We start from the raw sequence: 72089 nt of genomic DNA, 5'->3' as shown, positions 1-72089 counted from the left end.
CCCTGCCAGTGGCAGTGGTGGACTCTCCCTCTTTATGGGTATTTAAGCGGGCATTGGATAGGTATATGGAGGATAGTGGGTTAGTGTAGATTAGGTGGGCTTTGATCGGCGCAACATCGAGGGCCGAAGGGCCTGTACTGCGCTGTATTCTACTATGTACTATGTACTACTTGACTGAGCCACGGAGGTGTTGGGGAGGGGTGTGTTGTTTAAACACAAAGTGCTGACTTGAACTAACCTTTTGAAACTGCCGTTGCCACGGAGATAATCCTGACAACCAGCCTCCATTCAAAGCCACAAAGCACGTTAACATGGACTTGGCTGTGTCTCAGTATTTTCCCAATCACATTGAGATTTGAAATATTCGCCCAAGGGCAGAATGCACACCTTTCCTTCCAGATGAAAAGGCCAATGATATTCAGATCGGCACGAATCATTTAACTATCAAAACTGAACATGAAGTTCAATTTGTGTTTCTCATCTGCAAATCCACCATTTCTGTACCCTACAACAGAAAAAAACAAGTCACCATTGTTAATACAGGATGGAAGTTTATAAGACAATGATAGTATTAAATTGTAGTTTCCTTGTTCCCCCAAAGCTTTAAATCTCAGTCTCACAATTTCTCTCTCTTGTTAACTGAAATTCAAACCAATCTCATTCCTCCTTTCCTCCACACCCAGTTCTCACAATCTCTGTCCGCGCCTTGAATTCAGTTTCCGAGCTGCTGTCTGCAGACTAAGAACCAAATCAATGAGATTGACTTGGAGCCTCCAGGGTGTTGGTGAATCGTCCCCCCATCTCCCAGAACCCCCATTCTCTGATGAGAACCATTCTGCACACACTGGCCAAATTATATCTGGTTGAACTAAAATTAACCAAATTATAACTCTAATCAGAGGCCCATCCTTGTCATTTTCTATAACAATCCTGACTATTCGTAAGAGTTCTGACAACTTGCTGCAAAATGTTCCCCCATTGATACTTTGATCACTCGTCAGGACACCAGGCAAAGGGCTATTCCCCTGGGTCGTGTCCTCAGAAGAAAGAAGGAAGGGAGCTGCTAATGACAGATTAATACCACACATCCACAGCCTCCCTCCCTGGCACTGACCCACCCTGCACATAAGCCAACAACTGGCCAGCACTGCACCCGTGCACTGATCTCCCTTCCTACGGAACATGCTCTCGATCACACAGGAGCCTGGAGCATTGATATCAGCTGCTGCCCAATAGAGTGGAGGGTGCGGGGCTGGAGGACGGGAAATAATAGGATTGTAAACAATGAATGAATGTGGAGGACACTGGAGGATGGACAGGTCAGTGAGGGACAGGTTCAGTGCAGCAGTTGGAGGGAATATTGGGCAAACTGAGTAATGGGAGAGTCTGACAGGAGAGAAACTACAGGATGGTTCTGTTTAGAGGCTCAGGCAGGGACAGCTGGGAGACAGTACGGCCTGGTGGCTTGGGCATGTTTTCTAATCATCCTCTTCAAAGCCACTGTTACCAAACTCTGAACCTGATCCTCTTGGTCCAGAGAAAAGGACACTACCACCATTTCATAGTGGGGTGGTGGAAAGAAAGGAAGATTTGCTCAACCTCACTCACATGGAAAGTCCATGAGCTCCTCGTACTTACTGTCTACGGTGGAGATGGTGGAGACAGAGCAGGTGGGAGGGGGTAAGGATATAGGGACTGCCTTTCTAAAGGAACTCACCTGTGTTAGGGTTATTAACAAGACTCAATACACAGTCACCAACACAAAGCTGGTGTACGTGAACGTTATCCAGAATATTAACTCCTATAACTGGGCGACGCAGACCCCAATGTACAGAGTTAAGTCCTGGATATCAATAACAGCCTTGTGCGTGGGAAATCATGTCTCATGAACTGGACTGAGTATACTGAAGAAGTAACAAAGCGGATTGATGAGGGCAGAGCGGTGAACATGATCTTCATGGACTTCAGTAAGGCGTTCGACAAGGTTCCTCATGGGAGATTGGTTCGCAAGGTTAGATCTCATGGAATACTGGGAGAACTAACCATTTGAATATAGAACTGCTTGCAGATGACACCAAAATTGGCAGTGTAGTGGACAGTGAAAAAGATTACCTCAGAGTACAACGGGATCTGGATCAGATGGGCGAATGGGCTGAGGCGTTCAGTTTACAAAAATGTGAGATGCTGCATTTTAGGAAAGCAAACCTTAGCCGGACTTTTGCAGTTAATAGTAAGTTCCTGGGGAGTGTTGCGAAACAAAGAGACCTTGGAGTGCAGGTTCATAGTTCCTCGAAAGTAGAGTCACAGGTGGATAGGATATTGAAGAAGGCAGTTGGTATGCTTTCCTTTATTGGTCAGAGAATGTAGTATAGGTGTCGGGATGTCGTATTGTGGCTGTACAGGACATTGATTAGGCAACTTTTGAAATGTTCCAGTAATTCTGGTCTCCTTTTTATCGGAAGGATGTTCTCAAAGTTGAAAGGGGTCAGAAAAGAATTACAAGGATGTTGCCAACGTTGGATAGGGTGTTTTCCCTGCAGCGTCGCAGGCTGAGGGGTGACCTGATAGAGATTTATAAAATCAGCCGGTCATGGGTAGGGCAAATAGACAAGGTCCTTTCCCTGTGGGTGGGGTATACAGAACTAGGTGAGAGGGAGGGTAAAGTAGGCAGAGAGGGTGGGCTGATGGTGGGGGGAAAGACAGAATGTGCGGATTGAGAGTGGTCGCACAGGTGAGGACAGAGATGGGGGCAGGGGAGGACAGGCAGAGGAATGGGAGAATCAGAGAACGGGGAGTGGACCAGAGAGGGAGAGAAACAGAGAGGGGGGAACAGAGAGTTATTTTATGGATATACAACTCAACCCTGTTCCTGTTTTCTCTTCCTCACTTTCAATCCCTCTGAAGAGCTCAGAACTGCATAGTTTCTGGAAAGTTGAGTTTAGGGGAAACTGGGTGCTGAAGACTGCATTTGGCATGCTGACTTTTATTGGTCTGTGCACTCATCAATAAAGGGACCTGGGTTAGATTCCACTCTGTGTCGTGTTTGCACATTCTCCCTCTGTGTGTTTGCACGGGCATCCTCTGGGTACTCTGGTTTCCTAAAAAAATCCAAAGACGTGCAGGTAAGGTGGATTAACTGTGGGTAATGCTGGGTTACATGGTTCAGGTGGGATGCTATTCCGATGCTTGGTAAGGTCTCATGGGCTGAATGGGCTGCTTCCACACTATGGATTCTGTCACTGAGTATAAGAGTTAGGAGGTCACGTTGTGGCTGTACAGGGCATTGGTGAGGCCAGTTTTAGAATACTACATTCAATCCTAGTCTCCCTGATTTCAGGAAGATAGGACTCAGCGCCATAATTACAAGTTCCTGGGAAGTGTTGACGAACAAATACACTGTGCAGAGTGGTTTGATCGTTCCTTGAAAGTGGGGCTGAAGGTAGACAGGTCGGTGAAGGTGGTGTTTGGTATGCTAGCTGTTATTGGGCAGTGCATTGAGTATAGGAGTTGGGAGATCATGGTTCGGTTGTACAGTTTATTGGCTCAGCCACTTTTGGAATGCCCAGACTGCTTTACATTCTAGTATGCCTGCTATAGTAAAGATGTTGGCAAACCTGAAAAAGTCCAGAAAAGATTTATAAGGGTGCTGCCAGTATTGAAACATGTAAACCATAAGGAGGGGCTGAGGACATTTTGCCTGGAGTAGTGGACGTTGTGGGATGGCATTATACAACGTCTTCAAAACGGCAATGTTTCCTGCAACTGTCACCATTTCAGATGCTGCCAGACATGCTGAGGATCTCCAGCATTTTTTTTTTATTTCAGATGTCCATGATTTTGCTAAGGCACTTAGAGTCATAGACATTTAAACGGCTTCATATTTTGTTGACTCTCACCCCTGGGATGGCAGGACTGATGGATGAAGAGGACTCAATCCTCGTATAATTCTCCTTTCCTTTGTCTTCCTGAGCTGTTGCCTGCATCACGAATACTCTATCTCCCATTCCCTGACCTGAAACTGGCCCATCTAAGCCACTCTTTAGCTCCCAACCCCCTGCCAGACTCGTTACAATCTCACCAATGGAACTGGCAATCACCCCACCAAGAGATTTCTCCCAGCCCTGCCAAGGGGTAACCAATCAGGCTGGTACAAGTCTCACCTAGCCCAGAAACGGTCGCAGTGCCTGGAAAATCTAAACCCTTCTCTGGTACACCATCTCTCCAGCCACACATCCAGCTGTTGTTCCTCTTGTTCCTGCTCTCACTAGCACATGGCACTGGGTATAAGTCTGACATTGTTACTTTTCATTTTAATATATCTCTGATTTTCCTTTATATATGTATATCAGGCCCTCATCCCTTTGTTTCGCGATGTCGTTGGTATCTGTGTGTTCCACAACCATTGGTTATTTACCCTCCAGCTGCAGAACTCACTGTAGCCACTCCATGCTATTACAGATCCTAGCATTAGGGAGGTAACATGCCATCCTTGATTCATGTCTGTGGCCACAGAAGTACCTGCCCTTACTCTGACGATTGATCCCATGTCACTATAGCCCTGCAACTGTCTTTCCTCCTGTTCTGTGCAGCACAGTTATCTGTGGTGTCATGACCCTGGCTGTTGCTGATTTCCCCGAGAGACCACCCCACCCATTCACCCCCAACAGAATTCCAACCGGTATACAGTATCTGTTTGAGAAGGGGATGATCAATGGGGACTCCTGCACTCCCTGGCTGAGCCTTTAACTTGATGTGATGGTCACCCATTCCCTTTGTGCCTGTGTAACCCTCACCTGCAGTGTGACGAACTCACTAAACGTGCTGTCCATAATATTCTGAGTCTCACAGATGGTCCACAGTGAGTCCACCCACAGCTCCAGGTCTGAAAAGCAGTTTCCCAGTAGCGCAGATGGACACACTTCCTACACACATAGCCGTCAGGGACACTAGAAGCGTCCCTTATTTCCCACATTGTACAAGAGGAGCCCGCCACGGGTCTGAGGGTTCCTGTCTCAATGTCTCTCTAGATTAAGCTAGTTACTCCCATTAAGAGAATTTAAAAGAGCTTTCAACCTTTCTTCACTTCAACCATGTCCATTATAATCAATAGCCCCAATCTTTACTTAAGCTGATATATTATACTTTAATAACTGTTAACAAATACTCCGCAGTGTGGCTTACAAATTGGCTGTTCCCATTGGGACCATGCGAAATTCTGAATGGACTGAACTAAAACTGAGTTTCAGCGTCACCTTCTCCCTGTTTCATCTCCCTATGTTTTCACCCAACTCCAAAACATTCTCATTGAGCCAAGCAGCACTCAGCGTCAACATGGCCTTCAGCAATTTCTGGATGAACAGATAATTGTCAGAATCTGTAAAATTCCACCTGAAAAGTTACTGGAATTTGAGTCCATAAGAAATTTTAATGGGAAATTTACAAGGAATTGAAAGTAAGGAGTTCACAGGTGAAAGTCATGGAGTGGTTGACTGGGTCTAAACATGTAAGTTCCTGCAAAGAGTCGAGGTGCAGTTTGGATAAATCTATGTTCCCTCTCAGACCAATATCTCCTTCCCGGGCTGCACGGCCCAGAACAGAGCACATACCCCAAGGGTGATCCAACCATGAATTTGTACATCTTTCTTCTATTTGCTTGACAAAAATATGAGAGTCGGGAATAGGGTGGTTCTGGAAAAGCACAGCATTTCAGGCAGCATCCGAGGAGCAGTAAAATTGACGTTTTGGGCAAAAGCCCTTCATCAGGAATAGAGACAGGGTGCCTGCAGGGTGCAGAGATTAATGAAAGGAGGGTGGGGGTGGGGAGAACGTAGGAAATTACAATAGGTGAGTGGGTGATGATGAAGGTCAGAGGAGGGTGGAGTGGATAGGTGGAAAGGAAGATAGGCAGGTAGGACAAGTCATGGGACAGTGCTGAGCTGGAAGTTTGGAACTGGGGTGAGGTGTGGGAAGGGGAAATGAGGAAACTGGTGAAGTCTATATTGATGCCCTGGGGTTGAAGTGTTCAAAGGCGGAAAATGAGGCGTTCTTCCCTCAGGCGTCGGGTGGTGAGGGAGCGACGGTGCAGGAGGCCAAGGACCTCCATGTCCTTGCTGAGTGGCAGGGGAGTTGAAATGTTGGGCCACAGGACATTGTTTTTACCTAAAAGTATGAGCTACTTTTCGACAGACAGAACAGACAAATCTTTCTCGTTCCACAGTTAAATGCCAATGATATTCAGATCCTGATGACTCCACTGACTGTAGAAACATGATTTTCAGATCCCGGTCTCAATTATTCTCAATTAATATCTGATAAAAAGTTCACAAGACAAAGCTCACAGTCAGTGCAAGATGAATATTATAGACAAATATTTCCCTGGTATGTGTCTGATGTGTCAATGCTCCTCTTCAAATCGCCCCACCCCCACCCAGGAAGAGGACATGTCCATGCGCCTCGCTGTACCTTGCCCCCAATAAAGATGGTGGCCATGACCCAGGACCTATCATTGCCTGAGGGCCACAGACATTTTCCCATTTGCTGCAAACGTGGGAGCAGGAGTTTCTAATTCAGGACTAGCGACCTGAACAGAGTGTAATAAAACCCCTCCCAGTCTAAACTGACACATTTTATTCGGTTTCCGCTGCCACTCCCCCTTTCCCGTTTCCACCTCCTTCACACACCAAGTGTCATTCCGGCACCTGTGACCCTTCCTTAGATCCGATTGTAGGAATTCTAAATTTTCCCAGCCACCGTGTGGAAACAGGGCCATCGGCCCAACAAGCTCAAACCCACCCTCCGAATATTATCCCACCCAAACCCATTCCCCGAACCTATTACTCTACATTTCCCCTGACTAATGCACCTAAACTATGCATCTCAGAACACAACAGGAAATGTAGCTTGGCCAATTTACTGAACCTGCATATCTTTGGACTGCAGGCGATAGGGGATAAAGAGTAAATAATAGGTTGAGATGGAGTGCAAAGAGAGACAGGAATATTTGGAAAGACAAAGGAGTGTATGGCTGGGATGGTGCATAGCTGTTAATGGAGGGGACAGGAACCTGTGTCTGGCAGCATCTCAGTGGCGGTGGTGGAAATGGTGGCTGATGATCTCCGTTCTGCTGAAAAAAAGACCCTGCCCTTCCAGTTGCCTGCTCTTTAACACACAAGACTGTTCCCTGGCCAACCTCTCTGTCTCAAGCTTAGTGCAGTGTTCCAGTGAAACTTGACGCAAGCTGGCAGAACACTCCAGAACATACCAAATTGCCTCCTCTTTCAAGGATTCACAAATTCCCCTCCCAAGTGGTCAACAATGCTCTCCAATGTATCTCCACCACTTCCTGCACCTCTACTCTTGAACCCCACACCTCCAACGCAACAAGGATAGAACCTCCAAGTCCTCACCTTCCACCCAGATACAACACTTCATCCTCTGCCAGTTCCACCACCTTCGATCAGACCGCACCATCAGAGACATATTTCCCTTCCCACCCCTTTCAGCATTCCACAAAGATCATTTCCTCTGCGCCTCCCTCATTAGATCCTTGCTCCCCACCAACCCACCCTCCACTCCCAGCACCTTTGCTTGCCAGTTCAAGAGGTGTAAAACCTGTGCCCACACCTTCCCCTCACTTCAATCCACGGCACCATAGGATCCTCCCACATCCAGCAGAGATTTCCCTGCACGTCCAGATACATCACCTATTTTATCCTTTGCTCTTGATGTGGTCTCCTCTCCATTGGGGAGTCAGGACTTCAACTTGATTCAGAGAACATTTCTGGAACACATGCACCGAACAACTCCACCACCCTGTGGCCGACCACTTCAACGCCCTCTCCCACTCCACCAAGGACATGCAGGTTTTGGGCTGCCTTCATAACCAAATCCCAGCCACCAGACGCCTGCAAGAATAACCCCTTTTCTTCCATCTTGGGACCCTTCAACCACATGGCATCAAGGTTTGCTCATCTCCCCTCCCCCCCCGACCTTATCTCAGATCCAACCCTCCAACCCGACACTGGCCTCTTGAACTGTCCCACCTGTCCATCTTCCTTGCCAATTATCCACTCCAACCTCTAATCATTACCTCCCATATACATCTACCTATTGCCTTCCGAGTTCCCATCCCACCAACCACACACACCCCTCTTATTTACCTCTCAGCCCTCTTACCTTTGGAGAGCTGATGAGTTAAGCAACCTCCTTTCAGCATTAACAATTCTGTGAACATTTTATTCTGAGCCCTCTAAGGAAATATCAGGGCAGGGTTTGTAAAGAGGTAAGATTGAATGAGTGTCTCAGTGAACAAAAGTGAGACACAGATAGAGAGAGGTTTTGGGATGGATTGAATCAAATGTTATAAATTTGCACGGGTGTCAACATTACAGCAGTTACAAATGGAAGTGATCAAGAGAATGGAATTAGAGCAGCAAATAAATCTTAAACATTTGTGCAGCTAAAGGGGATGCTGGGTAAAGAAACCACAGTTAGTGCTGATTTCATTCCAGACACACCAGCCAGGGCACACATGCTTGCTGTGTCTACCATATTGATCTCTTTAAGATTTTTGTTCATTTGAAGTGTTTCATGTTTAGATAGTCCAGAGAAGACAGCTTCATTCTCCTCAAACTCTTCTGCCAAGGCAATGCTGCTGTTAGAATTCAAGTCACTATGGCGTGTTACTGGCTGCTTCAAGGACTGGAACTGGCAATTGAGACTGAAAGGCTACTGTATAAAATATCTTCAATTGTATTGCCAGATTGCCAGACACATGAGGGGCTTTAAGAAAAAGAACTTAAATGATCGGCACTGAGTGTCAGAGTGCCGACTGTTATGGGGACATTCTGTTCAGATCCAATCTATTGGTCATTGTTAGAATTGACTTATCCTGGCTCCAGAGAAGTGGGCAGAGCATTATAACGGTCATCGAAGATGGTAACAAATTTCCCAGAAGTTACAAATCGTAAATGACAGAGTAGGCATGAGTTCTGCTGGTAAAGTGTATTAATTTATTCAAAATGGCTCCAATTTACTTTCAGAAAACAGGTGAGAGAAAAGCACATTACTGAGGTCTTTGCATTAGTCCAAATTTAGAAATTCAGGAAAGCTGAAGGGAGAGCTGGTGTTGGGAGTTGTAGTAATGATAGGGAAAAACTTGTTTCACAGAGAGAGAGAGAGTTCACGATGGAAAACTCAGCTTTAACATCACATCAACTGCAGAGTCGTCCAATTCTGCAGGTCCTGATCCTTATCAGTAATATAAAAGGGGAAAGCAGCATTCCTAGCTCAGAGAAATCATTCCCATGTTAGGCAGCTGGTCGAATATTTAACCGGTCATGTGATCTGGGAACACACCAATGTAACGGGACCAGGGCGAAGCTGTGTAAATGTGGGGACTGTGGGAAGAAATTTACTTACCCCTCCCAGTGGGACACTCACTGACACAGTCACACTGGGGAGAGGCTGTTCACCTGCCTCACGTATGGGAAGGGATTTACTCGATCTTACAATCTGCTGAGGCACCAGAGGGGGCACAATGGATTTAGATCCTACACCTGCTCCATGTGTGGGAAAGGATTCACTCAGTCCTCTGATCTGCTGAAACACCAGCGAGCTCACTCTGGAGAATGACCATTCACTTGCTCCCAATGTGGGGAGAGATTCACTCAAATGCACCACCTGCTGAGACCCCAGTGAGCCCACACAGGGGAGAGGCCATTCAGATGGTCAGTGTGTGAGAGGGGATTCAGTGATTCATCCTGACTCCCTGAGACACCAGCGGGTTCACACTGGGTAGGAGCTGTTTCCCTCTCTGTGTGACAAGGGATTTGCTGAGACTCAACACGACTGAGAAACCAGTGAGTGCACACAGGGAAGTGGTCATCCCCCTGCTGCGTGTGGTGTAGAGTTCACACATCACTGCAGGACTCTGATTCTGCAGTTACTGCCCATCAGAGTCAGGAGTGGAACTTGTACATGATGACACTGTTGGAGTATTGATGTTGTTGTTAACCACATTAACTGGGCTGGAGTTGACTGAATTTATATTGCCACTTTCTGAACCTCAGGATGCCTCTCTGGGCAGTAGGTCACCACAGCAAGCAATGTGACAAGGAGCAGGGTTCCTCTGTATTGATTTAAATTGTGATCATAGCACTGCTGTCTCACAGCACCAGGTTAAAGATTGGAGTCCAGCCTTGGTCAACGGCCTATGTGGGGTATCCACATGCTCCCCATAATAGTGTGGGTCCCCTCCATGTGCGCTGGTTTTCTCCCACGATTCAAAGATATGCAGGTTAGGTGGATCGGTCGTCATAAATTGTCCACAGTGTTCAGAATTTGCAGACTAAGTGAATCAGCCATGGGAAATGTAGTGTTACAGGGATAGAGTGCTCTGGGCGGGATGTTCTTCAGATGGATGGTGGGATTTGATGGACCAATGCTCTCCTTCCACACTGTTGCGATTATCTTCTATGATTGAGGATAAAGAATATTTTCAGGGTCTCCTTGGAGGAGGAGCATGTGGTGTGTATCAATGCTCTCTATGCCATTAGATAGAGGTGGGCACCGCAGGGGATACAGTGCATTATCTCCACCGCCTCCGCCACCCCCTCACCCCCAACTCTACTTTGATTTAGTCCCTTCCTACTCTGTCACTTGTAATGGTTTGCTTTGGCCATAATGGGCTTTGTTTGTAAATATTCAACTGATGACACTGGTGTGCTACTGCTGGTGATTATACGTTAACAAAAAACAAAATAATGGAATAATGATGTTGATGGTGAGAAGGTTGCTCAGCTGTGTGAGATAACACTTCTGGGTAGGAGAAATGGGAGAAAAATGCTTCACAGCTCACAGAACAAGAACTGAAAGTAGTTAAATCAAAGCAAAGGTTCAGAGAGGGAAGGAATAGTAACTGAAAAGTGATGGCGTCCGGGAGTAGACAGGATTTTGTTTAAAGGGCATTTGAAATTTTAAAAACTGTTATCTGCAGATAGTTTCGATTCTTTAAGTTTTATTTATTGTGGAATAAACTTGTACTTTTTAAAAAAAACAAATTCACAAACCTTGCGTTAAAGACAAATATTAAATAAAATCCATCAAACCATCCCTCACTGAAAACAGAGGTGGAAGTGCAATCTCCTGCAGAATCCCTGCCCTGACTACTTCTTCCTACCCGGGCTCCATGATTATATGCATACCTGGGAGATAGCAGCAGGAGAAGGCTATTCGACCTTTGAATCTGGCTCCACCATTCAATAGGAAACAGCTGACCATCCAGCTCAGTCTCCTGTTCCTGCTCTGTTCCAATCCGCTTTCGTGACTTTACCTTGAAGAACTATATTTCAGTCCTCCTTGGGCTTCACTGCCTTTTATACCAGTGATGTTGCTGTGTTATTGCGTGGGTGTCGGCAGGGGTAATGTGATGGTGCTGCCTCCTGGAGGACACACTCAGTGTCCCTCATCATCCTGGAGTAAAATCAACCGGGTTTCAGCAAATAAAGATAGAAACCATTTCCAGGATATGGGCATCACTGGCTCAGCCAGCATTTATTCCCCATCACTAGGTACCCTTGAGAAGATGGTCGTGAGCTGCCATCTTGAACAATTCGCAGCCTATTTGGCGCAGATAGGCGGACAATGCTGTGAGGGGGAGTGTTGTAGATTTTTGTCTGAGTGATTCTCCATCTTTGGTTCTTCAAATACTGGTTAACTTAATCACAATCTGCACATGATTTTGAGATTTCAGTCTGCAAATCTTCACCATCTAGCACCCTGTGTAAAGGAATATGCACAGATTAGAAATTCAGAACAGACTATTCTAGTTTCTCTGGAATATCTTTTTCCCCTTTCTTCCCCAAAGCTGTAACCCTCCAGCCCACTTACTCTCTCCTACCATTCTGACTCTGCTGCCCCTAATGTACACCCTCCTCATTCTCATGAAGTTATTGATAAACAGATCCATGCCACCACTTCCCATCTTGGTTAGACTCTGCACCCTTTCTGGGTTTACTTTCTTTCCCTTCAGTTGCTGCAAGTCAATAATGTAACAGCAGAATGAATTAAAAGGAAACAGAAAGGGAGGTGGCAGATCCTGGACAGAAGAGGAACTTTCAGTCTGGGAGAATGGATCAGATTCTTCCTTGTTTCCCATTAATTTATTCCCAGCATTACAATGAACTGGGGATGGAGAGTGGTCCCACGAGGGTGTAGTGACACTTTGACCCCCCAACTGATCAATACCACAAGCAGATACGTTCCTTCTCTAGCCAATCACAGTGTGAAATACTTTCCCCTAATTAGCCCCAAACATGTGCTTCAAAACCCGCCCACATTCTGTACATGTACAGTGTCGGGTTTCCCAATACACCTGTGGTCCCTGCCTCAGGATTTATGGAAGTTACAGTCCCCATGAAGTAACTGGAGCCCTGTCTCTGAAAAGTGAATGAAACGTGTGGGGTGGAAGGGTGTTGTGTATCGGATCTCCATTCAGACAGACAGGACATATGGCTTGTCACTGGGTTTTACTGAGACATCTGGTTAGACAACCCAATTTTTGACGTAAGGAATATAGATTCAGTCAATTGCGGGGTGGAGGGGTCAATAAGGGGAAGCAGTTTTAGGCAGAGGTGGCTCAGTGGCTACCACCTCTGCCTCACAGCTTCAGAGACCCTGGTTTGATTCAAGCCTTAGGTGACTGTGTGGAGTTTACACGTTCTCCCAGTGGCTGCATGGTTCTGTTCGGTGCTCCAGTTTCTTCCCAAAGTCCAAAGATTTGCAGGTTAGGTGGATTCGCCATGCTAAACCACAGTGTCCATGCATGTGCAGGTTAAGCCATTAACCATGGGAAATACTGGGAATGGGTGAGTCTGAATTATAGGATTGGTGTGGACTCTATGGATGAATACCTTGCTTCTGCACTGTAGGGATTCTAATTTATTCTCATGAAGAAGAATGTACCTATCTCGATGTGTTGTGAATCTGTGGAATTCCCTATTCAAAACACATTGGATGCCAAGACAATGAGCAAATTTAATGGACAGATACAGATTTTTAATTTGCAATGAGCTGAAGGGTGAGAGAGAGAGCAGGCGGGAAAATCCAGCTGAGACCGAGGTGAGCTCAATCATCATGGTATTAAATGGTGGAGTTGATTCGAAGGGCTGTATTGCCTCTCCTGTGCCCAATGCTTATCTCCTTACGGTAATAACTGGAAAGTGGAATCCAAAACGCACCACCTTCACCAAAGGAGATTTTCGGAAAATGTAGGTTAGTCAAGTGGAATAGTATTCAAAACTGAGATAGTGAGGAAGTGTGTAGAAGATAATGATTTTGAAATTTTAAACTAAGGGGTAACAGTGATTTATGGTTATAGACTGTGTGGTACATTCGCACTGTCCAGAATACTCTGTTGTGAATATCTATTCTGTAATTTATTACAAAGCCAAGGTCACTGATAATGAAAACCAAAACACCCAGGAAACATCGCCTCACCTCGTAATCTGATAAAAGACTTGTGATAAATCTGGTTGAATTTAGAACACAGATGGAAAGCGAGTAGATTAAATCCAGTCCGACGATCCTGTGCTAAAACAAAGAAGACTACAATAGGATGAGGCAGGAGTTGGTAATGTAGACTGGGAGCAAAGACTTTACGGTGGGATAGTTTACAGATAGTGGAGGAATATCAAAGCAATTTTTCGAAGTGTTCAGCAAAAGTATATATCAGTGAAAATGAAGGACTGTCGGAAAAAGGAGTAATCTGCCATGGGTGTCTAAGGAAATAAGGGAGTCTATCAAATTGAAATAGAAGGCATACAAATTGGCAAAGAGCAAGGAGAAATTAGGAGATTAGAACAGCTTCAAAGGTCAACTGAAAGCTTGATGGGATTGGGTATAAAAAGTGATGAGTAGCAATGCCCAGGGACAGAATAGCAGTTTACACTGCTAGAGGGAAACCTATTGTTTGGTGAACATATGGCCTCTGTAATTGTTGAAACATTTAACAGTTACCAGAGAGATAATCCTGATCAAGTTAAAAATCACAGCACACTCCAAAAGCTTGTACTTCCAAATAAACCTGTCGGTCTATAACCTGGTGATGTGTGGTTTTTGACTTTGTCCACCCCACCCCAACTCCGGCTCCTCCACATCAGAATCCTGATAGAGAGCTCCACTGAAACTGAAGTGCCTGTCAGGTACTTGAGGGAGCCACGGGGGTGTGGGGGGAGGGGTGTGTGGTTTAACTAGAGAGTTGAACTGAACTAGACTTTTTAAACTGTTGTTGCCATGGAGATAATCCTGAGAGACAGTCTCTATGCAAAGTCACAAATCACAAAGTGAGAAGAATGGCAGCCGTACATCGGACGTGATGCTGCCTAAAGGCGTTTTGCACGTAAAATACCCAGGTAATTAACATGTCTCAGCAATAAATACTCAAAGAAGACCTCTCAGAGTTCTGTGCCTTGTAATTCCTATCCAGCAGGGTTCAGGAAGATGAGTACACAGCAGTCAGTCTTCACAATTGAGGATACGAAGAACATGCCAGTAATTGATAAGGAGACTGAGGAAGGTGAGTATCTAGATAATAACCATTATCGTGAAAGAGTTAGAGCTGGGCAAGTTAATAGAGTTAAAGGTACACAAGTCTCATTGCCCTTATGAAATACATCCCAGGATACCAACAGAGTTCGTGGGAGAAATAGCAAATGCACTTAGTTATAGCATCCTATAGCAGAGACAGGCCCTTTGGCCCAAAATGGCCCATGCCGATCAGAATGTCCATCCACGCTGACCCCATTTCTCTTGGCTCATCTTCCTCTGAAACTTTGCTATCCATGTATTTGTCCAAATGCCTTTTACATGTTGTTAGTGTACCCGCCTCAACCACTTCCACTGGCAGCTCATTCCATATACATACCACCCTCTGTGTAAAACAGTTGCCCCTCAACTTCCCTTTTATTCTTTCTCCTCTAACCTTAAACTGATGCCCTCCAGTCCTTGGTTCACTGGGAAAAAGACTGAGTGCATTCACCTTACCCACGCCTCTCATGATCTTATACACTTCTATAAAATATTCCCCCTCGGTTTCCTCTGTTCAAAACAAAAATGTCCTCACTTGTCCAACCTCTCCCTGTAACTCAGACCCCTGAGCCCTGGCATCATCCTTGTAAATTTCTTCAGCACCTTTTCCAGTTTAATAACTAAAACCTACATTGCATTCATCACATTTCCAGTGTTTCCCCACGGCACTGGAACTGACAGGACAACGCCAATGGATTACAATCCATGATCGATAATTCACTCCATTACAACAATCCCATTTTCATAGGTTTTTCCATGATTCAGGAATCCTTTTGTCTTTCTGGTTTCATGGTTAATTGTGCTCATACAAAAGCAGTGGCTGAACTGTTCCTGGGAAATGTGCCATGATTTTTTAGACTTTCAAAAACGAATGAAATCTCTCTCCACAATCCCCACGCTGACATGGACTTCACTGTCTCAGTACTTTTTTCCCAGTCACACTGACATTTGAAATATTCGTCCACGGACAGAATGCACACCTTTCCATCCAAATGAAAAGGCCAATGATATTCAGATCAGCACTGATCAAGTAACTATCCAAACTGAACATGAAGTTCAATTTGAAATTCTCAACTGCAAATCCCCCCTGTCAGTACTTTACAGCAGAGCAAACTGAAAGTGCTGGAAGTCCTCAGCAGGTCTGGCAGCGTCTGAAATGCTGATTGATGGAGGAAACATTGCAGCCTTGAAGAAGTGTTTGGATTATCACACCAGGTACGTGCGCTTGATGGCCAGTATGTAGAAGATGGGGGCATTGTGTTCAACAGTTTTGTACCAGAGAATCTGACCTCATTTGATTCCATGTTTCTCTGCGCTTCCCTCTTTTTCGGAAGTAGGCAGGAGTGGGAAGCAGTGGAGAATGTAAATGATGGGTGACCTTCCTTGTGAGAGGATTCGTGTACAGTAGCAGGGATCCCTTTCTGGAAGGGCCTTGGTGAGACCACACCTGGAGTACTGTGTATACCTTTGTTCCCCTTTCCCAAGGAAGGCTCTCCTGGTTATTGAGAGAGTAAAGGAGGGTCACCAGCCTGAGTCCTGGGATGTGGAGATAGTTAAGGGCTGCAGCGACTGGAAATCAGAGTTTATACAATGTGAATCTGGGGAAGTGCAGCAGGTCAGGCTGCATCAGAGGAGCAGGAAGGTTGATGTTTTGGGTCGGAACCCTTTATCAGCCCTGATGAATAGTCCTGACCCGAAACATCAACTTTCCAGCCCCATCGTATTCATGCTGGTCATCAAGCACCTATTATTCTAGTCCCCCGTTCTGGCACTCAGCGTGTAACCGATATTGTAATACCTGGTGTGATCATCTCAACACTTCTTCAAGGCTGCAATATTCCCTGCATCTGTCAGCATTTCAGATGCTGCCCGACCTGCTGAGGATCTCCAGCACTTTGATTTTATTGTGGATTTCCCCCATTTTGCTCAAACACTTAGAGTCAGAGAGCTGTACAGCTACATATTTTGCTGACTATAATTCCTGGGATGGTAGGACTGATGGATGAAGAGGGACTCAATCCTCATTTCATCCTCCTTTCCTTTGGCTTTCTGAGCCGCTGACTACATCACTAATATTCTTGATCCCATTCCCTGTCCTGAATCTGACCCATCTAAGCCTACACTTTAGTTCCCATCCCCCTGTTAGACTAGTTAAAACCGCACCAATGGGACTGGCAAAAGCCTCCACCAGGAGATTTCTCCGAGCTCTGCCCAGGGGTAACCAGTCAGGCTGGTACAGGACCCACCCAGAAACGGTCCCAGTGCCTGAAGAATCTAAACCCTTCTCTGGTACACCATTTCGCCAGACACACGTCCAGCTGATCTATCCTCTTATTCCTGCTCTCACTAGGACATTGCACTGTGAGTAAGTCTGACATTATTTTATTTCAGGAGCTACATTTTACTGTATCCCAGATCTCCCTATATCCAGCTTTCAGGACCTCATCCCTTTGTTTAGTGATGTCATTGGTATCGGTGTGTTCCACAACCACTGGCTTTACCCTCCAGTTCCAGAATGTCCTGCAGCTGCTCCTTGTTAATCGCGGATCCTGGCACCAGGGAGGTAACATACCATCCTGGATTCATGTCTGTGGCCACATAAGTGCCTGCCTGTACCCCTGACCATTGAATCCCCTGTCACTCTCGCCCTGCAACTGTCTTTCCTCCCGTTCTTTGCAGCAGAGCTATCTGTGGTGGCATGAACCTGGCTGTTGCTGATTTCCCGAGAAGCCACTCCACGCATTCACCCCCAACAGAATCCCAAGCAGGATTCAGTATCTTTTTGAGAAGTGGATGATCACTGGGGATTCCTGCACTTCCTTCCTGAGCCTTTTATTTGGTTTGATGGTCACCCATTCCCTTTGTGCCTGTGTAACCCTCACCTGCAGTGTGACGAACTCACTAAATGTGCTCTCCATAACATTCTCAGATGCTCCACAGTGAGTCCACTCATAACTCCAGGTCTGAAAAGCAGTTTCCCAGCAGCTGCAGGTGGGCCCACTTTCTGCACACATTTCCATCAGGGACACTGGAAGTATCCCTTATGTCCCACATTGTACAAGATGAGCACACCACGGGTCTGAGGGCTCCTGTCACAACCTCTCTCTCGATTCAGCTAATTACTCCCATTAAGTGAATTTAAAAGAGCTTTCAACCTTCCTTCACTTCAAACATTTCCATTATATATCAAAAGCCCCAATCTTTACTTAAGCTGATACGTTATATTTTAAAAACTTAACAAATACTCTGCAGGTATCACTTAAAAATTGGCTGTTCCCATTGGGACCATGTGAACACTCAGTGCAGCTTTGTCATTTTCATTGTCTGGTCACACCTACACTGCCCTCAGCCTCCTGTCCTGTTCCAATGCATCGCAATGGGAGCTCAGGAACTGCATCTCATCTTTCAGCTCAGCCCTTTGTAACCCCAGAGTCAACATGGACCTCAGCAGTTTCTTTTTGAACAAAGAGTTGTCATAACCTGGAACATTCCACCTGAAAATGTGCTGGAATTTGAGTTCACAAAGAATTTTAATGAGAATTTTGCAGGGAGTTGAAAATTAGGAGTTTACAGGTTAACATCATGAAGTGAGTAATTGGAACTAAATCTGACACTTCCTGCAAAGAGACTAGGTATAATCTGGATAAATCTGTGCTCCCACTCAGGCCAAATCGCCCATGGGCGATTCAATCACAAATTTGAACATCTTTCTGCATGTTGCTTCACAAAATTATTGGAGATATTTTCCCAGAGACAGAACAGACAGCCCTTTCTCCTTCCACAGTAAAATGCTAATGATATCCAGACCTGATGACTCTGCTGAGTGCAGAAATCTGCTTTTTTGAGATCCTGTCCTCAATTATTCTCATTTAATATCCAATAAAAAGAATTCACAAAACAAATCTCAGCCAGTGCAGGATGAATTGGAAAGACAAATATTTCTCTGGTATGTGTCTGATGTGTAAACGCTCCACTTCAAATCACCCCTCCCCCACCATGGAAGAGGACATGTCCATACACCTTGGTGTCCCGTGTCCCCAATAAAAATGGCGGCCATAACCCAGGACCTATCACTGACTGAGGCCCACAGCCGTTTTCCCATTTGCTGTAAACATGGGACCAAGAGTTTCTAATTCAGGACTAACATTCTGTACAGACGTGTACATAAAACCTCCCAGTCTAAACTGAATCATTTTCTCCCGGTTTCCGCTGCCACTCCCCCTTCCCAGTTTCCAACTCCTGCACACACCAAGGGCCATTCCGGGTCCAGTGACCCTTCCTCAGAACCGATGGCAGCTGGGAAAATTAGACTCCCTACAGTGTGGAAACAGGCCATTCGGTCCATCAAATCCACACTGACCCTCCGAAGAGTATCCCACCCAGACCCATTCCGTTACTCTGTTATTCTAAATTCCTCCTGAACAACGCACCTCACCTACACATCCCTGAACACGATGGGAAATTTAGCTTGGCCAATTCACCTAACCTACACATCTTTGGACTTCAGGAGACGGGGTAAAAGAGTAAATAATAGATAGGATGGAGCGACCCTTCAACAACATGGCAACATTTACTCATCTCCTCTCCCCGACCTTATCTCAGATCCAACCCTCCAACTCAGCACCGCCCTCAAACTGCCCCACCTGTCCATCTTCCTTCCCAATTATCCATTCCACCCTCTCACCATTACCCCCACCTGCATTTTCCTATCACCTTCCCAACTACCTTCCCACCAGCCCTACACACCCATCCTATTATCTTTCCTCTTCCCCACCCTCACATTCCTAAAGAAGTGCTTAGGCCCAATATGTCAATTCACCTGCTCCTTGCATACTGCCTGACCTGCTGTGCACATCCAGCGCCACACTTTAACACAAATTGGAAGAACATCACCTCATCTTGTACCTGGGGACCCTTCAGCCCTCTGGCCTCAATATTGGATTCCATAATTTTAGGAACTATGTCTCCTATGTACTAGTGTCCTAGCCCCCATTCCGTAGACCAGGCCCTGTTATTACATCGCCTGCAATTACAACTACCTATGGTTAGTCACTAACAGCCTCCATAAACAGCTATTCACCCTCCCCCAGCCAGATCGTTATCCACTCCTTTGTCCAACTGGTCCCATCGCGTTCTTTGGAATCTATCACCACCTCTCATTTACTCCTTAACCCCGACCTTCTGCATATAAACCAACATTGTTTCTCAGGAATATCAGTTCTGACGAAGGGTCATTGGATCAGAAATGTTAACTTTGACTTCTCTTCACAGATGCTGCCAGACCTGCTGAGCATTTTCATGATCTTCTGGTTGTTGTTTCTGATTTACAGCATCCGCAATTCCTTTGGTTTTCATTTACTGGGAGTTTGTAACTCAGGTCCAGCAGCCAACAGCGTGTGTTTATCAACCCACTCAGTACACAAACTCAATTTCTCTCCCAGTCTCTGCTGTCTCTCCCACTCTCTTCACACTCACTGGGTCCCCCCTCACAGTGACATTACACCTGCACAGCTCATGGTCACGTGTTGGCCTGCTGGCCACACCCCTCATTCACTTCCATTGGCGGGAGGATTACACCAACTCCCCTATTGGTCTGAAGCTGCCATCAATCAGCCAGGTCCCATTGTGACTTGAGTGGTAGGAGGCTGAGGGGTGACCTCAGAGGTTTATAAAATCATGAGGGGCGTGGATGGGATACAGAGACAAGGTCTTTTCCCTGGGGTTACGAAGTCCAGAATGAGGGGGCATAGGTTTAAGGTGAGGGGAGAATGATATAAAAGAGACCCAATTGGCAACTATTTCCATGTGCGTGTATGGAATCTACTGTCAGGGAAGTGGTGTAACGAAACAAGCTGTCACCATTTGAAAGGCAGCTGGATGGGTATATGAATAGGAAGGGCGTAGAGTGATATGGGCTAACTGCTGTCATATAGGACTAGATTAGATTGGGATATCTGGTCGGTGTGGACGAGTTTGACTAAAGGGTCTGTTTCCTTGCTGTACATGACTGTGGCTCTGCCCTGTGATGAGCTTCATCATTCAGTGAATGGGGCAGTATCACAGAGCACAGGGGCTGGGGGCTATTCAGCCCATTGGGGCTGTACTTTCTTCCTCTGGAGATGCTGCCAATCTGCCCTTTCTCCACTCCCATTTACCAGTAGCCCTCCACATTTATCCTCAAATAGTTAAATTGCAAATCTGTTTTGACAATAACAAAAGCTGCATCCAGCTGTGATTCAAACTGTTCCAGATGCTCAGAACCTACTGAGTAAAATAACCTTCACATTTTTAACCTGCATTATTTGCCAATTACCTGAAAGTAGTTAGTAAAAATTGTGACAATAATTTCTCTCAGTGTCTCGATAAATTAAATATCCTGGAAAGAAATCTGTTTCTGGTTGAAATCACTGCTTAACCTTCTCAGCTCCAAGGAGAATTGTCAGGTCTTTTGCTAACTCTCCATAAAAGAGAAATCTAACTTAATTTGAATTTATTAGTGTCATAGAGATGCACAGCACAGAAACAGACACTTCGGTCCAACTCGTCAATGCCGCCCAGATATCCTAAATTAATCTCGACCCATTTGCCAACACTTTGCCCATATCCTTCTAAGTTTTCTAAACACGTACCCAATCAGATGCCTTTTAAATATAATTGTACCAGCCTCCACACCTCCTCAGGCAGCTCATTCCATACACGTACCATATTCAGTTTGAAAACATTGCTCTTTAGATCGCATTTAAATCTTTTCCCTCACACCTCACATCCGTGCTCTCTGGTTTTGGACTCCCCTAACCTGGGAATAAGACCCTGGCTGTTCACCCTAACCATGTCCTTCACGATTTATCAACCTCGAAGGTCACCTCTCAGCATCCGATGCTCCAGTGAAAACAGCCCGAGCCTATTCAGCCTCTCTGTATGGGTCAAACCCTCAACCCTGGAAACATCTTTGCACATCTTTTCTGAATCCTTTCAAGTTTTATAATATCATTCCGATAGCAGGGAGACCAGGACTGAAAGCAGAATTCCAGAAATGGCTGAATCAATGTCCTGTACAGCTGCAAAATAATGTCGCAACTCCTACACTCAATGCACAGACCAATAAAGGCAAGTATACCAAAAGCCTTCTTCACCACCCTGCCTATTCCACTCTCAAAGAACTATGAACCTGCAACTCAACATCTCTTTGTTCAGCAATACTCCCCAGGCCCTTCCCATTAAATGTATAAGTCCTGCCCTGATTTGTTTTTTCAAAATGCAGCACCTCACATTTATCTGAATTCCACTCCATCTGCCACTCCTCAGCCCAGTTGATTGAAGTCTCATTGTACTCGGATGTAACTTTCTTACCTGTCCACTGCATCTCTAATTTTGGTGTCTATGTAAAGGCACTAATCATAGCTCCTATATTCACATAGAAATCATTTATATAAATGATGAAAAGCAGTGGACCCAACACCAATCCTTACACCATTTTGCTCATCACAGGCCTCCAGTCCGTAAAGCAACCCTTCACCACTATCCTCTGTCTCCAATTTTCCAGCCAATTTTGTATAATTTGTTAACCAGTCTGTTATGGTCAACCTTGTTGAACGTCTTTCTGAAGTCCAGGTTAGTGATTTCCATGCAGAAAGCCATGCTGACTATCCCTAATTATTTCTTGACTTTCCAATTACATCCAAATCCTGTCCCTGAGAAGCCCTTCCAACAACTTGCCTGACTTCAGGCTCACCGGTGTATTGTTCCCTGGACTTTCCTTATCACCTTTCTCAAATAATGGCACCTGTCTTGTAGCACCTCACCTGTGGCTATTGGTGATACAAATATCTCAGCAAGGGGGCCGGCAATCACTTCCCTAACTTCCCACTAAGTTCTGGGATACACCTGATCAGATCCCAGGGATTTATTCAGCTTTATGTATTATAAGATATCCAGTACCTCATTCTCTGTAATATGGAAACTTGTCAAGTTATCACTATTTATTTTTCCAAACTGTCTCACTTCCACATCCTCTTTAAGTAAAAGCTGACATGAAATCCACCCACCTCCGATGGTTCCACAGACAGCCTTGCTGATCTTTGAGGGTCCCTAATCTCTGCCTGGTTACTCTTTTCTCCTAGGTGTATTTGTCGAATCTCTTTGGGTTCTCCCTTAAACCTATTTCCCAAAGCTATCTCATGTCCCCTTTTCGCCCTCATGGTTTCCCCCGACTATACTCCTACTGCCCTTTTACTCCTGGAGGGATTCACGCAAACCCAGCTGTCTGTACCTGCCATATCCCTCCTTCATTTTCTTGACCAGGACCTCAATTTCTCTCGACAGGCAGCATTCCTTACACCTACCTGCCTTGGACTTAACAGGAACATACTGCCTGTGTACTCTCGTTGTATCAGGCCTATGGATGCAATGGCAGATGAGGACAGAGAAGCAATCATTCTCAGTAAAGAGGTGGTGTTGGGAAAGATAACAGCCTAAAGGTAGATGGGTCGTCTGGCCGTGATGGAGTGCATCCCAGGGGACTATAACAGATGGAAGAGGCAAAATAGCAAACACACTCGTGATAATTCACGAAAATGTGCTGGACTCTGGGACGGTTCTGACAGATTAGATAGCTGCAAATGTGATGCCAATATTTTAAAATGGACCTGTTAGCATAACTTCTGTAGTGGGGGAAATGCTCGATCTCTCAAGGAAGAAATAGTGAACTATCTGGATAGAAATTGTCTCAGAGCAGACACAGCATCGATTCATGAAAGGTAGACAACACTAAGCTGAGTGGTAGAGCAATGTGTGCAGAGGCCGCTCTAAGTCTGCAGAGGAATACGGATAGGTTAAGTGAGTGGGTAAGGGTCAAACAGATGGAGGACAATGTTGGGAAATGTGAGGTCATCCATTTTGGTCGGACTAACAGCTAACTGATGAAATGGTGAAAACTTGCAACACGCTGCTGTACAGAGGGAGCTGGGTTTCCTTGAGCATGAATCACAGGAAGTTAGTTTGCAGGTGCAGCAGGTAAATAAGACAGTGAAGGGAATATTGTCCTTCATTGCTAGACGGATGGTTTATGCTGTAGCGGTACAGGGTGCTGGAGAGGCCACACCTGGAGTACTGTGTACCGATTTGGTCTCCTTACTTCAGGAAGGATGTACTGGCACTGGAGAGCGTGCAGTGGAGGATCACTAGTTCGAGTCAGGATTTCAGAGGGTTGGCGTATGCGGAGAGATTGAGAAAACTAGTTCTATACTGATTGGAATTTCGAAGTATGGGGGGTTGGATAGGAAAAAAATTGAAATTATTAAGGGAGTAGATAAACCAGAAGCAGGGAGTTGATTTCCACTGGGGATGGAGCAAACTCGGGAGCAGAGAGTCAAAATAAGGGGATATCAGATTTAGGACTGAGTTCAGGATGGACTTCAGATAAATCTGTGAATCTGTGGAATTTGCTGCTGAGTGCAGCAGTTGACGTTATCAACTTGACTATCGTTAGGTCAAAAGGTAGATTTGTGTACAGTAAAGGAATTAATGGTTATGGTGAGAGATCAGGAAAGTGGAGCTGAGGCCATGAAAAGATCAGCCCTGATCTTATTGAAAGGCAGAGCAGGCTTGAGGGGCCAGATAGCCTACTCCTGCTCCTCTTCCTTCTGTTCTTATGTTCCAACTTTCCAGCTGTCCCTTTACCTGGGAATAGCAGAGAAATATTGAAAGTTCTCGCCTTGTACCATCAAAAGTAGCCTTTGTCCAATTTAGAACACCGTTTATATCTGGTTTATTATTTTCTGTAACTATTTTAAAACTAGTAGAACTATCAGAGATTCCTGAGAGTGTGGAAGCAGGCCATTCAGCCCATCACATCCACACTGACACTGACCCTCAAAGACTCCTACCTTAAACCTGTAACGCTGCATTTCCCACGGCAAATCCGCCGAGCCTGCACATCCCTGAACAATATGGGCAATTCAGCCTGGAATATCCACCTAACCTGCATATCTTTAGATAGTGGGAGGAAACCTCAGCAAACAGACGAAACCCACGCAGGTAATAACAATAAGGTGATCATCCCTTTCTTATTTCCCCGGTCAACCTAAATAACTTCGCTGGATGTAATCTCAGAATATCCTCCCTCAGCACAATTGTAATGCTACCTCTAATCAAAAAGGCCACTCCGCCTCCTCTCATGTCCCCCTTTCTATCCTTCCTCTTGCATCGATACCCTGTAACATTAGGCTGCCAGTCCTACCCATCTCTGAGCAACGTTTCTGTAATACTCATGATATTCAAAACCATACCCTGAAAACATTCAAAACCATACCCTGAGCCCATCTGCCTTCCCTGTCAGGCCTCTTGCATTGAAGTAAGTGCAGTGTAACTTGTCAGTTCTACCTGGTTCTGGGCCTTGCCCTTGCCTGCCTTGACTGTCTGACTTCCGAACTGTACCAGAATCTGACTTACCTCTTTTCTCACTATCTCTTTGAGTTTACCCACACTCCCTCACTGGTTTAATGACTCCTGAGTAGTACGAGCAAATCTCCCTGCCTGGATATCAGATACCTTCCAATTCAGGTACAATCCATCCTTCGTATGCACATCAACTCTACTCAAGAGGAGATTACAATGATCAAAAGATGTGAATCCTTCTGCCCTACACCAGCTCCTTAGCCAATCATTCATCTCCTCCATCCTGCTATTCCTAGTCTCACGAGCATGTAGCACCTGGAGTAATCCACATATTATGACCGAGGACCTGGTTTATTATATTCCAGGCTAATTTGCTGTATTCTCTCATCAGGACTTTATCTTTTCCCCATCTTATGTCATTGGTACCAATGTACAATGAGCTCTCACTGGTCATTCTTTCTTTTGAGAATATTCTGCTACCTGTCCGAAACATCCTTGACCCTGGCACCAGGGAGGTACCACCCCATTCTGATGTCTCACTGTCAGCTGCAGAAACAGCAGTCTGTGCCCGACTAGAAAGTCCCTTATCATCCTTGAGCGTTTGGAATGTGATACACCTCTCACTATAGTGGAGCCAATCTCAGTACCAGTAACTTGGCTGTCAGTGCAACATTCCCTGAAAGTCTATGACAACCTACATTATCCAAAACAGTATACTTGTTTGAGATGGGGAGAGCCACAGGAGACTCATGGCTGAAAAAATGTGTTGCTGGAAAAGCACAGCAGGTCAGGCAGCACTAAAGGAGCAGGAGAATCGACGTTTCGGGCATAAGCCCTTCTTATGCCCGAAACGTCGATTCTCCTGCTCCTGTGATGCTGCCTGACCTGCTGCGCTTTCCTAGCAAAACATTTTTCAGCTCTGATCTCCAGCATCTGCAGTCCTCACTTTCTCCACAGGAGACTCATGCTCTACCTACCTCCCTCTCCTACCTTTCCGAGAGGTAACCCATCTACCTGACTGTATCTGCAGTTTTTCGGACTGAAACTGCCACCTATCACACATCCTGACTCTTGTAAATTCTTCATTACCATTAAGCACCGCTCCATCTGATCCATGTGATCCAAGAGGATTTGCATCACTTCCTGCAGGCTATCCTCAGGATCATTCAAACTCCCCCTACTCTCCTCCAGGAAGTGCACATCACTGTACGAATGGCCATCTCTGCACCTTAATCTGTAGACCCAGAAATAGGCAGTCTTACAGTTTTACAAACGACTACTCTCGAATACATTGGTACCTGTATTTTATATTTAAAACATTCAACCAAAATATCATAATAGAGGCACTTAAACTAGTAAACACTCACCCTACTGAATGTTGCGGATTTTAAAAAGTAAAACAGAGTAAGATTTACCTTTAAGAGACTGAAACCCACTGAGCTGATCCCCGGCTGTGAGTCACAGATATACAGCACGGAAACAGACCCTTCAGTCACACTCGTCCATGCCAACCAGATATCCGAACCTAATCTCGTCCCATTTGCCAGCACTTGGTCGATATCACTCTAAACCCTTCCTATTCATATACCCATCCAGATGCCTGATAAATGATGAAATTGTACCAGCCTTCACAACTCCCTCTGGCAGCTCATTCCATAAACGCAACACCGTTGCATGAAAAAGTTGCCCCTTAGGACCCTTTAGTATCTTTCCCCTCTAGCGCTAAATCTATGCCCCCTAGTTCTAGACTCCCTCACTCCAGTGAAAATACCTTTTCTATCTATCTGATCCATGCTCATGATTTTAGAAATCTCTGAGATCACGCCTCAGCCTCTGACACTCCAGGGAAAACAGCTCCAGCCTATACAGCCTCGCCTTATATCTCAAACCCTCCGACCCTAGCAATATCCTTATAAATCTTCTCTGAACCTTTCAAGTTACACAACATCCTGATAGGTGGAGAACAGAATTGCGCACAATATTGCAAGTGTGGCCAAACTAATGTCCTGAACAGCCGCAACATGACCTCCCAACTCTCTTACTCAATACTCTGACCAATAAAGGAAATCATACCAAACACCTTCACTATCCTATTTACCTGCGCCTCTACTTTCAAAGAGCTATGAATCTGCACAGCAAGGTCTCTTTGTTCAGCAATACTCCCCAGGACCTGACCATGATGTGTATCAGTCCTGCTAAGCTTTGCTTTTCCAAAATACAGCACCTCACACTTATCTGAATTGAACTCCATCTGCCACTTCTCAGCCCATTTGCCCATCTGATCAAAATCCCATTGAAATCTGTGGTAACCTTCTTCACTGTCCACTACACCTCCAATTTTAGTGCCATCTACAAACTTAGTAACTATACCTACTGTGTTCACATTCAAATCATTTATATAAATGATGAGAGGTAGTGGACCCAGCAACGATCCTTATGGCACTCCACTAGTCACAGGCCTCCAGTCTGAAAAATAATCATCCATCACCACCACCCTCTGTCTTCTGCCTTTGAGCCAGTTCTATATCCAGATGGCTACTTCCGTGAGATCTAACCTTGCTAACCAGTCTCCCATGGGGAACCTTGTCGAACGCCTTACTGAAGTCCATATAGATCACATCGACTGCTCTGCTCTCATCTATCTTCTTTGTTACTTCTTAAAAACCAGATCAAGTACGTGACACATGATTTCCCATGCACCAAGTTATGCTGACTATCCCTAATCAGTCTGTGCTTTTCCAAATACACACAAATCCCATCGCTCAGGGCTCCCTTCAACACCTAATCTAGCACAGCGTCTGTAGTTCCCGGGCTTGTCCAAACCACCTTCGTTAAATAGTAGCACCATATTAACCAACCCGCAGTCTTCTGACACCTCAGCTGTGACTATCAATAATACAAAACTCTCAGCAAGAGGCCAAGAAATCAATTCCCTCGCTTCCTACAGAATTTTAGGGTACACCTGATCAAAGCCTGGGGATAGATACACCTTTATGCGTTTCCAGACATCCAGAACTCTGCAGTATGAACATTTTTCAAGAAGTCACCATTTATTTCCCCACATTTTACATCTCCCGTGTCCTTCTCCACAGTAAATACTGATGCAAAATATTGCATCTTGATAAAACAAACGAGGACAGGACTTACACTAATTAAAAGTAAGTATTGAGTAGTGATATGGAACAAAGAGACCGAGAGGTTCAGGTCTTCTTAGTCTGTGTCACATGTAGAGAGGGTGGTTAAGAAGGTGGTTAGCACACTTACATTCATTGCTCAGAGCTCTGAGTACCGGAGTTGGGAATTTAGATTGAGGCTGTTCAGGATGTTGGGGACCTCTTCTGGAATACTGCGTCCAGTTCTGGTTGTGCTGTTATAGGAAGGATATTATTAAATCGGAGCGGATTCGGAAGAGACTAACCAGGATGTTGCTGTGAATGGAGGGATTGTGTCACAAGGAGAAGCTGGATAGGCTGGGATGCTGTTTCACTCGAGCGTAAGAGGTGGAGGGATGACCTTAGAGGTTTATAAAACCATGAAGCGTGTAGACAAGGTGAATCGCCAGGGGTGGGAATTCAAGACCTGGGTGCATAAAATTTGAAAATAGATGAGAAAGGTTTAAAAAACAAATTGGGGATTTGTTTTTACTTTTACATGTGTGAAGTGCACTCCCAGAAAAAGAGGCAGCTGTGAATACAATTACAATGTTTAAAAGACATTTAGACAAGTACATAATCAGGAAATGTTTGGATGAATGTGGACCAAGCGGAGGCAGATGAGATTAGATTAGTTGGGAATTATGGTCGACACGGACTGGTTTAACCACAGGGTCTGCCACTGTGCTGTATCACTTTATGACTAACTCTTGCTATCTCTGTGAATTCCTCCATCCGCACAACTCCCCAGATCTCTGTCACCTCATCCAGACTAAACTCTTCCTTATCTCTCGAAATCCTCTTTAGCCTCAGAACCATCAGTATCTCTGGTATCACAAACATCTCAATCTCTATAACATCCTCCAATCTCCTCCCGTCTCATCACGCTCACGATCTCTAATCTTGACAACCCCCACAAATCTGTCCTTCTCCACAGTAAACACTGATGCCACTCGTTTAGTATCCCCCCAACAACCCATCTCCTGCGTCTTCACACATAGGCTGGCTTGCTGATCTCTGAGGTGGCCTATTCTCTCTCTCGTGACCCATTTGCTCTTAATGTATTTCTAAAAACCCTTTCCCTATTCGCCAAAGCGGTATCCTGTCCCCTTTTTGCCTTACTGATTTTACTCTTAAGTATACTCCTCTTGCCTTTATACTCGAAGGATGTTTGTGATTTATTGGATTGGAATAAATGCAAAATAATACATCTTGGTAAAACAAACGAAGGCTGGACTTACACTGATTAAAAGTTGGGCCTCGGATAGTGATATGGAACAAAGAGACCGAGGGGTTCAGGTCTTTGAAGTATGTGTCACATGCAGACAGGGTGGTTCAGAAGGGCTTTAGCACATTTGCCTTCATTGCTCAGATCTTTGAATATAGGAGTTAGGACGTTATGTTGAGGTTGTACAGGATGTTGGTGAGGCCTCTTCTGGAATACTGTGTCTAGTTCTGGTTGTGCTGTTATAGGAAGGATATTATTAAATTGGAGCAGGTTCAGAAGAGACTGACCAGGATGGTGATGGGAATGGAGAGATTGAATTAAATGCAGAGTCTGGATAGGCTGGGTCCTTTTTCACTGGAGCACACAGGAGGCTGAGGGGTGACCTTATTAGAGGTTTATAAAATCCTGAAGAGTTTCGGTAATGTGAACAGCAGGGGCCATTTCCAGGAGGGGGCGCGATTCAAGACTGGGGACATACTTTTTAACGTGAGAAAAGGAAGGCTGTAAAAAGAAGTTCCGGATTTTATATTTTTTTTTTGCACAGAGAGTGGTTCACATGTGGAACAAACTTGCAGAGGACGTGACAGATGTGAATACAATTACAATTTCAGGGTGGCACAGTGGCTCAACGGTTAGCACTGCGACCTCTCAGCGCCAGGGACACAGGCTCAATTCCTGTATTGGGTGACTGTCCATGTGGAGTTTGCATATTCTTCCCCATGACAGCGTGGGTTCCTCCAGGTGCTGCCGTTTACTCCCACAATCCACAGATGTACAGGGTAGGTGACCTGGCCATGTTCAATTGCCCATAGTGTTCAGGAATGATTGGGTTGAGTGAATTAGTCAGGGGTAAATGTAGAGCAAGAGGGTAGGGGAATGGGATTCTAATAGGAAAAAAAAACACTTGGACCCGTATATCAATAGGGAATGCTAGGATGGACTTGGACCAAGTGGAGGCAGGTGCGATTAGTTCAGTTCGAATTTATGGTCGACACGGACTGGTTGGACCACAGGGTCTGTGTCGATGCTGTATAATTTTATGACTCGTTATCTCTGTAAATTCCTCTATGCTTGGAACTTTCCCTATAAGTGCCACCTCATCCAGCCTTACAAATCCTCCTCATCTCTATAACTCCTTTCCAGCCTCAAAATCAAAAAAACCTCTATCACAAATATCTCTGTAACATCATCCATCCTCACAATCCTTTCCAACTTGCAGCTCCTCCAGCTTCATTATCCTCCCCATGTCTAATCCCCTCCAGTCTCTCAAAGCTCTGCTATATGTGTCTTTCTTTATTTCCAGCTTTCATGATGCCCAATGTTTATTTCTCACTTGATGATGGCCCTTTCCAATTCCTGCGCTGAGCTTCTGAATTTCCTCTTAAAACTCTGCGTCTCACTTTTCTCCCAAAAACATTGACCAATCACGTGTCATCTATTCTAGTATATCACCTTTTCTGATCTGATGTCCAATGGAGCCTGTCATATTCCTATAATAAACATCTCAGCGGTAAACAGATCAGAAAAAGGCTCTGGCGGCCCTTCGGGTCTGTGAGAAAACAAAAACTACCACCAAACTACCCTCATCTATTTTCCAGTACTTGTGGAAAAGTGTCATATATCATGGCATCGCAAGTGCACACTAAACACATCTCCAATGTTTTGGGGATTTGTGTCTCCCACCCTCACAGACAGTGAGGTTTAGTGCAACTGTTGTTCGATGATGACATCACCAACAGGAACACAGAGCAGCTGGGTCTGTGCAAACCAGAGGTCGCCCACACATTGGGAAGGATGGCAGGGTCCCTGAGAGGGGGCACAGGAGATTTACCAGGATGGCTCAAGGAATGGTGGATTTTAGTTGCAGGAACATGGGTGTTGTTAATACATATCAAGAATATCCATCTATAATAGATGGACTCTCGTTCTCAACCTCTCCCCTTGCCTGGGCTGTGGTAACGTTCAGGTTAAACCACCATCAGCCATCTCTCCCTAATGAGAGAGCATCCCTAAGGTCTGGTAGGTCAATGCTGACTTGACCTTTTACACAGTAATGCCACTGTGCCTCGGGGGTGGAGAGAGGGAATGCTGAAGGTGGTGGATGGGACACCACTGAGGCACAGTGCTTTGTCCTGGAGGATGTTCACTTTCTTTAATATTGTTGAGGGTTGCACTGATGAAGGCAAGTGGAGAATGTTCCAACACAATCCTGATGTGTACCTTATAGACAGCAGACATTGGGGAATCAGGGGTTTGGGGAAACTGAGATTGTTCTCCTTGTAGCAAAGGAAATTGAGGGGAGCTGAGAGACAAGTGCTTACAAAACATATACATCAGGATGTTAAACCTTTCACTCATCATAAAAGGATTACTGGACACATATTGAAGATTTCGGGGAGATCTATTGACAGGGTGGTTTATTTCAAAGGAGAATTTTTATGAAGAAAATGGAATTGAGCTGCAACAAAATACTCACACACAGTGCAGATATCCAGGTCCTGATGAATGGACTAATTCAATTAGAGTTTGGCTTTACAATGACTGAGATTCCTATCTGAATATCCACCTGTAGTATCCTGTCATACAAGTTTATAAAATCTGTCACTGTCAAGTCAGGTTAGAAACTCACACCTTTCCCTCCTCCTGGTCCAGGGTGACTGTACACATTACCCCTTGTGGAGACCAGCAGTCAGTTCAGGGGGAAATCTGTGTGGGTTTCTTTGAGTTGCCACCGTGGCACTTCATGTGACTGAACAGGGCAGATCTTTGACACATGGGACAGAATGTTCCAAGAGTCAGTGAGATACGGAGAGTAGGATTTGCTTCCTCTTCTTTCCTTTCGTACTGCCACTGTGCCTCATCAATAAGACATGCGGGGTGGGGGGGGGGGGGTGAAAGGCTCATGCAGCTTGAATGGCAAGTTGTCTCCATTCTGACCAATGGGCAGCAAGATCCTCCCAGTCACTCCAAAGAGTCTCTCTGAAAAGAGAGCAACTCAACATGCTTCCCACTGCCTCGTGCTCCCTGCAAAGATTTAGAAGAATGAGGGGGGAGTCTCCTACAAAATGCAGAACAGTAAACTTCCAAAAGGATTATAAGCTGTTTACAGAGAGGGATTCGTTTGAGAAGTGGACAAGTTGGTAAATGGAGCATAACTTGGGATAATGTGAAGTTGTTCATTTTGGAGGTAATAAAAGAAGAGGACGATTTAAATGGTAGAAACTGTAGAAAGCTGCAACACAAAAGGGACTGGGGGCAACTGTGCAGAAAACACAGAAAGCTAGCACACAATTACAACAGGTCATCAGGAAGGGGAATGGAATATTATTCCTGATTTCAGGGGATTTGCAGTATAAGAGTTTGAAGTATATACCTGAGAGCCACTTTATATCGTGCGAGTGAGACCACATCTGGAGTAATGAGAGAAGGTTTGGTCCCTTTATTTAAGGAAATACATCACTTCATCGGAAGCATTTAGAGAAGATTGACTGGGATGATCCCTGGTTTGCAGGGACTATCTTTTAAGAAAAGGCTGAAGAAGTTGGGACTCGACGCACTGGATTTGGGGGAGAATGAAAGGCGATCTTATTGAAACATATAGGCTTATTAAGTGGTATGACAGGGTAAATACTGAGAGAATGTGTCAATAGACAATAGACAATAGATGCAGGAGTAGGCCATTCAGCCCTTCGAGACTGCACCGCCATTCAATATGATCATGGCTGATCATTCCCAATCAGTATCCTGTTCCAGCCTTATCTCCATAACCCTTGACTCCACTATCTTTAAGAGCTCTATCCAATTCTTTCTTAAATGAATCCAGAGACTGGGCCTTCACTGCCCTCTGGGGCAGAGCATTCCACACAGCCACCACTCTCTGGGTGAAGTAGCTTCTCCTCATCTCTGTCCTAAATGGTCTACGCCGTATTTTTAACTTGTGTCCTCTGGTTCGGCACTCCCCCATCAGCGGAAATATGTTTCCTCCTGCCAGAGTGTCCAATCCTTTTATAATCCTATACGTTTCAATCAGATCCCCTCTCAGTCTTCTCAACTCAAGGGTATACAAGCCGAGTCGCTTCAGTCTTTCGCTTCAGACACAGTGTCGCTTCAGACACATGTCCCATCATGTGTTAACCTAGAACCAGACTCTGGGCCAGTTGCAAAATCAAGGGTTCTGTTTTAGATTTGTCAACTTTAATGCAACACAGACATGGGTAAATGGTTTCAGTAGCAATGGAGCTGGGGTGAGGTGGAGAAAGCAACAGTTTAGAGATTGGAATTCCTGGTGTTTGCAATTGTGTAGATGTCTGATCAGAAGATCACCTTGGGGTCAGAATATGAGAGCAATAGTGTGAAGAGTGTAGTTCTGCCTCAGGCATTTCCCAGTGAGAGGGAGGGGCTCAGCAGTAATGGAAAGGAATTTGTAATAGCAACTGAAGGCAATGGGTTTAACCATTGGAGGAAATTGCAGCCAATCGAGTTTTAGGCGTGTGGTAAGCAGTTTGATGAATGAGTGACAGTGGAGCAATGGAGAGGGATGATGGGGAGAGAAAGCTGGGCATTGTCAGTGTACATGTGAAACCAATACGATGTCACCTCCTGGCAGTATGTAGGTGAGATACAGGAGGGGACAAAGATAGATCCTGGATGGACACAGCATATGAGGAATTACGAAAGGAAAGGGACAGTGGAAATGGAGCAGGATTTTCTAACAACCTTGAGGTCAAATATTAGTTCTTAGCAGAATTGGAGAGAAGGACATAACTAGAAAAGACAGACAAAACAAGTATCAATATTTGTGAATTGGTGAGGGCGAGTGATGAGTAGGAGCCCAACTCCAAAACTGCTATTTCTACATCAGTGACATCACCCAACTCCATCCTAGTCTCAGCTCATTTACTGAAATACTCGTCCATCCTTATGTTATCTCCAGACTTCGTTATCCAAACACAGTCCTGGCCAGCCTCCCACATTCAACTTACATATAAACTCAAGAATATCTAAACATCTACTGCCCAAGTGCTCACTTGTACCAAAACTTGTTGATCCATCAAAAGGCTCCTATTAACAAGCAACAATTTAAAATTCTCACCCTTGATGTAATTCCTGGCTGTGAACATCCTTGTCTCCCTGCCTCACACAACCTGTGAGACCTCGACAACTCATTTTCTTTCAGACTCCCAAAGATGCATTTATTCATTGCTTCACCAGTCTGGCTGTTTCGACACGGTCAAGGCACCATAGTCTGGAATTCGCACCCTGACCCTCTCAGACTTGCTTTCCTCCTTTAAGGTATTCCTGAAAACTTGCTTATTTGGCAATACTTTTGATCACCTGACCTAATATCCCCATCTGTGGCCTTATGTCAGAAATTCTCAATTTCTGTGAAATTATAAAAATTATAAAAATACAAACTGTTGTTGATTTGCACACACATTGTGAACTCTTCACTGTCGCTGAGTGAATAATCTGTAACATCTCTTACCCAAGAACATTGTGGGAGTACCTTCACCACACGAACTGCAGCTGTACAAGGAAGTCAAACATCACCCTCTCCACAAGCAATGGGGCTTTGGCATTAATCACTGGTGTCTGTGGAGAGAAAAACACAGTTGATATTTCAGGGAGTGCAAAATGCATTACAGGAAATGAAAATGTTGCAGAATTTGATAGCCAGAAATGGAAGGAAAATGCACTCTTTTGTTGAAAAAAAAGAATTATTCACTGGCAAAGATACTGGGGAAAATTTAGTCCATTTAGAGAGCAGCACATTGACAGGGGTTGGGCAGCAGAGGAAAATTAACTTACAAAAGGTCTGTGAATGAACAGTAAAACACTAAACAAGCCAAACACCCTGTGTCCAAAGACTGGGGGCTATTCAGGGCCTGGGGGCTATTCAGCCCACTGGCGCTGTACTCTCTCCCTCTGGAGATGCTGCAAATCTGTCCCAATTCCCCTCCTATTTGCCCACAGCCCCCCAAATCTTTCCTTAAAAATTAAAATTCCAAGTCTGTTTCAGAATACCTGCTGAATCTGTGTTGTTCAGACTGTTCCACATGCTCAGAACTTATTGAGTACAATAATGTTCTCATTTTCACTTTGCATTATTTGCCAATTACTTGAAAGTAGTTACTAAAAGTTGTGACAGTGTTAACAATTCCTCTCTCTCCGCAAATTAAATATATTGGAACCAAATCTGCACCAGGTCAAAGTCACTGCTTCACCTTCTCAGCTCCAAGGACAATTATCTGTGCTTCAGCTTGCTCCCCACAAAACAGGAACACATCTTAGTTTATTAACGTCATAGACATGTACAGCACAGAAAAAGATCTTCGGTCCAATTCGTCCGTGCCAACTAGGAATCCGAAACTACTGGAGTCCCATTTTCCAGCTATTGGCCTGTATCCATCAAAACCCTTACTGTTCACGTACCCAATCGGATGCCTTTTAAATGTTGTGATTTTATCAGCCTCCACTACTTCATCTGGCAGCTCATTCCATACACACACCACACTCAGCTTGAAAACGTTGCACTTAGATTCCTTTTAAATCGTTGCCCTCTCAACCATGTGCTCGAGTTTTGGACCCACTTAACCTCAGGGAAAGGAACCCCGTCTGCTCACCTTATCCATGCCCCTCGAGATTCTATAAATCTCCATGAAGTCACTTCTCAGTCTTGGACTCTCCAGGGAAATTAACCCCAGCCTATTCAGCCTCTCCCTGTAGCCCAAATCCTCCAATCCTGGCAACATTTTTGTAAATCTTGCCCGAACCTTTTCACGTTTCACAACATCCTTCCCAGAACAGGGAAAATCAAACTGAAAACACAATTCGAGAAGTGGCTTAATCAATGTCTTTTAAATGTTGTAATTGTACTACCCCCCACCCCTTCCTCTGGCAGCTCACTCCAAACAGGCATTGCCCTCAAACTGTCCAACTCTGGCAAAGTCCTTGCAAACATTTTCTGAAATATTTCAAGTTTCACAACATCATTCCTGGAACAGGGAGATTGGAACTGAAAACAGAATTCCAGAAGAGCCTTAATCAATGTCTAGTACAGCCACAACATTACGGAGAGCATAACAAACGCTGCATTCACTCCCTTGCTTACCTGTGACTCTACTTTCAAGGAACTATGAACCTGCACTCCAAGGTCTCTTTGTTCAGCAACACTGCCCAGAACCTTACCAGTAAGTGTATAAGTCCTGCCATGATTTGCCTTTCCAAAATCCAACAGCTAACATTTATCTAAATTGAACTCTATCTGCCATTCCTTGCTCCACTGGCCCATCTGATCAAGATCCTGTTGTATTCTGAACTAACCTTCTTCGCTGTCCACTACACCTCCAATTTTGGTGTCTTGTGTAAAGCTACTAACCATATCTCATATATTCACATCCAAGTCATTTATATAAGGACCCAATAATTGATCCTTGTCGCACACTGCTGCTCACAGTCCTCCAGTCCACAAAGCAAATCTCCATCATCACCCTCTGTCTCCTACCATCAAGCCAGTTTTGTACCCAAATGGCTTGTTCTCCCTGCATTCCATGTTATGTAACCTTGCTAACCAGTCTGCTTTGTGGAACCTTGCTGAATGTCCATATAAACAACGTTCACAGCCTGGTTTAATCAATTTTCTTTGTCACTTCAAAACATTCAGTCAAGTTAGTGAGACACGATTGTGCACGTACAAAGCCACAGTGACAACAGTCAATGATTATCCCTTACTTTTCCAAATAGATGGATATCCTGTCCCACAGAATCCCTTCCAACAACTTGCCTGCCACTGACTTCAGGCTCCCTGTTCTCTTGTTCCATGGTCTCTCCTTACCACCTTTTTAAAATTATGGCACCTCACCTGTCGCTATCAATGATACAAATACCTCAGAAGAGGCCCAACAATCACTTCACTAGATTTCCAGAAAGTTCCGGGATACATCTGATCAGATCCCAGGGCTTTATCCACCTTGATGCGATTCAAGACGTCCAGTAACACCTCCACTATAACATGGATATTTTTCAAGTTCTCTGTTTATTTCTCCAAACTCTCGAGCTTACATATCTTTCTCCAGTAAAAAGGACGTGAAATATTTGCATATATTTCCCACCCCCGGTGGTTCCATAAACAGCCTCGTTAATCTTTAAGGGGTCCTATTCTCTGGTCCAGTTCATCTTTTGTCTGTGATATATTTGTTTAATCTCCTTGGATTCTACTTAAACCATTTCCTGAAGCTATTTCATGTCAAACAGCATCAGCAGCAACGGAGCTAAACGATCCCACATCCAATGGAACAGCTCGGAGCTCTGCAGTTCTGCCACACCCAGGTGCGAACGGTGATGGACAATTAAACAACTCACTGGAGGAAACATCACAGATATCCCCACCATTACCGGTGAAGGGGTCTCACACGCCCACGCACCAGTTAAGATGACAGCATTTGCAGCAATCTTCAGCCAGAAGTGCAAAGTGGGATGATCCATCTTAACCAGTGGTTTGAAACATCACAGATGCGAGCCTTCAGCCAGTTTGATTCAGTTTGAATAACATCAAGAAATGTTTTAGTAGTGCAAAGGCTACGGGCCCTATCAATATTCTGGCAAGAAGACTGATGCTTTGAGCTCCAGAACTTGCCACCCACCAAGCCAAGTACCGCTCCAGCACTGGCATCTACCGACAATGTGGAACATTGCCCAGGGATGTTCAACACAAAAACACAGGGCAATCCAACCCAGGCAATTTGCATCTATCAGTCCACACTCGATCAGCAGTAAAGTGATGGAAGATGTCATCAATAGGGCTACCAAGCAGCAGCTGCTCAGCAACAGCCAGCTGAGCGACATTCATTTTAGGCTCCACCAGGGCCACTCAGCTCCAGATTGTGGTACCACCCTTATTCACAACCTGACAACCAGCTGAATCCCAGAGGTGAGGTGAGGGTGACAGCCCAGTCCCACTACAAGACCACTATTTCTAGCCGATTCTACCCTTGTCTCAGCTCATATACTCTCATCTCCAGACTTCAGTATCCAAACACACTCCTGGCCAGCTTCCCACATTCAATCTCCCTGTAACCTTAAGAAATACTAAATCTGTGCTGCCCAAGTACTCCCTTGTACCAAAACTTGTTGATCCATCAAAAGGCTCATATTCATTATCAACAAGATAAAGCCACAGAGATGTACAGCATGGAAACAGACCCTTCAATCCAACCCGTCCATGCCAACCAGATATCCCAACCCAATCTAGTCTCACCTGCCAGCATCCGGCCCACATCCCTCAATTTAAAATTCTCACCCTTGATTTAATTCCTGATTGTGATCATCCCTAGCTCGCTGCATCACACATCCTTGAAGACCTCGACAACCCATTCTGTTCGAGACTCCCAATGATCTGTTAATTCATTACTTCACCTGCGTGGCTGCTTTTACAGTTGTCAAAGCAACATTTTCTGAAATTTGCAACCAAAACCTCACAGGTCTGCTTTCACCCTTTAAGACATTCCTCAAAGCCTGCTTATTTGGCAATGCTTTTGGTCACCTGACCTAATATCAACAGTCTCTGACCTTATGTCTAAAGTTCCCAATAATATTTTTGTGAAATTATAAGTAGGATAATAAAACTATAAACTGTTCTTGATTTGGACATTACCTTCAAATCATCACTGTTGCTGTAATGAATACTCTGTAATGTATCTTACCCAACCACATTGTGGGAGCACCTTCACCACTGCAGCTGTACAAGAAAGTCAAACATCACCCTCTCCACAGGCAGCAGGGCTTTGGCATTAATCACTGGTATCTGTGGAAGGAGAAACACAGTTGATGTTTCAGGGAGTGCAAAACAGATTACAGGGAATGAAAATGGTGCAGAATGTGATCGTCAGAAATGGAAGGAAAATACACTTGCTTATTGGAAAAAAGAATTCTTGACTGTCAAAGATTTTCCAGAAAAAAAATTAATAAGCAGCACATGCTCAGGGGCTGGGCGGCAGAGAAAAATTAACTTACAAAAATAGCTGTAAAAGTAATCGTAAAATACTAAACAGACCAAAAATAGACCCATTGTTCTATACTGAGCAAGCTGGATATTGACAAAGTGCTCATAAGGGAGCCCAGAGATGAAGCAGAGCTGTATAAGCTGTTATGATCCCACAATCATCGACATGTATAGCACCGACACAGACCCTTCGGTTTAAGTCATCAATGTCAACCAGGTATCCGAACCTCATCTATTCCCATTTGCCAGCACTTGGCCCATATTCCTGTAAACACTTCCCAATCATATCATGTGTCTAGTTAGATGCCTTCAACAAGTTTTAATTGTACTAGCGTCCACCACTTCCTCTGACAGCTCATTCTACCACTGCATGAAAGAGTTGCCCTTTAGGCCCCTTTGAATTTTTGCCCCGTTCACCCTAAAGCAATGTCCTCTACTTTTGGACATCCAGGGAAAACACCTGGTTCATTTACCCTGTTCATGCTCCTCATGATTGTATAAACCTCCATAACGTCACCACTCAGCCTATGGCACTCCAGGGAAAACAGCCCCAGCCTTTTATGCCTCATCCTGTAGCTCAAATCCTTCAACCCTAACAACATCCTTGTAAGTCTTTTTTGAAACCTTTCAAGTTTCACAGCACCCTTCTGATAGGAGGCAGGCCAGAACTGCACACACTATTCCAAAAGTGGCCTAACGAATGTCCTGTACAGCAACATGAACTCCCACATCCTATATTCAATGCTCTAGCCAATAAAGGAAAATACACTGAACACCTTCTTCATCATCCTATCTACCTGCAACTTGACTTGCAAGGACTATGAACCTACAGTCCAAGGTCTCTTTGTTCCGCAAGCGTCTCCAGAGCCTTGCCATTCAGTGTATAAGTCCTGGGCTGACAAACGTGTTGCTGGAAAAGCACAGCAGGTCAGGCAGCATCCAAAGATCAGGAGAATCGACGTTTCAGACATGAGCCCTTCTTCAGGAATCCTGAAGAAGGGCTCATTTTCGAAAGGTCGATTCTCTTGATCTTTGGATGCTGCTTGACCTGCTGTGATTTTCCAGCAACACATTTTTCAGTTCTGATCTCCAGCATCTGCAGTCTTCACTTTCACCTAGTGTATAAGTCCTGCCCTGACTTGCTTTTCCAAAATGCAGCACCTCACATTTATCTAAATTAATCCGTTTTTGATCGATATCTCACTGTAACCTGAAGTAACCTTCTTCACTATGCACAATACCTCCAATTTTGAATGACCTGCAAACTCAGTTATGACAGCAAGTCATTTAAATGAATGACGAAACAAATCCAGAAATAAACATCCATTTCTGAGTTTGAATGTGCTCTGTGTCAATCCTGCCCAATGACGCTGTACCAGAGAAAGGCTGCACGTGCGCCTGGCTGCACATTGCCCCCTACAAAGATGGCGGCCGCGCACGTGTCCAGTGAATCGTTGCCCCGAATAAAGATGGCGGCGCTCACTCAGGCGTGCAGCCGCGCTGACGCAATTCCCCATTTACTACAAACACGGGACTGGGATGTTAAAATTTGTGTTTTCCGACGTGCACAATTTGTTTGTAAAACCTCTCCGCTCATAGCAACACAGTTTTTCTCCCGTTTCCCCCTGTTTATTTATTTCTTTCCTTCCCGTATCCTTTCGCTCCATAACTTCCCGAGTATTCATTACAGCGACTCGCCGCTGCGCGCGCGGGTGATCTCGTGGTTTAGTCTAGTTCTGCCCCTCGTTCACTTTGATTGCTTGGAGGACCAACCTTCCGCCAGGTCCTCCAGCTCCGCCCACCGTCCTTTCATTGGTCCGGAGCTGACATCAATCACCTGGGGTCCCTTTGTTGGCTCGAGCATGCTGCGTGCGTCCTCCTTTTGCTGATATGTTGAGTAATGTGATGAGAGAATTTACTGAGGGGAAGGATCCCTTTGTGTGAGCTCTGCAGTAGATTTCCTTTATTCATGGAGGGAATTGCCTTCCTACTCATGACTGTGTAGCTGTGATTGATGAATCAATGCCATCTGAACCAGTACATAAACATCATCCCCTACAGCTTGTTACCCCCATTTTATCAGATCATGGCTGGGCCAACCCAGACCTCAACACCTCTTTTATGCTTGATCCGCATAGCCCTCAACTGCTCAATATTTCAAAAATCTAACTGCCCTCTTTTAGGATAATTTGAGATAGAATCATAAATTCCCTACTGTATGGAAACATGCCCTTTGGCCCAACAAGCCACACTGACCCTCTGAAGAGTAACCCAACCAGATCCATTCCCCTACCACATTTAACTTTCACAATTGTTTGGGCTAGAAAATTCTAGCCATTCACTGAGAGAAAAAAGCAAATTAGTGGCTGGAGTCCTGACCAGAAAATTATCAGGATGAGGGACTTCGCCGGTCTTAATGTGTTTCACAGATGATGAAATGACACAGCCGGCACTCTCCTTTCATCTCTCCCCCACTCTCTGCACCCCATTTCCACCCCTCCCACCCCCTCCACCACCCTCTTGCACGCTCCCGGCACACCCTTCTTAACACCCCGCCACTCTCCGCACCCCTCTCTTCCCTCCTCGCCCCCTCTTCGCCCTCTCTCGCCACCTTGCCCCCCTCGCCCACCTCACCCCCCACTCGCCCCCACTCACCCCCCCTCTCGCCTCCTCCTCTCGCCTCCCTCTTGCCACCCTCTCACCCTCTTACCCTCCCTCGCCTCCCCTCTCGTCCCCTCTCGCCCCCCTTGCCCCCCTCTCGCACCCCCTCCGGACCCCCGGGCCATCCATTCGCCCCCCCCACCCCCTTCTCACGCCTTCTCCCCCGTTCCCCACTCCCTCCCACCCCATCGCCCCCCTTTGTCGCCCCCCTATTGTCACCCCACTCTTGCTGCCACCCTCATGTCCCCCCCGCACCCCCTCGCACCAATTCTCCCACCTCCCTCTACCCCCTCTCTACCCCCTCCCTCTATCCCCCTACTTCCTCCCTCTACCCCCCTCCCTCTACCCCCACTACGTGCCCTCCCTCTACCCCCACGCTCTCCCCCTTCCTCTCCGCCCCCCACCCCCCTCTACCCTCCTCTTCCTCTACACCCTCTCCCTCGACCCCCTCCTTCTATCCCCTCCCTCTATCCACCCTCCCCATCTCTCTCACTTTCTTTCTTGCCGCTCCCTCACAGCCACTCTGCCACTCTCGCTCTTTCTAGCTCCCTCACTCACTCGTTCCCACGCTCCCACGCTTCCATGCTCCCACTCTGCCAATCTCGCTCTCTCCTTTCTCTCTCTCGCTCTCTCTCGTATCTGCCCTCTCTCTCTCTGGCGCTCTCTCTTGCTCGTGCTCTCTGTCTCAGCCCTCCCTGCCTCTCTCACACCACTCTGTCTCTCATCCCTCTGTCTCTCACTCAACCTCTGCTTCTCTCGCCCTCTCGCTCTCCCCATCTCTCTCTCTCACTCCTTTCTCTCTCACTCCTTCTCCCTCTCGCTCTCCTTTCTCCCCTCTCTCACACCCCCTTTCTCTGCTCTCTCCCCATCACTGTCGCCCTCTCTTGCCTCTCTCTCTTTTGCAGGTGACCCTCGCTCTCTTTTACACACACTTTCGCCCCTCTCTCTACATATCTCTCTCTCTTTGGTCCCCCTGTCACCATCACTCACCTCTCTCGCTCTCTCTCTAACCTTCTCTATCACCTCTCCTCTCTCTCTCTCTCGCTCTCTCTGTCGCCCCTCTCTAACCCCTCCCTTGCTCTTTCTCAATCACTTTCTCCCTCACCTTCTCTCCCACACCCTCTCTCCCTCTCTCTTTCCCTCGCTCTCTCACTCTCTCTCTCGTATCTGCCCCCTCCTTCCCTCTTTCTTGCAACACTCTCCCTCTTTCTCTCGTTTTCTCTCGCTCGTTCTCTCTCTCACTCACTCTCGGTCACTCTCTCCCTCTCTCTATGACGCCACCCTCTCTCCATCTCGCTCCTCTCTCTCTCTCTCTCTCTCTCCCCACTCTATCCCACTCTCTCCCGTATTTCTCTCTCTTGCCCCGCTCTTTCCTTGGCACATCTCTCTCTCTCACCACCTCTCTCCCTCATTCGCTCTTGCCTCATCGCTCTTGCATCCTCTCTTCCTCTCTCACCCCTCTGTCTCTGCCTCTCTGGGCCTTCCCTCTGTCTCTCGCCTCCTCTCTCTCTTTCACCCATCTCTCATTGCTTTACCTCTCGCTCGCCCCGTCTCTCCATCTCACTATCCCTTCTCTCTCGCTCCGACTCTCTCTCGCGGCCTCTCTCTCACACTCTCACTTTCCCCCATTCTTTCTTTGTAGACCTCTCTCTCTATCCTGCCCCCTCCTCTCTCTCTACCAATGCTCTCTCTCTCGATCATCTCTCTCTCTCGTGTTCACTCTCTCTCTGTCTCTTACTCTCTCTCTCTTGCCCCCTCTCTCCGTCTCTCTAGCACCTCTCTCTCTCGCCGCCTCTTTCTATCGCTGACTGTCTCACGCGCTCGCTCGCTCACTTGCTCGCCCAAATTGTTCATCTCTCTGTGTCTCCTGCTCTCGTTCTGGCTCTCTCTCGCACTCGCCCTCTTCTCACTCGCCCTCTTCTCACTCGCCCTCTTCTCACTCGCTCTCCTCTCACTCGCCCTCCTCTCTCTCACCCCCCTCTCTCTCTCTCTCTCTCACCCCCCCTCCCCCTCAGACTCGCCCTCTCTCTCTCTTGCCCTCCTCCCTATCACTCTCGCCCGCTCCCTCTCTCTCTTGCCCCACTCTGACTTTCTCTCGCGTCCCTCTCACTCTATCTCACGCCCCCCCTCTCTCTCTCGCCCCCTCCCTATCTCTCTCCCCCCTCTCTCTCTCCCCCCCTCCCTCTCCCTCTCTCGCCCCCTCCCTATTTCTCGTCCCCGTCTCTCTCTCGCCCACGCCCTCTCTCTCTCGTCCCTCTCCCTCTCTGTCCCGTCCCCATCCCTCTCTCTCTCGTTCCCTTCCCTCTCTTTCTCCCCCCCTCACTCTCTCTCTCGCCCCCTCCTTCTCTCTCTCGCCCCCTCCCTCTTTCGCTCACCCCCCGTCTCTCGTCCGTCTCTCTCTCGTCCCTCTCTCTCTCGTTCGCCACCACTCTCTCTCTAGCCCCCTCCCCTCTCTCTCTTCCCCCTCCAACTTTCAAACTCGTCCGCCTCCCCTCCCTCTCTCGTCCCCTCTCTCTCTTTCTCGTCCCACTTCCATTCTCTCTCGCCCCCTCATTCTCTCTCACTCCCTCTCTCTCTCGCCCCCTTCTCTCTTTCTCTCACCCCCATGCTCTCTCTTTTCCCCCCCCTCCTCTCTCTCTCTCGGTCTCTCCCTCCCTTGCTCTCACCCTATCCCTCTATCTCTCTCACACCCTCCCTCCCTCGCTCTCAACCTCTCCCTCTCTTTCTCCCCCATCCCTCTCTCGCACTCACCCCCTCCCTCTCTCTCTCACCCCCTCCCTCTCTCTCTCGCCCCTTCCCTCTCTCTCTCGCCCCCTTCCCTCTCTCTCTCTCGCCCCCTCGCTCTCTCTCGCCCCCCTTCCTCTCTCTTGACCTCTCCCTCCCTCGCTCTCACCCTCTCCCTCTCTTTCTCACCCCATCCCTCTCTCTCTCGTCCACTTCCTCTCTCTCTCTCACCCCCTCCCTCTCGCCCCCCTCGCTCTCTCTCTCTCACCCTCCTCGGTCTCTCTCTCTCGCCCCCCTCCCTCGCTCTCTCGTCCCTCTAACTCTATCTCTCATTCCTCCCTCTCTCTCTCACCCCTCCCCCTCTCTCTCTCTATAGCCCTCCCTCTCTCGCCCCCTCCTTCTCTCTCTCGTCCCTCTCGCTCTCTAGCCCGCTCCCTCTCTCTCACCCCCTGCCTCTCCCTCTCTCTCCCCCTCATTCTCTCGCCCTCTCCCTCTCTCTCGTCCTTCTCTCTCTCGCCCACGCCCTCACTCTCATCCTCCTCCCTCTCTCACTCCCCCCTCCCTCTCTCTCTCTCGCACCCTCCATCTCTCTCTCGCCCCCCATCACTCCGTCGCTCGCCCGCCCTTCTCACTCTATCTCTCGCCCCTCCCTCAATCTCTCGCCCCTCCCACTCTCTCTCTACCCCCTCTCCCTCTGTCTCGCCCCTCCCTCTCTCGCCCCCTCCTTCTCTCTCTCGTCCCTCTCTCTCTCTAGCCCACTCCCTCTCTCTCGCTCCCTGCCTCTCCCTGTTTCGCCCCCTCCCTCTCTCGCCCCCTCCCTCTCTCTCGCACCCTCCCTCTCTCTCACACGCTCCCTCTCCCTGTCTCCCGGCCCATCCCTCCCCCTCTCTCGCCCCCTCCCTCTCCCTCTCGTCCCTCTCTCTTTCTCGCCCACTTCCACTCTCTCGCTCCCTCCCTCTCTCGCCCACTCCCTCTCTCTCGTCCCTCTCTCTCTCTCGCACCCTCCCTCTCTCTCTCTCTCACACCCTCCCTCTCTCTGTCTCTCGCCCCCTCTCTCCCCCTCTCTCGCCCCCTCCCTCTCTCTCTCATCTCTCTCTCGCCCACGCCCTCTCTTTCTTGTCCCTCTCTCTCTCTGTCACGCCCCCCTCCCACTCTCTCTCGCCCCTTTCCCTCTCTCTCTCTTGACCCCTCCCTCTCTCTCTCGAGCTCTCCTTCTCTCTCTCTGATCCCCTCCCTCTCTCTCTCGCCCCTTCCGCTCTCTCTCACCCCTCCCGCTCTCTCTCGCTCCCTTCCGCTCCCTCTTGCCCCCTCCCTCCCTCCTTCTCGTCCCCTCCCCGACTCTCTCTCACCCCCTCCCTCTCTCTCTCTCGCCCTCTCCCTCTCTCTCTCTCGCCCCCTCCCTCTCCCTTTCTCTCTCGCCCACCTCCCTCTCTCTCTTGTCCCTCTCTCTCTCTCTCTAGCCCCCGCGCTCTCTGTCACTTGTTCCCCGCCCTCTCTCTCTCATTCCCATCCCTCACTCTCGTCTGCCTCCGTCTCTTTCTTATCCTCCTCCCACTCTCTCTCTCTCACCCCTCCCTCGCTCTCTCGCCCCTCTCTCTCTCTCTCGCACCTGCTCTCTCTCTCGCCCCCTCCCTCTCTCTCGCCTCACTCCCTCTCTCTCTCTCGCGCCCCCTCCCTCTCTCTCTCGTCCCCTCCCTTTCTCTCTCGTCGCCCTGCCTCTAACTCTCGCACCTTCCCGCTCTCGCTCTCACCCTTTCACTGTCTCTCTCTCTCACCCCATCCCTCTCTCTCTCACTCGCCCCGACCCTCTATCTCTCTCTCGTCCGTCCCTCCCCCTCTCTCGCCCCCTCCCTCTCCCTCTCGTCCCTCTCTCTCTCTCGCCCACGCACTCTCGCTCTCATGCCCCTCCCTCTCTCTCTCACCCCATCCCTCTCTCTCTCTCTCACCGCATCCCTGTCTCTCTCGCCCCCTCCCTCTCTCTCTCGTCCCTCTCACTCTGTCTCTCACCCCTCCCTCTCTTTCTCTCTCGCCCCACTTTCTCTTTCTCTCTCACCACCACACTCCCTTTCTCTAGCCACCCCTCCCTCTCTCTCTCGCCCTGCTTTCTCTTTCTCTCTCACCCCTCCCTCTCTTTTGCCCTCTCCCTCTCTCTCGCCCCATCCCTCTCTCTCGCCACAGCTCCCTCACTCTCTCTCTCTCACCCCGTCCCTCTCTCACTCTCTCACCCCCCCTTTCTCTTTCTCTCTCACCACCACCCTCCCTTTCTCTAGCCACCCCTCCCTCTCTCTCTCGCCCTGCTTTCTCTTTCTCTCTCGCCCCCTCACTCTCTCTCTCGCCCCCTCTCTCTCTCTCTCGTCCCGCTTCCTCTCTATCTCTTGACTCCTCCCTCTCTCTCTCGCCCTCTACCACTCTCTCTCGCCCCTCCCTCTCTCTCTCACTCCGTCTCTCTCTCGCCCCCTCCTTCTCTCTCTCGCCCCATCCCTCTCTCTCTCTCACCCCCTTCCTCTCTCTCTCGCCCCCTCCTTCTCTCTCTCGCCCCATCCCTCTCTCTCTCTCACCCCCTTCCTCTCTCTCTCGCCCCCTCCCTTTCTCGCTCTCATCCCGTTCCTCTCTCTCTCACCCCATCCCTAGCTCTCTCTCTCTCATTCGCACCCTCCCTCTCTTTCTCTCGACCCCCGGCTCTCTCTCACACCCCCTCGCTCACTCTCGTCCCTCTCCCTCTCTCTTCCATCCCCCTCGCTCTCTCTCTCGACCCCCTCTCTCTCACTCTCTTGCCCCCTCCCTCTCTCTCTCGCCCCATTAATCTCTCGCTCGCCCCACCCTCCCTCGTCCCCTCACTCTCTCTGTCTCCTGCCCCCACCCTAACTCTCTCGCTCGCCCCCTCCCACTCTCACCCCCCCTCACTCGCCCCCCCTTGACCCTCGGTCTCTTTCATCCCCCCTCCCTCTCTCTCTCGTCCATCTCACTCTCTCTCTCGCCCCCTCCCTCTCTCTCTCTCGTGCCCCATCCTTCTCCCTCTCTCGCAACTCCCTCTCTCTCTTGTCCCTCTCTCTCTCTCTGCCCTGCCCTCTCTCTAGCCCGCTCCCCTCCCTCTCGCTCTCGTCCCCCTCCCACTTTCTGCCTCGTCCGCCTCCCCTCTCTCTCTCGTCCCCTCTCTCTCTTTCGCACCGCACTTCCATTCTCTCTCACCCCCCTCTCTCTCGCCCACTCCCTCTCTCTCTCTCACTCCCTCTCTCTCTCTCCCCGCGTCCCTCTCCCTTTCGCCCCTTCCCTCTCTCTCTCGCCCCCTCACTCTCTCTCGCCCCCTTCACTCTCTCTCTCGCCCCCTCACTCTCTCGCTCTCACCCTCTCCCTCTCTCTCTCACACCATCCCTCTCTCTCTCTTACCCTCTCCCTCTCTCTCTCACCCCATCTCTCTCTCTCTCTCTCTCTCTCGCCTCATTCCTCTCTCTCTCGTTCCCTTCCTCTCTCTCTCTCGGCCCCTCCCTCTGGCTCTCGTCCCTCTCACTCTCTCTCTCACCCCTTCCTCTGTCTCTCTCGCCCCTCCCTCTCTCTCTCTCGCCCCCTCCCTCTCCCTCTCTCGCCCCCTCCCTCTCTCTCATCCCTCCCTCTCTCTCTCGTCCCTCTCTCTCTCTCTCGCCAACGTCCTCTCTCTCTCACCACCGCCTCTTCCTCTCTCGCCCCCCTCCGTCTCTCTCGTCTCTCACTCTCTCGCTCTCTCTCTCTCTCTCGTCCCCCTCCCCTCTCTCTCGCCAACGCCCTCTCTCTCGTCCCCCTCCCTCTACCTCTCTCTCATCCCCTCCCTCTCTCTCTCGTCCCTCTCTCTCTCTTTCTCGCCGCCTCCCTCTCTCTCTCTCGCACCCTCCTCTCTCTCTCTCGTACCCTCCCTCTCTCTGTCTCTCGCCCCCTCCCTCTCCCTCTCTCGCCCACACCCTCTCTCTCTATCGTCCCTCTCTCTCTCTCTCGCCCATGCCCTCTCTCTCATTCCCCTCCCTCTCTCTCTCTCTCGTCCCCCACCCTCTCTCTCTCTCGTCCCCCTACCCTCACTCTCTGGCCCCCTCCCTATCTCTCGCCCCTCTTCCACTCTCTCTCACCCCGTTCCTCCCTCTCGCCCCCTCCCTCTCTCTCTCGACCCCTCCCTCTCTCTCTCGCCCCGTCCCTCTGTCGCGCTAACCCTCTCCCTCTCTCTCTCTCGCCCCCTCCCTCTTTTGCCCCCCTCCCTCTCTCTCTCTCTCGTCCCACACCCTCTCTCTATCGTCCCCCTACCCTCACTCTCCGGCCCCCTCCATTTCTCACTCGCCCCTATTCCTCTCTCCCTCGCCCCTCCCTCTCTCGCTCTCACTCTCTCCCACTCTTTCTCACCCCATCCCTCCCTCTCTCTCGCCCCCTCCCTCTCTCACTCTCTCTCTCTCTCCGCCTCCCTCTCTCTGTCTCTCGCCCCCTCCCTCTCTCTCTCTCTCGCCCCCTCCCTCTCTCTTTCGTCCCTCTCTCTCGCTCATGTCCTCTCTCTCATCCCCCTCCCTCTCTCTCTCTCGTCCCCCACCCTCTCTCTCTCTCGTCCCCCTACCCTCACTCTCCGGCACCCTCCATCTCTCTCTCGTCCCTCTTCCACTCTCTCTCGCCCCTTCGCTATCTCTCTCTCTCGCCCCTCCCTCTCTCTCTCGTCCCTCTCACACTCTCTCGCCGCCTCCCTCTCTCTCTCGCACCCTCCTCTCTCTCTCTCGCACCCTCCCTCTCTCTGTCTCTCGCCCCCTCCCTCTCCCTCTCTCGCCCCCTTCCTCTCACTCTCGTCCCTCTCTCTCTCTCGTCCATGCCCTCTCTCTGTCTCATCCCCCTCCCTCTCTCTCTCTCTCATCCCCCTCCCTCTCTCTCTCTCTCTCGTCCCCCTACCCTCACTCTCGGGCCCCCTCCATCTCTCTCTCGCCCCTCTTCCACTCTCTCTCGCCCCTCCCTCTCTCTAGCCCCCTCCCTCTCTCTCGCTCGGACCCTCCCTCTGTTTCATCCCCTCCCTCTCTCTCGTCTCTCTCACTCTGTCTCTCACCCCCTTCCTCCCTCCCTCTCTCTCGCCCCCTCCCCTCTCTCTCTTTCTCTCGCCCCCTCCCTCTCTCTCTCTCTTGCCCCCCCTCTCCCTCTCTCGCACCCTCCCTCTCTCTCTCGTCCCTCTCTCTCTACGCCCACTCCCTCTCTCTCTCGTCCCACTTCCTCTCCTTCGCTTGCCCCCTCCCTCTCTCTCGCCGCCACTCTCTCGTCCCTCTCACTCTCTCTCTTGCCCCCTCCCTCTCTCTCTCTCCCGCCACCTCCCTCTCTCTCTCGCGCCCCGTCCTTCTCCCTTTCTCGCCCCTTCCCTCTCTCTCTCGTCCCTTTCTCTCTCTCGCCCCCGTCCTCTAACTAGCACCCTTCCCTCCCCCTCTCTCTCGTCTCCCTCCTACTTTCTCTCTCGCCCACTCAATCTCTGTCTCCCCCCTCGCTCTATCTCTCACCCCCTCGCTATCTCCCTCGTCCCCCCTTCCTCTCTCTCTCACTCTCTCCCTCTCTCTCTCTCACCCCCTCCCTCTCTCTCACTCTCGTGCCCCCTCCTTCTCTCACTCTTGCCCCCTCCCTCTCTCTCTTGTCCCTCTCTCTCTCGCCCCGCCCTCTCTCTAGCCCCCTCCCTCTCTCTCTCTCTCTCTCGCCCCCTCCCTCTCTCTCTCACCCTCTCCCTCTCTCTCTCACCCCATCCCTCTCTTTCTCTCACCCCATCTCTCTCTCTCTGTCTCGCCCCCTCCCACTCTCTCTCGTCCCTCTCACTCCGTCTCTCGCCCCCTCCCTCCGTCTCTCTCACCCCTCCCTCTCTCTCTCTCGCCCCTCCCTCTCCCTCTATCGCCCCCTCTCTCTCTCTCTTCCCTCTCCCTCTCCTCCGCTCCCTCTCTCTCTCTTGCCCCCTCCCTCTCTCTCTCCTCCGCCTCCCTCCCTCTCTCTTTCTCGTCTCCCTCCCTCCCTCTATCTCTCACCGCGTCCCTCCCTCTCTCTCACTCTAGCCCCCATCGCTCTCTCTCTCTCGCCCCCCTCGCTCCCTCTCTCTCTTGCCCCTTCCCTCTCTATCTCGCCCCCTCACTCTCTCTCTCTCGCCGTAGCCCTCTCTCTCACTTCCCTCACTCTCTCTCGCCCCCTCCCTCTCTCTCTCGTCCCCCTTCCTCCCTCTCTTGACCCTTTCACTCTCTCTCTCGCCGCCTCCCTCTCTCTCTCGTCCCCCTTCCTCTCTCTCTTGTCCCTGTCACTCTCTCTCTCTCGCCGCCTCCCCCTCTCTCTCTCGCCGCCTCCCTCTCTCTCTCGCACCATCCCTCTCTCTGTCTCTCGCCCCCTCCCTCTCCGTCTCTCGCCCCCTCCCTCTCTCTCTCGTCCCTCTCTCTCTCGCCCACGCCCTCTCTCTCTCTCGCCCCCGCCCTCCCTCTCTCATCCCCTCCCTCTCTCTCGCCCCCCTCGCTATCTCTCTCTCTCGCCCCCTCCCTCTCGCTCTCGTTCCTCTCACTCTCTCTCTCGCCCCCTCCATCTCTCGCCCCCTCCCCGTCTCTCTCGTCCCTCTCTCTCTCTCCCCCATGCCCTCTCTCGCATCCCCCCTCTCTCTCTCGTCCCCCTCCCTCTCTCTCTCTCGTCCCCCTACCCTCACTCTCCAGCCCCCTCCATCTCTCTCTCTCGCCTCTCTTCCACTCTCTCGCCCCGTCCCTCTATCACACCCTCTCTCTCTCTCTCGCCCGCTCCCTCTCTCTCGCCACCTCCCTCTCTCGCTCTCACACTCTCCCTCTCTCTCTCACCCCGTCCCACTCTCTCTCTCAACCCTCTCTCTCTCTCGCCCCCTCTGTCTCTTTCGCCTCCCTCCCTCTCTCTCGCTCTCTCTCGCCCCCTCCCTCTCCCTGTCTTGCACCCTTCCTCTCTCTCTCGTTCCTCTCTCTCTACGCCCACTCCCTCTCTTTCTCGCCCCCTCCCTCTCTCTCACCCCACTCGCGCTCTCTCGCTCGCCCCCCTCACTCTCTCTCTCTCTCACCCCCCTCCCTCTTCTAATCTCTCTCACTCTATCTCTCGCCCCTCAGTCTCTCTCTTGACCCCTCCCTCTCTCTTGCCCCCCTCGCTCTCTCACTCTCCTCACTCTCTTTCTCTCGTCCACCTCCCTCTCTCTCGTCCCACTCACTCCATCTCTTACCCCTCCCTCTCTCTCCCCCCCTCCCTGTCTCTCTCGCTCGCCTCCTCCTTCACCCTCTTTCGCCCCTTTCCTCTCTCTCGTCCCTCTCTCTCTCGCCCACTCTCTCTCTCTTGTCCCCCTCCCTCTGTGTCCCGTCCCCTCCCTCTCTCTCGTGCCCCTCCCTCTCTCTCTCGTACCCCTCCCTCTTTCTCTCCTCCTCCCTCTGTCTCTTGCGCCCTCCATCTCTCGCTCGTCCCCCTTTCTCTCTCTCTCAACCCCCTCCCTCTCTCACTCTCTCGTCCCCCTCCCTCTATCTCTCGTCCCCCTCCCTCCCTCCCTCTCTCTCGCCCCCCTCCTCTCTCTCGCCCGACATCCCCTCTCTCTCTCGACCCCTCCCTCTCTCTCTCTCTTGTCCCTCTCCCTCTCTCTCTCGTCCCCCTCCCTCTGTCTCTCGCCCGCCCTCTCTCTCTCACCCGACCTCTCCCTCTCACCCACCCTCCCTCTCTCTCTCAACCCGCCCTCTCTCTCACCCCCAACCCTCTCTCTCACCCCTCCTTCCTCTCTCTCTCACCCACTCCCCCTCTCTCTTGCCCCTCTCTCTCGCCCTCCTCCCTCCCTCTGTCGTCCCCCTTCTTCTCTCTCTCGCCCCTCCCTCTCTCTCTTGCCCCCCTCTCTCTCTCACGCCCCCTTCCTCCCTCTCTCTCGCCCTTGCTCTCTCTCATCCAGTCTCTCACTCTCTCTCTCTTTCTCTCTCTCTCTACCTCCCTCTCTCGACCCTCTCTCTCTTCTCACCTCTATCTCTCTCTCTTCCCTCCTCTATCTCTCTCCAGCCATCCCGCTTTCTCTTGCCCCATCTCGCAATCCCTGTCTCTCTCTCACCTCCCCATCTCTCTTGCCCCTTTCTCTCTCTCTCTTCGCCCCTCTCTCTCTCACCACCTCCCCTTCTTTCTCACCCCCTCCCTCTCTCACTCCCACCCCCTCACTCCCTCTCTCTCGGCCACTCCCTCTCTCTCTTTCGCTCCCTCCCTCTCTCGCCCTAGCCTCCTCCCTCTCTCTCGCTCCCCCTCCCTCTCTCTCTCTCAAACCTTCCCTCTTTTTCTCTCTCACCTACTCCCTCTTTCTCTCACACCCTCACTCTCTCTCTCACCCTCTCCCTCTCTCTCTCACCCTCTCCCTCTGTCTCTCACCCCTCCCCCTCTCTCTCGCCCCCTCGCTCTCTCTCTTTCGCCCCCTCCCTCTCTCTCTCTCGCCCCACTTTCCTCCCTCTCTCTCGCCACGTCCCTCTCTCTCTCCCCACCACTCTCTCGCCCCTCCCTCTCTCTCTCTAAACCCCCTCCCTCTCTCTCTCGCCACCCTCCCTCTCTCTCTCATCCCATCTCCCCCTCTCTCTCTCGCTCCGACTCCCCCTCCCTCTCGCCCCCTCCCTCTCTCTATTTCCCCCTCCCTGTTTCTCTCTCATTCCCCCCTCCCGTCCCCTCCTTCTCTCTCTCTCTCTCACCCCCCTCCCTCTCTCTCTCGCCCCCTCCCTCTCTCTCACCCCCTCCCTCTCTCTCTCATACCCCTCCCTCTCTCTCACCCAATTCTCCCTCTCTCTCGCCCCCCTCTCTCTCCCTCTCGTCCCCCTACCTGTCTCTCTCTCACCCCCTCCCACTCTATCTCACCCCACCCTCTCTGTCTCGCACCGCTCTCTCTCTCGCCTCCTCCCTCTCTCTCTCTCGCCCCCCTCCTTCTCTCTCTTTTGCCCTCTCCCTCTCTCTCTGTAGTCCCCTCCCTCTCTCTCACCCCCTCCCTCTCTCTCTCACCCCACCTCCCTCTCTCTCTCTCGCCCCTCTCTCTTGCCCCCTCCCTCTCTCTCTCTGATCCCCTCTCTCTCTTTCAACCCACTCCCTGTCTCTCTCTTGCCCCCTCCCTCTCTCTCTCACTCCCCCCTCTGTCTCTCTCTCACCCCCTCCCTCTCTCCTGTCCCCCTCCCTCTCTCTCTCGTGCCCCTCACTCTCTCTCTCTTATCGCCCTCCCTCTCTCTCTCTCACGCCCCTCCCTCTCTGTCAACACCCTCCCTCTCTCACACTCTCGTCCCCCTCCATCTCTCTCTCACCTCCTTTCCTCTCTCTCAAACCACCCTCCCTCCCTCTTTCTCTCATCCCCCTCCCTCTCTTTCTCGTCCCCCTCCCTCTCTCTCTCATCCCCCTCCCTCTCTCTCTCTCACACCCCCTCTCTCTCAATCTCCCGCCTCCCTCCCTCTCTCAACCCCTCCCTCCCTCTCTCTCTGTTGCCCCTCACTCTCTTTCTCTTGCGCTCTCCCTCTTTCTTTCTCATCCTCCCTTCCTCTCTCTCGCATCCCTCTCTCTCGTAACTCTCCCTCTCTCTCTCTCTCATCCCCTTCTCTCTCTCGCTCTCCACCCTCTGTCCCTCTCTCTCGCCCCCTCACCCTCCCTTCCTCTCTCTCTCGTCCCCCTCCGTCTCTCTCTCTCTCACGCCGTCCCTCTTTCTCTCGTCCCCTTACCTCTCTCTCTCCCGCCCCCTGCCTCTCTCTCTCCCCATCCCTCTCTCTCTCGCCCCCTCCCTCTCTCTCTCAAACCCTCCCTCCCTCACTCTCTGTTGCCCCTCACTCTCTCTTGCACCCTCCCTCTTTCTTTCTCACCCTCCCTCTCTCTCTCTCGTCCCCCTCCGTCTCTCTCTTGTCCTCCTCCCTCTCTCTCTCCTCCCCCTCCCTCTCTTTCTCTCAACCCCCACCCTATCTCTCGCTCTCGTCTCCCTCCCTCTCTCTCTCACCCCTCTCCCTCTGTCTCGCTCGCCTGCCCTCCGTTCCTCTCTCTCACTCCCCTCCCACTCTATCTCATGCCGTCCCTCTCTCTCTCGTCCCATTACCTCCCTCTCTCTCCCGCCCCCTGCCTCTCTCTCTCTCCCTCCCTCTCTCACTCTCTCGCCCCCTCCCTCTCTCTCTCAACCCCTCCCTCCCTCTCTCTCTGTTGTCCCTCACTCTCTCTCTCTTGCACCCTCTCTCTTTCTTTCTCATCCCCCTCCCTCTCTCTCTTGCCCCCTCTCTCTCGTACCTCTCCCTCTCTTTCTCACCCCTTCCCTCTCTCTATCGCCCCCTCCATCCCTCTCTCTCTCGCCACCCCATTCTCACCCGCCCTCCCTCTCTCTCTCGTCCCCCTCCGTCTCTCTCTAACCCCGTCCCTCTCTCTCTCTCCCCCTCCCTCTCTCTCTCATGCCGCCATCACCTCTCTCTCGCCCCTCCGTCTCTCTCTCTCACACCCTCTCCCGCTCTCTCTCGGTCCCCCTCCCTCTCTTTCCCCTCCCCCTCCCTCTCTTTCTCTCACACCCCACCCTCTCTCTCGATCTCGTCCCTCTCCCTCTCTCTCTCACCCCTCTCCCTCTGTCTCTCTCGCCTGTCCACCATTCCTCTCTCTCACTCCCCTCCCACTCTCTCTCACCCCTCCCTCTCTCTCGCCGCCTCCCTCTCTATCTCACCCCCCCACCCTCTCTATTGTCCCTCTCTCTCTCATCCCCCTCCCTCTCTCTCTCACAGCCCCTCCCGTTCTCTCTCTCAGTCCCCCTCCCTCTCTCTCTCGTCTCCCTCCCTATCTCTCTCCTCCCCGTCCCTCTCTCTCTCACCCCCTCTCTTTCTCTCACCTCCCACCTTCTCTTTCGGTCTCATCCCCCCTCTCTCTCATACCCTCCCTCTCTCACTCTCTCGACCGCCCTCCCATTCTCTCTCTCATCCCCCTCCCTCCCTTGCTCTCGCCCCCCTCGCTCCCTCCCTCTCACCCCCTCCCTCTCCCTCTCACCCACCTCGCTCTCTCTCTCTCTCACAATCCTCCCCCTCTCTCTCGCCCCCTCCCTCTCTCTCTCTTGCCCCGTCCCTCTTTCTCTCTCTCACCTCCTCCCTCTCTCTCTCTCGCCCCACCTCCCTCCCTCTCTCTCTCGCCCCCATCTCTCTCTCGCCCCCTCCCTCTCTCTCTCACTCCACCTCTGTCTCTCTCTCATCCCCCTCCCTCTCTGTCTCGTCTCCCTCCCTCTCTCTCTCGTCCCCCTCCCTCTCTCTCAACCCGTTCACTCTCTCACACTCTCGTCCCCTCCCTCTCTCTCGTTCGTTCCCCCTCTCTCTCACCCCCTCCCTCTCTCTCTCTTTCGCTCCCCTCTCTCTCTCTCGCCACCCCTCTCTCTCTCTTGCCCCCTCCCTCTCTCTCTCGCCCGCCCCTCCCTCTCTCTCGCTCACCTCCCTCTCCCTCTCTCAAACCTTCCCTCTCTCTCTCCCTCTCTCACGCCCTCCCTCTCTCCCCCACCCTCTCCCTCTCTCTCTCACCCTCTCCCTCTCTCTCACCCTCTCCCTCTCTCTCACCCCTCCCTCTCTCTCTTTCGCCCCCCCTCTCTCTCGCTCCCTCCCTCGCTCTCTAACCCCCTCCCTCCCTCTCTCTCTCTCTCGCCACCCTCCCTCTCTCTCTCTCATCCCACCTCCCTCTCTCTCTCTCGCTCCGACTCGCTCTTTCTCTCGCCTCCCCTCCCTCTCTCTCTTTCCCACTCCCTGTTTCTCTCTCATCCCCCCCCTCTCTTTCCCATCCCCCTCCTTCTCTCTCTTTCTCACCCCGCTCCCTCTCTCTGTCGTACCCCTCCCTCTCTCTCACACCCCTTCCCTTTCTCTCTCTCATCCCCTCCCTCTCTTTCTCAGCCCTACTATTCGATCACGTCTACTCCCTCTCTCTAGCTCCCTCTCTCTCTCCCGCCGCTCTCCCTCTCTCTCTCTCGACCCCTCCCTCTCTCTCTCGCGCCCCCCCCTCTGTCTTTCTCAACCCCCTCCCACTCTCTCTTTCCCCTCCCCCTCTCTCTCACCCACTCCCCCTCTCTCTCTTGCCCCCCCCTCTCACCCACCTCCCTCTCTCTCCCTCACCCCCCTCCCTCTCTCTCACCCCTCTCCCTCTCTCTCGTACCCCTCCCTCTCTCTCTCACCCACTTCCCTCTCTCTCTCGTCCCCCTCACGGTTTCTCTCTCCTCCCCCCCTCTCCCGTCCCCCTCCTTCTCTCTCTCTCTCTTTCCCCTACCTCTCTCTCTCGCCCCCTCCTTCTCTCTCACCCCCTCCCTCTCTCTCTCATACCCCTCCCTCTCTCTCACCCAATTCTCTCCCTCTGTCTTCCCCCTCCCTCTCTCTCTCGTACCCCTCCCTCCCTCTTTCTCGGCCGCCCTCCCTCTCTCTCTCTCACCCCCGTCCCTCCCTCTCTCTCGCCCCCCTCTCTCTCCCTCGCGTCCCCCTCCCTCTCACTCTATCTCGCCCCTCTCTCTCTGTCTCGCACCACTCTCTCTCCTGCCTCCTCCCTCTCTCTCTCTCGACCCCCTCCTTCTCTCTCTCTTTTGCCCCCTCCCTCTCTCTCTGTAGTCCCCTCCCTCTCTCTCACCCCCTCCCTCTCTCTCTCACCCCACCTCCCTCTCTCTCTCTCGCCCCCTCCCTCTCTCTCTCTCGCCCCCCTCTCTTGCCCCCTCCCTCTCTCTCTCATCCCCTCTCTCTCTCTCTTTCGACCCACTCCCTGTCTCTCTCTTGCACCCTCCCTCTCTCTCTCACTCCCCCCTCTGTCTCTCTCTCACCCCCTCCCTCTCTCTTGTCCCCCTCCCTCTCTCTTTCGTCCCCCTCACTATCTCTCTCACATCCCCTCCCTCTCTCTGTCATCCACCTCCCTCTCTCTCTCTCACACCCCTCCCTCTCTGTCAACCCCCTCCCTCTCTCACACTCTCGTCCCCCTCCCTCTCTCTCTCGTCCCCCTCCATCTCTCTCTTACCCCCTTTCCTCTCTCTCAAATCCCCTCCCTCCCTCTCTCTCTCATCCCCCTCCCTCTCTTTCTCGTCCCCCGCCCTCTCTCTCTCATCCCCCTCCCTCTCTCTCTCTCTCACACCCCCTCCCTCTCTCTCTCCCGCCTCCCTCCCTCTCTCTCTCGCCCCCTCCCTCCCTCTCCCAACCCCACCTCCCTCTCTCTCTGTTGCCTCTCACTCTCTTTCTCTTGCGCTCTCCCTCTTTCTTTCTCATCCTCCCTCCCTCTCTCTCTCGCCCCCTCTCTCTCGTACCTCTCCCTCTCTCTCTCAGCCCCTTCTCTCTCTCGCTCTCGCTCACTCCGTCCCTCTCTCTCGCCCCCGTCACCCTCCCTCCCTCTCTCTCTTGTCCCCCTCCATCTCTCTTTCTCACGCCGTCCCCCTCTCTCTCGTCCCCTTACCTCCCTCTCTCCCACCCCTGCCTCTCTCTCTCTCCCCTTCCCTCTCTCTCTCAAACCCTCCCTCCCCCCTTCTCTGTTGCCCCTCACTCTCTCTCTCTTGCACCCTCCCTCTTTCTTTCTCACCCTCCCTCTCTCTCTCTCGTCCCCCTCCGTCCCTCTCTCACCCCGTCCCTCTCTCTCTCGTCCCTTTACCGCTCTCTCTTCCGCCCCTGCCTCTCTCTCTCTCTCTCCCTCCCTCCCTCTCTCTCTTGCCCCCGCCCCCTCTCTCTCGCCCCCTCCCTCTCTCTCTCACACACCCCCTCCCGCTCTCTCTCTCGGTCCCCCTCCCTCTCTCTCTCCTCCCCCTCCCTCTCTTTCTCTCAACCCCCCACCCTATCTCTCTCTCTCGTCCTCCTCCCTCTCTCTCTCCTCCCCCTCCCTCTCTTTCTCTCAACCCCCACCCTATCTCTCGCTCTCGTCCCTCTCCCTCTCTCACTCACCCCTCTCCCTCTGTCTCTCTCGCCTGCCCTCCGTTCCTCTCTCTCACTCCCCTCCCACTCTCTCTCACCCCGTCCCTCTCTCTCTCGTCCACTTCCCTCTCTCTCTTGCCCCCTGCCTCTCTCTCTCTCCCCCTCCCTCTCTCTCTCTCTCGCCCCCTCCCTCTCTCTCTCAACCCCTCCCTCCCTCTCTGTTGTCCCTCACTCTCTCTCTCTTGCTTCCTCCCTCTTTCTTTCTCATCCCCCTCCCTCTCTCTCTCGCCCCCTCTGTCTCGTACCTCTCCCTCTCTCTCACCCCTTCCCTCTCTCTCTCTCGCCCCCTCCATCCCTCTCTCTTTCGCCACTCCTCTCACCCTCCCTCCCTCTCTCTCTCGTCCCCCTCCGTCTCTCTCTCACCCCGTCCCTCTCTCTCTCGTCCGCTTCCCTCTCTCTCCCTCGCCCCTGCCTCTCTCTCTCTCTCCCCCTCCCTCTCTCTCTCTCCCCCTCCCTCTCTCTCTCTTGCCCCCATCCCCGCTCTCTCGCCCCCTCCGTCTCTCTCTCTCACATCACCTCCCGCTCTCTCTTGGTCCCCCTCCCCCTCTCTCCCCTCCCCCTCCCTCTCTTTCTATCATACCCCACCCTCTCTCTCGATCTCTTTCCTCTCCCTCTCTCTCTCACCCCTCTCCCTCTGTCTCTCTCGCCTGCCCTCCGTTCCTCTCTCTCACTCCCCTCCCTCTCTCTCTCACCCCTCCGTCTCTCTCGCCGCCTCACTCTCTATCTCACCCCCACCCTCTCTATTTTCCCCCCCTCTCTCTCGTCCCCCTCCTTCTCTCTCCTCTCCTACCTTTCCCTCTCTCACTCCCCCTCCCTCTCTCTCTCGTCCCCCTCCCTCTCTCTCTCACAGCCCCTCCCGTTCTCTCTCTCAGTCCCCCTCCCTCTCTCTCTCGTCTCCCTCCCTATCTCTCTCCTCCCCTCCCTCTCTCTCTCGCCCCCCCTCTTTCTCTCACCTCCCACCTTCTCTCTCGCTCTCATCCCCCTCCCTCTCTCTCATACCCTCCCTCTCTCACTCTCTCGCCCGCCCTCCCATTCTCTCTCTCATCCCCCTCCCTCCGTCGCTCTTGCCCCCCTCGCTCCCTCCCTCTCACCCCCCCTCCCTCTCCCTCTCACCCACCTCGCTCTCTCTCTCTCACAATCCTCCCCCTCTCTCTCGCCCCCCTCTCTCTCTTGCCCCCTCCCTCTTTCTCTCTCTCACCCCCTCCCTCTCTCTCTCTCTCGCCCCACCTCCCTCCCTCTCTCTCTCGACCCCCCTCTCTCTCTCGTCCCTTCCCTCTCTCTCTCACTCCCCCTCTGTCTCTCTCATCCCCCTCCCTCTCTCTCTCGTCCCCCTCCCTCTCTCTCACCCCCTCCCTCTCTCTCTCTCACTCCCTCCCTCTCTCTCTCTCTCTCTCGCCCCCATCCCGCTCTCTCGCCCGCCCCCTCCTCTCTCTCTCGCCCGCCCCCCTTCCTCTCTCTCACCTTCTCTCTCTCTCTCGCCCATTCTCTCTTTCATTCAGTCTTTCTCTCTCTCTCTCTCTACCTCCCTCTCTCGACCCTCTCTCTCTTCTCACCTCTATCTCTCTCTCTTCCCTCTTCTATCTCTCTCCATCCATCCCGCTTTCTCTTGCCCCCATCTCCCAACCCCGTCTCTCTTTCGCCCCCCCTTCTCTCTCACTCTGCCCTGTCTTTTTCTCTCTATCTCGCCTTCCCTATCTCTCTTGTTCCTTTCTCTCTCTCTTCGCCCCTCTCTCTCTCTGTGTCTTTCTCCCTCTTGCCCCCTCCCTCACCCCTCTCTCAGTCTCACTCTCTCTCGCCCCTCTCTCATTATCTCCTCGCGTGTCTCTCCCTCACCCTATTTCTCTCTCTCTTTCCCCCTTCTCGCTCTCCCCCTCCCTCAGTATCTCTCTCTTCCAACCTCCCTCTCTTTCACTCTGACTGAATCTCTCTCCCTCCTGTCCCTCCCTCCCTCCATCTCTCTCTGACATACTCTGCCTCCCTGATCCTTGTCTCTCCCTCTGACCCAGAGACTGGGGGTGTTTGGGGTCAAACTGCGTGTGGGGGGTGGGGGTGAGATGTGGGAGGTGGGGAAAATGTCGTAGAGATGGAATTGTGGGAGGGAGACAGCGACGGCATGAGAGAGAGAGATGGGGAGAGGGGGAGAGGGAAGAGTGGAGGCAGGTGTAGAAACCGGGTTGGGGGGGTGTGTGTGTAGAGAGAGGGGGATGAGGGAGAGGGTTGAGAAAGAGAGTGTGTGCTGAAAGTGAGATAAAGAGAGAGAATTGAGGAGAAAGAGTAGGGGAGAGGTAATGGGGGGTGCCAGGCTGCAGTGGTGGGACAGAGGCAGTTAAACCCAGCTCCTGAGCTCAGGGCGTGGTGCCCTCCCCTTCCCTGAGGACCAGGACTTGGGCTGAGTCTGTCTCTCTCCAGCTCAGCTTCTCCAACACAAAGACACACAACAACATCGGTCACTCTGCTGCTCAGCACGCTTTAATCAACATTTTTATTGTTTACAAATGGAAGTGATGGATACAGTCAGTGGGATGGTACCTTTTCTCACTGGCTCCTGAGTTGTGAGAAACATTGAAATGTTTCCATGTAACCCCCCTGTGGGATAAGGATGGACAAACCAGCGCTACCCTCAGTCTGTTACCATAGCGAATGGCTGCTCCATCGCTGAAACACTGAACTGAAATGAGAAAATCCTGGATGGATTGATTAATGAGGGAATTTGATGGATGGATAGATTTGGGTGAAGGGATATTTCAGCACATTCTTCAGCTGCTGCCTGAACTTAGTCTGGGTCACGGCATAAATCGCGGTGTTTGTGCAGCAACTGAGGAGCTGCAGCATGAAGCCCAATTCCAGCACAAAGACATCGAGATACACAGACTCATACCCAATAAACAACATCCGGTACCATATAGAAAACAGCATTAACATTGACCATAATAGGATGAAATTGGCCGAGATCACAAACAGTAAAATGATGGATTTTTTGCGGTTTCTCATTTCAGTGTCAGACTGAGCGTCCCCATTGGTGTGAACGCGGAGTCTCCTGCGGGCTCTGCTGGTCACTAAAATGTGTCTGACGGTGAGAACATTGAGCAGCAGAATCAGGAGAAATGGGACACACGGGGTTAGAATGTGGTGGAGGAACTCGATTGTTGCCCAGACACTGGAGTAACGAAAAGCGCCTGTTACATAACAAAACCAGGGGTCGTTCCACAGCAAATACTGAGCCGTGAACATAAAATACCAAAAAATGTTCTTTAAACAGCTCAGCACAGTCACTGCTCCCAGAACCACAGCCGCCGTTTTCTCACTGCAATATTTACTTTTCAGCTTCTGGCAACAAATGGCCACAAACCGATCAAAGGTGAAAGTGACGGTGAACCAGACAGAGCAGTCAGTGGCTGCATAAAGCAGGACGGCATGGATATTACACACGTGGACGGAGTCCTTCAGGAAATAAAACTGTTCCCGATAAACAATGGGAATGTGTCTCAGAATCAGGTCGAGGGTAATGACCAGGAGATCCGCCGCTGCCATGGCCCCCAGATAACGTCTGACACATGGAGACAATCCGCAATCTTTATAAAGCAGGACGTAGATGGTCACTACGTTAACTGTGAGGAAGGAAAACAAACCCATTATCCATCAGCCTGGAGGCAAAGGGACCCGTTTGATTGGGGATCCAGTGAGATTTTCAAATGTGTCCCTGTATTCAGGGATTTATTAAAATAATTGGAGCTGGAATAACAAATGGGAAGGTCTGAATTACTGACAAACATATGACATAAACCACAAGAAACCCTCCCTCCCCAAACACACAGAGACACATCCATAAAGACAGATGGTTTCTAGAACATTCCCACACACTCGATCACTCGAGAGCAGACACAGGTCACTCCTTCCCAGTTCCTAATACAGAGGGTGGGAACGTTGCTGTCCTGAAGGATTCTCTCCCAGTTTCCTGAAGACAAACGGAGTTTGGGAATTCCTGTATTTTGTTCTAAATTGTGGTCGATCCTGTGTCGTGGAGAAATGTAAACGCAGGGAAAACGTATTCACCCCTTTAACTGCCTGAAGGGCCTTCGGAACAGTGTCTCCTTCTCCCTGGAACGGGATCTCTTCCCTCGGGATCTTATCGTTTGTTCAATTCACTGACGTCCGGCCGTTCACAAACAATGTCAGGGACAGAACGTTCAGGCGAATGTCAGTTATAGAATGTCAGGGACAGAACGTTCCGGGGAAAGTCAGTTATAAAATGTCAGGGACAGAACGTTCCGGGGAATGTCAGTTATAGAATGTCAGGGACAAAACGTTCAGGGGAATGTCAGTTATAGAATGTCAGGCACAGTACGTTCTGGGGAATGTCAGTTATAGAATGTCCGGGACAGAACGTTCCGGGTAATGTCAGTTATAGAATGTCAGGGACAGAACGTTCAGAGGAATGTCAGTTATAGAATGTCAGGGACAGTACGTTCGGGGAATGTCAGTTATAGAATGTCAGGGACAGAACGTTCTGGGGAATGTCAGTTATAGAATGTTGGGGACAGAACGTTCCGGGGAATGTCAGTTATAGAATGTTGGGGACAGAACGTTCCAGGGAACTCCTTAACCTGTCCATGACCTTCCCCATCCTCTCTGACCTATCAACTCTCCCCATCTCGGTCTCCCGATCACATTCCCAGCTCCCTTACCCCAGCCCCAGCTCCTGCACCAGCCCCAGCGCCAGTCCCAGCCCCAGCCCCCAACCCCAGCCCCAGCCCCAGCCCCAGCCCCAGCCCCAGCCCCAGCCCCAGCCCCAGCTCCTGCCCAGCCCCCTCCCATTTATCTCTCAGATCCCCGGCCCACAAGCCTCATTCCTGATGAAGGGATTATGCCTGACACGTTCATTTCCCTGCTCCTCGGATGCTGCCTGACCTGCTGTGCTTTTCCAGCACCACACTCCCAGTCAGGAAACAGTCCGACACCGTCATACTCACAGGATCAGGCCTGATGGGTAATTTAGATTAGATTAGATTACCTACAGTGTGGAAACAGGCCCTTCAGCCCAACAAGTCCACACCGACCCTCCGAAGACCAACCCACTCAGACCCATTCTCCTACATTTACCCCTTCACCGAACACTACGGAATATTTCCCATGGCCAATTCACGCAATCTGCACATCTTTGGACTGTGGGAGGAAACCGGAGCACCCAGACGAAACCCATGCAGACACGGGGAGGATGTGCAAACTCCACACGGTCAGTCGCCCGAGGCTGGAATTGAACCCGGGTCTCTGGTGCTCTGAAGCAACAGTGCGAACCACTGTGCCACCGTGCCACCCATAATGTTTCATGAAACCCCATCACCATCCCTGGGTACATCCTGTCCCACCGGCAGGACAAACCCACCAGTGGTGGGGACACCCTGGGATACAGTCAGGGAAGGAGTTACCCTGCAAATCCCCAACATTGATTGCAGAACCCAGGAAATCTCATGGCAACAGATCATGGTCAAGGAAGTCGCCTGAGGATGGTTATCTCCTGCTCACCACCCCTCCTCTTGGAAACAAATCAGAGGAAGCACTGAGGGTGATAAGGACACAGACCATCCTCTGGGTGTGGGACTTCAATGTCCATCACTAAGAGTGCCGCCACAGGCCCACCGCTGCCTGAGCAGGGACAGGATTCAATACACAACAGCCAGACTGGGGTAAACATTCTCACCAAGCTCCTTGTCCCAGATGGATCTGTCCCTGTCAGTATCTGTAGGAGCAGCCAGCACACAGTCCTGGTGGAGGCACAGTCTCAGCCTCGTACTTGACATACTCAAGATTAGTGTCTTGCTGGAAAAGCACAGCAGGTCAGGCAGCATCCGAGGAGCAGGAAAATCACCGTTTCGGGCAGCAGACCTTCATCATGAATGAGACTGCGAGCCTCCGGGATGGAGAGATAAATCATATTAGGCGTACTGCTCACTGTGTGATGTGACACTCCCTCCTGTGAAGTAGGACATATTTCTAAAGGACAGAGCACATGGAAACTGACCATCCATGAGGCACTGTGGGCTAGTAACAACCGCAGTATCAATGGCCTTCCCTCCATCATAAAGTCAGAAGTGGCCTATTCACTGATGGTTTCAAAATTTTCAGCACCATTCACAACTGCACCGATACTGAAGCAGGCTATTCAGCCCATCAAGAGTTTTAAACAGAAACAGAATGAGGCCATTCATCCATTGGAGGCTGTTACTCAGCGATAGGAGCAGATCTTTTAATCTCGCATACCTGGTACAGAGGAAATGGAAGGAAATATTCAGCATTTCAAAGCTGCTACACAGGAATACGGGGCGTTGTGTAGACCACTGCAGCGCATTGATCTATAAACCCGGACTAGATATCTGTCCAGGGCGGAGAGCTGTGCAGACCACAGCAGTGCATTAATGTCTGAACATGAAAGAAATATCCATCCAGTATGTGGAGCTGCACGGACTAGACCATTGCATTATCTATGAACCTCAACCAGTTAGTCTGCCAGTGAATTAATCTGTAAACCAGGACCCGTTACACACACACACACACCCCAGGTTGTAGGACTGTGTACCCCACCCCAGTGCATTTATCTGTAAACCAGGAGCAGTTACCCTCCCAGCATGTAGGACTGTGTACACCACCACAGTACATTGATCTGTAAACCAGGAGCAGTTACCCTCCCAGTATGTAGGACTGTGTACCCCACCCCAGTGCATTCCTCAGTAACACTGTGTTAGATCCCTGCCCAGTGTGGGGAAACTTGCAGCCCGGGCTGGAAGTGACAGGACATGCAGCTCCTACCCGTTTCCACCTCCATATCTCCATTGTTGCCATGACAAGGGGGTGCTATGGGTGTGAACATCACTGCTAGAGAGAGATGGTGGGGCAATCAGTTTAAATATCACCACATGGGAGGGGTTTGGGGAATAGACCGAGAGGGGGAGACTGAGAGATAGTGTCATGGAAGGATGTGTTCCCAGGTTGCAGAATGCTGAAATGTCGACATTTCGATAACATCCTGTAACATGAGCCAATCTTCCTAAGAAAGATGGGAAAAAGGGATATTGGTGTGAGGCCAATGAGCATTTGTTCTGCATCTTTGTTACTGGAATTGCTTTGAACAGAATCGATGACTCATTGGGCAGATTCTAACAATAGTTTATCTTTGTTTGATTTTCCTTGAGTGTGACGGAGAGATCGTCCACACGAGGCTGAGCTAGTTTCCTGGTGCTGTCGTATTGGACTCATCTCATTAACTACCCAGCCCACCCCATGGTGTTCCTCTCATATAATGCCAGCCCAATTCTCCCACCCATCATGGCGGGTGGTACTCACCATCGCCCGGATGCCCCTGGATATTGAGTGATCCCTAGCACTGGTGCCATTTTTAAAAGGCCAAGGGTCTTTCTCAGTTCGGAGCTGCCCTGCAAAGTTTACCCCGAGCATGGCAGATCATGGGCAATTACCCCGCTGTTTGTCGACAGGGGGACGGAGGTGCTGGTGGATGAGCTAGTGCAGAATGAGAGCATTCTCTTTTCAGAGGAGGCCACACCACCAGACCCACCGAGCATGGTCTGAGCTCACCACCCAGCTCAGTGCAATATCTGTGATCTGAAGAAATGTCCAGCTATACAGGACAAGCATCAATAACCTTCCCCACTCTGTCAGGATCAGGGTCACCGTATTCTCTCTGCTCCCTCACACTCACTTTACATCTGTTATAGCACCAACCCCGAACAAGACTCATGGTCCAACACTGTCATTGCTGCATGAAGCACTTTCCCTCTCTCTCTCTCTCTCTGTCTCTTTCTCTGTCTCTCTGTCACTCTCTGTCTCTGTCTGTCTCTCTCTGTCACCCCGTCCACTTTACCCCCCACATCAATTACACTGCATGGATACAACACTGTGGACTGACTCCCTCCGGACACCTCACCATGACCCCCTCCCCGCCTACACGAACACTAACAGTAGGACCACATCCACTCCCTCCCTCTCTTCCTCCCATTCCAGGAGAAACCGCCTGGAATAGGACAGAATGGCCAAGCCGGGTGGTGGGGTGCCCAGTATCCGTTCCCTCACCCCCTCGCCCTGCCATGTGGGGAGGACCCTGTTAGGAACCGGAGAGGACCAGGACACCTCGTGTGGAGATTCTGAAACATCCACGTCCCAACGACGGAGTAAGGAGCAATGTTCAGTGAAAGGCAATTCTCACTTTAAACCCACTGGCAGCTCCGTTTCCCCCCATCCCAACTTAGAAGCCGTGGCCCTGATGCCATCTCCCTTTTGTGTCGAGCTGGTACAAATGGAATCCCCATGGTCTCGGTGGACAGGAGGGTGGGCTCACAACACATCGTCACCACCACCTCCCAGGAAGGGAGCACCGAGACCCCCTCCTACACCTCCCCCTATAAACAGTTCAGATACTGAAACTAATTTGAGATAGTTACTGCTTTCCCCACTTGTCCTGACATCTTCAACAATCTGTGCTCATATACACACAGGACTCTGTGTTCCTGCAGCCCCATTATAACGGTACGACCTGTATTAAACTGCCTTTCAGTGTCCTTCCTACCACAGTCCATCACCTCACACTGCTCTGCATTATCCCCAACTGCCTTACACCTGAATACTACTCCAACGTATCACTGTCCTGTTAGAGTTCCACAATGTCCTCCATAGACTTCAGAGTTCTTTCAGGTTCGGTGCCATCTACAAACGTTGAGATTGTTGTAGTGTCACAGTCCCCATGAAACAACTGAAATCCTGCCCCACATACATGAGTGTGAGCAAGTGAAATACTGATTTATTCCTATGGACAAAGTCGAATAATGACATGCTGTCAATGGGGCAACAAAAGTCCTGACACACACCAGATGGAGCGAATGAAATATTGACAAACCACAGAGCAAGAGAAATCCGGATAGGTCCCACTTATCGATATTCATCAGGGTATAATGTGATGAAGTTGAAAGTGTGTACTGTACCTTTAAAAGAGAGGGAATCCTATTCTGAACTGAGAGCTTACAAACACCTGAGATATGAGAGGATAGAAAACCCAGAAACTGTATATTGCTGTAGAGCTGGAGTCAGGTAATAAGCAGTTAAGAGAAAGGGGGTCCCAGAGCTGTGAATAGTTAATATAAAATGTTCACTTTCAGAGTGAAAAAATAAACTGATGTTTTTATTTAAACAGTGGAATTTGGGAGTTCTCTGTCCCTCATATTTTAACAGTTTACGAGGCGAATTGAGCATATCTTTATATTTAGTTTAAGTTACCAAATGAGCTTCCCGCCGTGTCCTCACCATTCCCGAGTGGATATCTGTGTGTCTCTGTGTGGGGCTGGTCTGCCAGTCTCTGTGGTGCTTAAAGTGATGCAATGCCACCCTCTGCTGGCCTCCCCACGCCACTGCACAGGCATTGACAGAGGGTGAAAACCAACAGGGATTCATTCAGACGGCGGGAGGAAGAGGGCAGCTGCTCACAGCACCATCCAAACTGATGTCTGATCCATGGACTAATAAAAATGTCCTTTAAATGTTGTAACTGTCCCTGCTTTCACCACTTCATCTTGAAGTTCATTCCACACACAAGCCAGCTTCTGTCTAAAATATTTACCTCTCATGACTTTTATAAATCTTTTTCCTCACATTTTAAAATATCCCTCAGTTTTGAATCGCCAACTCTAGGGAAAAGACATCAGCCCTTTAGCTTATCTGTACCCCTCATTATTTTATAAACATCTGTAAAGTTACCCCTTAACCTCATACTCTCCAGTGAAAAAAGGTCCCATTCTACCCAGCCTCTCTTATCGCTCAATCCCTCCTCTCCCAGCAAGACTCAGGTTAGTCTCTTCTGAACCCTCTCCAGTTTAACAATATCAAGATCAATAATATCAAAGTGAATAGTCAAGGTGTTTTCTAAGGGTATGAGGGGTCCAAAACTAGAGGACATAGGGTTAAGGTGAGAGGGGAAATATTAAAGTGACCCTAGGGGCAGCTTTTTCACCCAGAGGGTGGTGTGCCTATGGAATGAGCGGGCAGAATGACCAGTTTGGACACAGTACTCCAGAAGAGGTCTCACCAATGTCCTGTGCAACCTCAGCATGATGTCTCAATTCCAATACTCAACGGTCTGACCAATGAAGACAAGTGTGCTAAACACATTCTTTACCACACGATCTATATGAGATGCAAATTTCAAAGAATTATCTGCTACCTCTCAGCCCAGTGTGTGATATTACTGCCTCCTCACCCTCCACCTTCAATTTTAACATACCCTCCCCCTCTCCAGAAGGCCTGCACACTCCAGCCTTGATTTTCACAAAGACCCTGAGCTTGGGTTGCCTTGTGTGGTTTGTGAGAGTAGGGACAGATTGCAGACACAGTCAGTGGGGAGGAGAGGCTGGACAGTAATCACTGGCCAGGAAGAGGGGAGTCGCACCTTAGAGTTGGGTAAGAGTGATCGGTGTTTTGTGACCATAAATTAAGCTCTTCTTTCGTCTCTGGTGTTCAGTAATAAATATTCATTTGAGACTCTTCATTGGGCAGAGTGTGTCTGCAGGATTTCTTTCCCTAATATTGCAGACTACAGATAATAGCGACTAAAGATGTTTATAGTTAATTTCGATGGCACAGCACGTGCACTCAATATCCTACAGTTGAGACAAATATCTTGCATTTGTTTAACAATACAAAGTGTTTTGCGTAGTTCAGTAATGGGAAACTGATTATAATAAATCCACACCGAGCTGAAAGTGGGCACTAAAATATGACCCAAAATCTGGGTATGGTAGTATAGTGGGTAATGTCCCTGCCTCTGAGCCAGAGCTCTGGATTTGATTCCAATTCCTGAACTTGTGTGGTAGTGTTCCTAGCTCTGGTGTAGTAGGACTGGATTCAAGTCCTGCCTGTTGCAGAGGTATGTCACAGCATGTCATAACAGGCTGATGAACAAACACACAGGAGAATACTGTTACAGCTTTATGGGTATTGCTGAGTGATGCTAGTGTCCCTACCTCCGGGCACAAAGGTCCAGGCGTAAAACCCACAGAGGTGCCTCAGGATACATCTGAACAAACTGATTAAAATGGATTTAGAATTGTGACTTGATGGAGAAGGAAGAGGTGTCAGTATTGCATTTCAGAATTTAGGCCCAGGATGACTGAAAGTACAGATATTCTTCTTGATTGAAGTCACATTTCGCAGCAGTAAAGGTTTATAAAATCAGAACGGTCATGAAAAGGGTGAGTAGTCAGGGGCTTTTCCCCAGTTTTGGGGCGTCCAAAACTAGAGGGCATTGTTTGAAAGTGAGAGGGGAAAAGTTTTGATGAGGCCTAAAGGGCACCTTTTCACACAGAGTGTGGTGTGCGTATGGAATGAGCTGCCAGAGGAAGTGATGGAGGCTGGTACAACTACAGCATGTAAAAGGCATCTGGATGCTGACTGACCTGCCGAGCTTTTCCAGCAATTTTTGTCTTTGTTAAAAAATGCATGCATTTTAACACAGGTATTCTGAATACATTAAATATTTTATTTTTTTAATGACGCAGGGCCATGTAAACATATTTCAAATCGGCCGAGACCATTTTCTGCTAAGGATATGGCTCTGTGTATGATAGTAGCAATGATGCACCAACATGGAGCAGGGAATGTGATGGAGAAATAGTTTGGACAATGTACAAGGAGACCTCACATGGTCCAGTTTCGGAAAGGACGATATTATTGTGTGATTCAGCTCAGAGAGGGAAAAAATGTAATCTTTCTGAGAAGGAACGGGCTATTGCACTCTCCGTCCTTCATTGTCCCTCATCACAGCAATGTGTGCGAGCTAAAACAAACTCAACAGTCATCATTACCTTTCTTATATTTATACAATCCCTGCAGTGTTGAAACAGGCCCTTCGGCCCAACAAGTCCATACCAACTTTCCCAACATTTACTCCTGACTAATGCACATAACCGAGAAATCCCTGAACACGACAGACAATTTAGCATGACCAATCCACCTAACCTACACAGTTTGTGGTAGGAAACTGGATCACCCATTAGAAGCTCACACAGACAAGGGGCGAATGTGCAAACTCCACACAGGCAGTCACCCAAGGCTGGAATCGAACCCAAGTCCCTGGTGCTGTGAAGCAGCAGTGCTGACCACCATACTACCCTTTGGGTGCTCCCTGACCAGAATTCATTGGAATCTACTCACTGCCTAAAGCAAAGGGAATTCAGCCAAATCCAACTCTCCCAGGATGGAATCCCATTGCTAGCAGCTGTGTGAGTACAATATCTTCAGAAGCAGAATAACGTTTTGGAGAATCTCAATTTTTGCTTTTGTCATCAGTTCCAATAATATCTGGACAAAGTTCTTTCAAATTAAAATTGCAGAAATTTTGTTAATCTGTGTGTGTGTGTTTGTCTGTCTGTATGTGTGTGTGTGTGTGTGTGTGTGTACATGTGTTTGAGTGTGTGCGTTTGTTTGTGTGTGTATGTGTTTTGGACGCCCCAAAACTGGGGAAAAACCCTGACTACTCACCCTCCCCATGACCATTCTGATTTTATAAACCTTTACTGCTGCGAAATGTGACTTCAATCAACACGAATAGCTGTACTTCCATTCATCCTGGGCCTACATTCTGAAATGCAATACTGACACCTCTTCCTTCTCCATCAAGTCCCAATTCTAAATCCATTTTAATAGTGTTTGTGTGTGTATGTGTTTGTGTGTGTGTACGTGTTTTTGTGTTTAGAAAGGGAAGTATTAGACCATAAGACCATAAGACATAGGAGTGGAAGTAAGGCCATTCGGCCCATCGAGTCCACTCTGCCATTTAATCATGGCTGATGGGCATTTCAACTCCACTTAACCGCATTCTCCCCGTAGCCCTTAATCCCTTATGACATCAAGAATTTATCAATCTCTGCATCGAAGACATTTAGCGTCCCGGCCTCCACTGCACTCCGTGGCAATGAATTCCACAGACCCACCACTCTCTGGCTGAAGAAATGTTTCCGCATTTCTGTTCGGAATTGACCCCCTCTAATTCTAAGGTTGTATCCACGGGTCCTAGTCTCCTCGCCTAACGGAAACAATTTCTTACCGTCTATCCTTTCCAAGCTATCGATTATATATTTGCAATACCCAAACAGTTTGCCATTCATCTTTCCACCATAGTTTGAGTAACATTGCTCTGGATCATGAACATGTTGTTTTAGCAGATTAAAGAAACTAGCCTGACTTGTTCCTAAAACTGACCCAGACCCAGTCTGAGACCGATATCATCGACCATATCACCGACCTGGTCACATTTAACATTTGTTATGAGCAGTGGAGGAGTGGGACTAGAAAAGGAAGCAGTGACCCCAAAAAGTCGGGAATCTATAGACCGGTGACCCTGATGTCAGTGGTGGGTAAGTTGTTGGAGGGGATTCTGAGGGAAAGCCTTTACATACATTTGGGAAGGCAAGGGCTGATCGGAG

General features: G+C 49.7%; 1 long non-coding RNA gene across 1 annotated transcript; it reads right to left on the bottom strand.

The window, feature by feature from the left end:
• Nucleotides 1–11679: 11679 nt before the first annotated feature.
• On the bottom strand, nt 11680–39158 carry LOC140453307 (uncharacterized). The gene is made up of 3 exons (XR_011952343.1): nt 39014–39158; nt 34847–34953; nt 11680–11778 (listed from the first exon to the last, which is right to left on the bottom strand). It is a non-coding gene; the product is annotated as an uncharacterized lncRNA (long non-coding RNA).
• Nucleotides 39159–72089: the final 32931 nt, after the last annotated feature.

This window comes from Chiloscyllium punctatum, chromosome 27 (assembly GCF_047496795.1).
Source record: "Chiloscyllium punctatum isolate Juve2018m chromosome 27, sChiPun1.3, whole genome shotgun sequence".
Taxonomy (NCBI): domain Eukaryota; kingdom Metazoa; phylum Chordata; class Chondrichthyes; order Orectolobiformes; family Hemiscylliidae; genus Chiloscyllium; species Chiloscyllium punctatum.
The sequence above is the reverse complement of the archived record's forward strand: the minus strand, read 5'-3'. Positions and strand labels throughout refer to the sequence as shown.